The sequence below is a fragment of the Talpa occidentalis genome, unplaced genomic scaffold, assembly GCF_014898055.3.
Source record: "Talpa occidentalis isolate TD23 unplaced genomic scaffold, MPIMG_talOcc4v2.1 talOcc4.15, whole genome shotgun sequence".
In the NCBI taxonomy this organism is placed as follows: domain Eukaryota; kingdom Metazoa; phylum Chordata; class Mammalia; order Eulipotyphla; family Talpidae; genus Talpa; species Talpa occidentalis.
The window spans coordinates 64,069,302-64,140,443 of NW_023601543.1; the positions used below are offsets into that span (position 1 = coordinate 64,069,302).

At 50.9% G+C, this 71,142-nt stretch overlaps 1 long non-coding RNA gene across 1 annotated transcript; it reads left to right on the plus strand.

Annotated features, from left to right (window-relative positions):
• The first annotated feature begins 33,213 nt into the window (after positions 1-33,213).
• LOC119246743 (uncharacterized) lies at positions 33,214-51,757 on the plus strand. Its single transcript, XR_005125546.2, has 3 exons — positions 33,214-33,266; positions 39,985-40,128; positions 51,501-51,757. It is a non-coding gene; the product is annotated as an uncharacterized LOC119246743 (long non-coding RNA).
• Positions 51,758-71,142: the final 19,385 nt, after the last annotated feature.

Consider the following 71,142-nt stretch of genomic DNA (forward strand, 5'->3'; position numbering starts at 1 on the left):
GAGCATGAGAGAATGAGCAAGAGCACAAGACTAGCAGAGAGAGAGGGGAGTTAGAGAGAGGGAGCGAGAGGGAGATAGAACAACCCCAGGCTCTCAGGCTCTGGGCAGGGTCAGTAGTCATGGTCGGACCCCCAGACCCTTCTCTGGGGTCCACATGGGTGGGGAACTGGGAGGCAGGGCCTCCAGGGCCTCTCTGGAGGTTCTCCATGCAGCCCCCTGGGGAGCCCTCCTGAGGCCCTCCACTGCTGAGGAGCCTGGCGGGGGCACCGGCCGGTAACCTGCTCACAGTGTGCACATGTGCATTCTCTAATCCCACAGCTCCTCAAGGAGAGGGCGGCCCTGTTAGTATTTCCGTGTCACCACAGAGGAATCTGAGGCCCGGGGAGACCTGACAGGGCTCGGAGGTGAGTCACTGAGGGACAATTGGCGTCCCTGGATTCCCTCTCCTTTGAGAAGAGAGATGCAACCTGGAATTGAACCCACAATGCAGCCTCTGCCACATTTTGTTCAAGTGCCAACCTCTGGGCCAGGAAGGGGCAGCAGAATGGCTCCCTTCCCCTCCATGGCCTCTATTAGCCGCAACCATCTCCTATCTCCCACTGGGGCCAGGGTCTCCTTTTCACCTGCTCAAAATTGTTCAGGGGGAAGAGAGCAGGCACAGGGCTTGGTGGGTGATGGAGGGGGAGAAGCGACTCTGGTGACCTCTGTTCTAGTCTGGGCTTTGCCCCCAATCAGCATGTGACCTTGAGCCAGACGCTTAATTTCTGGAAGCCTCTAGTTGCTCATTAGTAAAATGGGTAATATCTGCCTTGCCTTTATAAGCTTTATAAGTTTGTTGGGAGGGCCCATTCAGGTAAGACAGCCAGGTCAGTAGTGAGCACCACCTCATCCTAGTAAGGAGCACCTCCCTATGGCCCTGGGTATACAACCTGTATGAGACTCTTGCAGCCGCTGTAAAGAATCGCCACAAATGTGATGACTTAGAATACCAGAAGCTTATTCTCTCATAGTTCTGGAGGCCAGACGTCTGAAATGGGTTTCATTGAGCTGAAATCAAGTTGTCAGCAGGGCTAGGCTCCTTCTGGAGAATCCAGGGGAAGAATCGATTCCTTGCTCCTTCCAGCTAATGGTGGCTGCCAGCCTTCCTAGTCTTATGGCCATCTTGCCCCAAACTTCAAGGCCAGCATTTTCAAATCTCTCTTGGCCCTGTCCTCTTGTGGCCTGCTCCTCTTTTATTGATGTGGATCCTGGGACCACCAGAGAGGTTACATCATAGCCTGAGGTGACAGCCAGTGAGACAGCTTGAATTTGCATTCAGGCCTCAGAGACTCAAACATATGTTCTCTATTCCATGTCAGACAGAGTTGCACAAACCAGGTCTGCTCTTCCCCTAGGCCTCTTTTGGGGAGCCCTTGGATCCAATTTGTAGCCACCTTTGTTTGTGCTGTGAGCAAATCTGGGACTTGAGAATCAGGCAGGACTGTGGTGTCTAAATAAAGGGCGTCCTCAAGGATTAGAGCAGAGGTCAGGGGAGGACGCTGACTGCAGCTGACCAGCCAGACAGGGTGGCCTTGGTGGCCCATCAAAAGGCTAGGGGCAGGCTCCTTGCTCCACCCTCCAGCACTCAGTCAGAGGGGCCATCCGGGATCTTCAGGGCTGGGGTCAGCCTAGGGACAATGCCAACATAAAAACCAGTCGACTTAAGCAAGAACACCTACGTGTTTAAATAGATCTTTCAGAGTGAAGGGGGCCATGTCATCACTTGAGGATGGGGAGACAGGATGGGCCTCAGTCTGAGGACTAGAAGCTTCTTTGCTTTAAGAATTTTTCCTGATGGCCTGGCAGGAACCTTTCTGCCTTCTTATCATCCTGTTGGGGGTAATGGCAGAGTCTGTCGTGTTTAATGTTTAGATTTGGGGGAAAGGTAGACTAAGCCTGTGAGTGTGTGTGTGTGTGTGTGTGTGTGCGTGTGTGTGTGCTCGCGCGCACATGTTTTCACATGCTCGGGGTGGCTGAAAATGTGTGTGCTTGTATAGGGACGGGGCTCTTCATTTTATCAGAAAGCCAGATGGACCTGCAGAACTCGACACTGCTTACTCTATTCCACATTTCATACGCAGAAAAAGGGAACCAGAACAAGAGAGACCAGAACGGGGGGACACGGCTGTGGCTGAAGTCATATCTGGGTTAAAAACCCCAGGAGTGCGCCTCTTTAATTTTTTGGTACAGCAGGATCAAGGAATCGATTCACTCTGGTTATGCTTCCTACCATTGTTTCTGTGGGCCGTGTTTGATCTGTGTTTCACGTGCAGATCTGCCATCCACGCTCTGAAAGAAATAATATATTCAGCATTGCACCGGGTCAGGCTCAACCATGAAAACCTTTTTTATTTTTTTGGATGATTTCAAAGCCACACATGCGCGCGCACGCACACACACACGTGCGCGTGCGCACGCACACACACACACACACACACACACACATGCACAGATAGTGTTTGTGTAAAGGATTACAAAAGAATGAAAGGCCCAGTTCCAGGACATGACAGGGTTCCAGAACATGGAAGGGGCTGTGGGCGCGGCCATGGCTGTGGCCCTTGCCTGATGATCCAGGCCAGCCATGTCCCCTCTGAGCTGCGGGCGCCCCATTCCTGCTCAGGGGGCAGACAGTGGGCCCTCGGACAGTGCTCCTGGTAAGGTCATTATTAGCCACCACGGTTTCTAGTGAAAGAGCAATTTTTACAATGGGGAAGTCTTCAGGTCAAAAGCTGAACGGAGAGGAAAATGACATTAACCAGCGGAGGCTCCTGAAAAGATGAAACGCTGAACACCTCCCAGCTCTAAATTGGACTGGGCGTTTACTAGCATTTTAAGGGCCGGAGGGAAGTTTAAGCAACTGCGGGGGTAACACACACGTGAAAAATGTGAGGCCAGACAGGCTGGGCAAATAAATAACGTGGTGCTGGCAATAAGAGACGTGCCTGGAGTTTTAGCGCAGGGTTGTAAAAGTTGACAGGAGCTGTTTGGACTGGAAAGGGCCGGGTGGGTATTGCTGCCAGGTTTTGCCAAGCGCCCGGCTGTTGAATACTACAAAACCAACTAGATAAAAAAGAAAACAGCCACAAAAGAAAAAAAAAATCGCAACATGAAACCACCCACGCAGCGTCCACCCACCCCTTCCCCTCGCCCAGCCTGTTGTGCGCCTGTGATAACACTGTGCTCTGCGCCCTCTCCCTTTGTTTAGATAAGGTGTCCTCCGATGCCGCGCTTGGCTGTGCGCCAGCTTTCTGTCTCCAAACTTGGGGCTTCAGCGCCACATAGGAGACGCGACTCTGAAGCGGCCGGCCTGAGTGTCAGCAGCACCCCGAGGGTCCCCGCGGCTTTGTGTTCCCAGAATGATGATTTGTTTGACAACGAGCTTTCCTTCCAGACTGTTCTTCCAGCCTGACACAGCGTGTGGGTTCCTCAGAGACACGACAGGGCGCTGCGGCGCTGGCGCAGGCACCGCGGGGCCAGCGGGTCGGGCACTACCTAATTACGATGGCCACGTGAAGGAACGCCAGACACAGGCGAAGGGCAAGGAGGGTCTTTGGTTTCATGGACTAAGTGAAGCATTTATGCTCATCAGGCTTGAAAAAGTTAAGTGCTAGGGGAGCAAGGTGGACAAGACTGGACTCATTCTGTGGCACACAAAAGCTTTTTAATAAGCTCGGAGAAAGGTCCCCCACCCCCACCACTCACGTCTTTCTCTCCCTGTCTCGTTCCAAAGCTCCTGTGTTAGCCAAAGAGACAGCTCGGAAAAGCTGCCCGGGAGGTCGTCGCGAGGGGGCTGTGGGAGAGCTGGTCTCCCAGGCGGCTGCCGCCCGGGAGGTCAAGGAGGGCTCCCCCCGGGGAGTGACGGGGCAGGGCAGGCGGGGCCGGAGCCGCCCTGAGCAGTGCCAGATGATCTGGGGCTCAGCAGAAGCGGGGTGGATGTTCGGGGGAGAACACTATGCCAATTCTGCCCCGGTCCTCCTTTCAGACTTTCTTGGAGAGTCCAGAATCTTCAGTTTGCCGATCGGGCTCCTGCAAGCTGGTGAGAAAGGCAGGAGGGACGCACTTTATGAGAAGCACTTCGAGTCAGTTTGTAGGGACTTTCCTCCACAAGAATCCCCTCTGTAGGCCAGCTCACCCCCTCACTCTCCCAAATGCTTTCCCCTTTGTATTCATCTAGGAGGAGCTGGGGACAGCTGGGCTAGACTAGCCCACACAGGAGGTCAGGGCTACCATCTCAGGATGTCCAGCGAAGCTTTCATCTAGACTGTCACAGCGTGACTAGTTTGGAAAATGGTATTTAAGGCAGGGAGCCTTAATCAGCACGGAGCTGAGAGGTGTAAAGCCACCAGCAGCGGGGTTTACTCAGGGCTGCCCCGGGAAAGACATTGACCATGACTTCTGTTCTCCTTTCCAAGGTAGATACACCTGCAACACTCTGACGCAGTTTCCCAGGAACTGCTGCCAGGAGGATGGTTCAGAGATGGACATGGGTGTCCCTCGCCAATGGCTGTTGGCATTGAAATATACGTTGATCTTTTGAGTTTGGTGACTGTGAGTCAGTTTTGGCCACCCCTGGTCTGCTCCAGGGGCACTGACCAAATCCTGTTTCTGATTCAGCTCCTGAATGTGGTGCCGGTCCCTGACTCCTGCCTGTGGCTTGATGGGTGCTTATGGGTGGTTCTTATAGGACCGGGTGAGCTCAAGCCTTCCTTGGTGTGCATCTTTCCCTCTTGGGGAGATGGAAGCCACTTTAGGATTAAAATTTCCAAGCCAGGAGCAGTCAACACCGACATTCTATTCTTCTCTGGAGTCTCTAAGCAGAGCGAGAAGATTGCTGGTCAGGGAACTGTGGGCTCCTGCTCTACACTGCACCCCATTTTCTGCCTCCACTCTGGTCACTCTTGTGAGCCCACTTGTCAGGGTGGGTCACTCCTCTCGCTCCAGGCGACTGTGGGACACACACACACTCACACGTGAGTGCCAGTGCTTCAGAGGGAAGTAAGCTCGTTTGTTGATCATCTAGTGGCCCGCCTGGCATTTAATATACACTCGATCATATTTGTTGGAAGGAAGAAAAGAAGGAGGGGAGGAAGGATGGAAGAAAAAGAAAGATAGGGCCTCCCTTGGGCACAAGGGGTTAAGCACAGCACTATGAAGCAAAACGCAGCCTCTGCAGCACGAGTTCAATCTCAGCCAGGGAGCTACCCACATGGTGCAGCAGACCTCTCCTGTCTCACCTGCTGCTCCCCTCAGCAGTGTATTTCAGTCTGCCTGTTGTGCTCCCCACTCTGTCTCTGGTGAATCCTCTCACCCCCGCACCTCTGGCCTGTACCCCAGTTCTTGTGTGCATAAATAAATAAATCTTAAAAAAAAGAAAAAGAAAGATGACTACAGTTTATAAAACTCTGGTTCTCAACACTGTGCACTGGAATCACTGGAGAGGGTGTGTGTGTGTTGGGGGTGGGGGAAGGGCTTTAAAAAGTACCAATGCCTGTATCCCAGTCCTGGAAACTCAGACTAATCTGGTCTGAGGCATGGCTGGGTCTTGGAGGATTTCAGAAAGCTCTACAAAGATTCTAATATGTGACCCAGGGTGCAGACCACTGATCCACGGCCTGGCTTCAGTATCAGAAAGAACAGAACTCCATTCAAAATCGAAGCCTTATCAGCTGTGTGCCTTTGAGCAGATTGCTGAAGCTGAGTCTCAGTTTTCTCATCTGTCAAGTGGGTGGTGATAACACCCACCTCATTGGTTGGAAAGAGACCGTGCATGTGAAACACACAGCACTGATGGGGGAGGTTTTGGTGGGGGGCACACGGAAACTCGGGTAACAATGGGTGGTCATGGGTGCTTCTGAACCAGAAAACATTGAATTGAAAGATCTAAACTTTCCTTCCCATCCTTCAGGTCTTGAGGCTGCCTATTTTCTCTCCTCTTTTGCCCTCTGAGCTGCAGCTCCATCCCTTGCATGTGGTCCAGGCTCAGCTCATTAAATATTTGCAGGTTGACAGTGGAGCAAGGAGAACCCAGCGGAGTTCAACAGACCCCGGGAGTTTGGTTTTTCCTTTAAACCTTTTGGAGTAAAGGTGGCGTAGAAACTCCAGATGCGTGTTTTATGATGCCCTTGTTGAGCGCTGTGAGAATAGCCGTGTGGTGACTCCCGCTGCCCTCTCTGGGCCATTCTGGGCACATACAGTGACAGGGCACCCCAGCCACCCCAGCTACCCCCCCCCCTCCACCTTTGATGAGACACAGAGCGAGTGAGTGGCTCGCAGGGAAGGAGAACGCTCTTTCCTCAGCCCTGGGGACTTGTTCAGCTGTTCGGCATTTAGCAAAATCTGGCATGCATTCTGCACAGCTCTCCACCCCTTCCCTTCCAGCTCATACTCAGCAACATTTCAGAGGAAACTTCAGCTGCCATGGACTGCAGCCTTGAGGATGGGGGAGAGGATACCCCGGCTCTGCCCACCCCGCCCAGCATTTGGTGACCTGCATGTGAGACCTGGTGTAGAGACCTGAGCTGGCAGGCGCACTGGGGGCTCTCTGGATCCCGGGTGCCGAGCCTGGGCTGAAATGTTCCGGTGATGATAATGACTACTGTGCATCGTCTGTAATTATGCAGTCTCTAAGCCCCCGGGGCTGGGATGGTGTATTTGCCTGTGCTGTTTGGGGGTTGATCCTGCTGTCAGCGCTTAGCAAGAATTAACAGTGACGCTCTGCGCACCACAGTCATAACACTAAATCTGATCTGCATGTTTATGATTCATTAAAAAAAAAAAAACCACCATCGCTGAAACCCCTCCAAGCCCATCATTGAAAGAAATTATGCTCAGTTGAAAGAGCGATTTGACGTCACGGAGGACCTACGTGCCTTTTCATGAGCGGCTGGAATTAGAAGGCTGCGCTTCGGCAAGTGTAAACGGGATCCAGACTTGGAAACCTCTGTGCAGTCAGCAACCTGTTTTCCAGGTGCGGGTTGCTCACTTTCCGGATTCTCTGAAGCAGGGTATTTGGAAGATCCCTGGCGGGCCCCCGTAGGCACGCTTATCACGTCCTTCTGGGGCCACACCAACTCCTTTCAGGCAGTGGGGGTTCTGGGAAGGCCAGCCTTTTGGTCTTTTGTTTGTTTTGCATTTGAGTAGAAGACCCAAAATGAAGGGGAAGGACAACCTGTTTGAACCAGACAACCCCTCAGCATTCCCAAGAAAAGAAGAAATTGACTGTGGGGGGATGGGCTGTTTGCAGTTCTCTGGAACACCCATTTACTTTATTGCTTGGATGATTTGGAGTTTTCTAGTAATTCTTTTACATGAGGTCGGAACCCATGAGGATGCAAGGGATATAGACCCCAGTTCTTGATGAGAGGGGTATCAGAGCATTTGGGAATTCAATTTTAAAACAGCTCCAGTCTCTAGTTTTATGAAACTCTTCATTTGCTGCCTTTAAAAAAATATATATATATATATATATATATATATTTTATTGTGGTGCTGTTGGTTTAGAATACCATATAAGTCTCTGCTCAGTAGAGGTCTAGGTACCATCTAGCACTATTCAGCTGACCCCTCGGTGGCTCCTCCCCCTCCCGCACCGCCCATCATTCTGTTTTAGAGCCCAAGGGTTTGCCTTTGGGGTTTTTTTGGTTTGGTTGTTGCTTTATTGCTTTGTAGTCTACATATGAGTGAAATCATTCAGTATGTATTCTTGCCTTCTGTTTTACAGTGTTGTCACCTCCAATATTTCTTTGGGGGGGGGCCTGTTATTGTACTCACTGGGCTGATAAGGAAACTGAGGCTCAGAGGGGTGACCTGATTTGCCAATTATATATGACAATGAGATGAGCCTCGGATCTCATTCCTGGATAACAGATTTGCAGATGTGTATGGTGAAGATGAGAAGCACAGAAATTTGTTTTTTAGAAGCATTTCTCTTCTGTATCTTTCAAAACAACGGTTTGCAATATCTGACTAGCTGTTGGGGAGACCTGTCATTTATACCAAGACACAAGACTAAACAGAACCCATCCTTTATGGAGCATCTCTTACGCTCCTACCTCTGGTCTTCCTTATCTTCAAATCCTAAACCAGGGCACCAACAATAAAATGCTAATTTGTCTAATACAAACGTGGAGAATCGTAGAAGTCAAGCTCAGCCAGACTGGCAGCTCACCGGGTAAATATTTGATCAGTGAGTAAAAATTCAAATTTGCACTATTTGCTGAAGGTGAAAAGTATATTAGGGAACAAATGTAATGGGGGTTAAGTAGGCCTGTAGAAAGCCTCTTTCAGGATGCCACCCCTACAAGCCCACAGCTTCTTGTTGACCCACCTTCTAGGCAAGAGTGGGCTGGGCACCTCCAACCAAGACCACCCTCCTGGCAGGAGCACGGGGCCTAGGGGAGAGCTGGGCCAAGGGAAGATGGGGTTAGCTGGTCTGTGTACACATAGTTATATGCATCTGTGTGCCAATCCCTGCCTCTGTCTCACCTGGATGATATTCATGCAGGACTCCAGGTCTTCCTGTACAACTACCACATAAACTGGAAGTTGCTCCCTGCTTCACTTCTTAGCCCCAGTACAGGTCATTTTGTGCCATGATTTGTGCCACTTGCCTGGGCTGCAGGGCCTGCGAAACCGGGAGGTCAGGAAAGAAGTCAGGGAAAATCAGGGCTGGGGTCTGCCCAAAATGTTCATTAGCTCTGTCCTGGACATGTTGTGTTCCTCTTCAGGACCCCTAAAATTAGTCAGACAGAGAAATCGTGTTTCAGGAAGCTGGCGGGTAGCTGGAGAGCGTGACAGTTGTATGAATAACTAGGCTGAAATGTGGGGCTAGAGCTCTCTCTCTGGATTCTTGGGAGGTGAAGATACAGGACTGCGTAACAGCTGGTAACTGGCTAGCCACGGAAGGAAGGGGGCTGAGCCGGAGGCTGGTGAGGACCATGTTTGCCATGGCTGACCGTCCAAGAGGCAGATACTTTGTGGTCCTGATTGGTTTGTCCTAGTTAACCAAGGTTGAGTTCATCTGAGGCTTCTGGGCTGGCCACTGCCCTGGTGGGCAGCACAATGGAGCCTAATGAGCAGCGCTGCAGAACCAATGCTAGACCCCAAACAAGCCATTAGCATTAGACCCCCTGCAGTCACCAGCTGTGATGGCTGCTGGTTACCAGGACACCGCGCCTGAGTGTTGGAGGAAATCAGGATGGAGAAATGAGACCAGAGTTCTCGTCCATGGGCTGGGAGAATTGGGCAAATAAAAAACATTAGGCTGGGCTAGGGTCAGGCCAGATTCCCAAAAGGCAGCGGCCTGTGGAGGTTTGAGGGGTCCCCATGGAAAAGAAAATTTTCATCTGTCCAGATGTGCTAGGACCTTAGAAATTAAGGGAGAGGCAAGGATGTGGTGGAAAAGCAGGAGGGCTGCCCAGAGCCCCCTTTGAGGAAGGACTTGAAGTCTCGCTTCTGACTATGCATCCACAGACAGCTTCTGGCTGTCAGCCCCCTCAGGGCCGGCCTCAGCTGCTGGGAGACATGTTCTCCTGGGGGAGGCCCAGCTAGCGGATGAGCTGAGGTGGATCGCCATTTTGTCTCGAGCTGGACATCGAGCTGGGCAACCCTAATCCCAGAGCATTCTCTTCTAGTTTCCTGGAGACTCTGGTAGGCCTGCGTTTCAGCATGACTCACCCTCTGCCCTGTCCTTCTCCCCCTTCCTTTCAGAGGGATTGATCCCTCACAAACATCTTGCCCCTCAAACTCCATTTCTGCTTACAGAGAAGCCAGTCTGTGTCGAAAGGTCTGCTATGCCTTTGGGTCATGGATTCCATCCGAGGGACCAGGAAAACTCCAAATGCCACTTTATTATAGTCTCGGGGGAGTTTGGCCAGTTTTCTTTAAATTGGTCCAGAAGTTTCTTCCACAGATTATACTTTATTTCCACTTGCTTTGAGGGATTATCCCAAATGTAATAGACTTCATCGCTAGGGTAACCCTTCCCAACCCTGGCCCTCAGCATGAATTTTTATTCTACCCCATTTTATCCTGCCCTCTGCCCTTCCTCCCCAGTCGCCCCACCACCGAGTCCAGCCCATGCTCCTGTGAAGGACTCCTCTGCCCCCTCACGTCTGCTCTCTTGAGCGCGTTCCTGATGATTGTGGCTCTCTGCCAGGGTCAGTCGTAAGGTGTCCCTCTGCACACAAAAACCCCATCTCCTGCCAGACACCAGGCCTTTATTGTTGGCGTGGGGACAAGCCAAATCGCTTGGCAAGCCACACGGCCCTTAGTCATTGCCTCGTCTCTGTGACCATCGCTGCTGCCTTAGTCTACCCTCGTGGGCTTTCAGTCCTCACAGCATTCACTACTTTCTTCCCCTGGCACTGAAGGGGCCAGGCTGGGGACCCCAGATGTCACCTTCTGAGGGCCCCACAGAGGCCCTGTGTGGGGCACAGATCCTTGGCTCATCAACCAGGAACTTCCCTGACCTGCTTGGCAGCCACCTCCCCTAACACCAGATGCCTAATTAGTAGCTCAGGATGGCCTCCTCCTCCTCCTCCTGCCCCTCCTCCTCCTCTACTCTTCTTCCCTCTGCTCAACCACCCCTCCTCAGACCTCTACCTTTAACCCAGAATGGGATGCTCATTGAAATTAGGGCCAGGGCCTGGCCAGGCTGTGAGAGATGTTTCCAGACTGTGCCTTGTTACCACCGCTTCAATTCGATTCGCCATCTATTTATTACACGCTGTGCAGCGGCAGTAGGACGCTGCCACCAGCTTGCACAGGGCCGCTGGTGCGGTTGGTGAACAGGAAGCGCTGGCCCTGCTGCCGTGGGGCAACCGTCAGCGGAGGAGTCAGCGAGGGGAGGGCATGGCTCAAGGCTAGAGTGACCTGTTTCGCGCTTCAGCCAGCCTCACAAGAACCTGCTCTGGCAGATCTGAGCCGGCTGACCTGAGGCCACGGCTGACCTCGGGACCCAGAAGAATCTCTTCTCACCCAGGCTTGAGACAAGCTCCCAAATTCTCCTCTCGGCTTCATTTACACAAACAATCAAAAAGCCAACCCAACCCAAATGAAATGCCCACATTTTATTGCTTGCAGTGTTTTAGTTCTAATTTGGCTTCATTTTGGAAAAGAGGTTTTACTAAGTGGCATAAATTGAGCCTAACAAATTTTAAAACTAAAACAGCAACACCCTAAATGCTTAAAACTGTAATTGGAGAGAGATAAAAAGTGAGTTGTCAGGGAGGGGCGGTGAGGAAGGCAGAAGGGGGAGGGGAAGAAATTCAATTTCCGTCCCACTTGGCAGGAGGTTAATTTCCTGCTCCCCCTCCCCCCAGGCACCAGCCCTATCCCTTCCCCCACTTAGAGAATGCACCCAGAAGACTCCAGAACCACTGCTAGTGCCCTGCAGGATGCAGGATGCCTTGCACATAGCGAATGCTTAGGAAAAATTGGGTGAGCTAATTCTTTTCTTTGATGTGGCTGTGGACAGAAGGGATGAAGGGGACTCCTTTGAGGGGATGTTTGCCCCCAGTAGAGAGCCTGAAATTTCTGCCGCTGGGGATGGAGTCCTGCTTGCTGGAGGCTGTCCCAGCCTCCCCGTGGCCTCTCCCCAACCAGACCCTAGCCTGGTGTGCCCCACTTGAACATTTGCATCCTACCTGTTAGGGAAAACAGACTTCTGGGCCCTTCTGCTGATTGCTTGGGAGAAAGCTGGTACGGGTGGGAGGAGGGGGCAGTGACTGGCCACTTGGCTTGGGGCCCTGCATTTCCCACTTCTGGTGTGACATGTGGCCAGGGGTGATAGGTAAGTGGGGACAGCTATTCCTGTGCAGAATTTGTGGCCATGTGCATCCCTGCAGAAGTGGCAGGTCGTCTCTGTAGGCCAACATACCTCTTTGGGGGCCCAGTATTCTGATTTTTCACTAGTGAACCAGCTTTCCTCTCAGAAAGGGCATCCATACACATAAATAAGCATGGGTGACCGTGGCAAGTGTCCCTGAGGGTGGGGTAGGAGCCAGAGAGGTCATTTGGGGCCTGGCCAGCCTCCCCGGCTATGCTACCCCATATTGATTGCCCTCTCCCAGGAACTGTTCAGCACTTAGCCTCAGTCCCATGATTTAGCACGAGCTTATATAATGCCTCAGCCTGGAGGCAGCAAGGTGGGGTAGGGGGAAGGCCTACTCAGTAGCAGATGCCTTCCATTCACTGATGATCTCTGCCCTTTGCAGTTGTTGTGACCTTGGTCAAGCCCCCAAGTTCTCCAGTTTTACTTTCTCCAGCTATAAACTGAGAGGTGATGGCAACCATGAAACACTTTCAGGCAGACCTGTGTCACACAAGATGAAAATGCTTTATTCTTTTTTACAGCTGATAGGAAATTTCCTTGATACCAAGAATCAGAACACTACTTAAATTAGTTCAAGGAAACAGGTTTCAGAACAAGATACAAGGGTTTCTTGCAGAATCCAACTACAGGACAACTGTTGGGGGGCTGTGGGAAGAGGAGCTGAGCCCTGAAAAGCTGGATAAGAGGTTGTAGACCAGCTGTCTTCTCTGGGTCACTGCTGTGTTCTAGAAGTCTCTCCATTCTGGCTTTTCCTTGGTTCATTGTCTGATTGCCATGGCCTGTATGGCTCCCCAAAATGGTAGTACTAACTCTGCCAAGCAGTCTGACTGCTGCTGGGCCTACCATTCTCTGATTTGATGTCTCTGAGTTGAAAATCTCAAAGGAGAATTTAATTGGGTTAGTCCAGATTATGGATTGGTCTTGACCTAGATCAGACATTGTCCTGGCCTGTCAGTGGTAGCCAGGGAAGTAGAACAATAGTAATATATATTGTCCCCTAACCTACCCCTTAGAGACTATTTCTAGATATATGTGGAGATTTAACCACAGTAATCTCCAGAACATTCCTTGTATGACATATGATAATTTTTCTTAATATGCTGGGATGCCTAACCCTGATCCCTGAACCAAGAAAGTGCTGATTATTTGAGGAAAAACTACTTTCTGGGATCTCCCTGGTGGCGCAAGGGGTTAAGCATCAGCATTATGAAGCAATTTGCAGCTACTGCAGCATGAGTTCGATCCCTGGGCAGGGAGGTGACCTACATGGTGCAGCAGACCTCACCCACTGCTCCCCTTAGCAGTGTATTTCAGTGGATCTGCCTGTTCTGCTCCATACTCTTTCTTTTGTGAATCCTCTCACTCCCCGAACCTCTGACCTGTACCCCAGTTCTTGTATGCATAAATAATCTTAAAAAAAAAAAAGCTACCTTCTGCTCAAGCTCTCTATCTGTGTCTTCCCCTTTACTTGCCATAAGGTTTCTCATCTGAAATTTATGGTTTCAAGGAAGAGTGGTCACAAGCAAGAGGCTAATCTCACCAATATATAAAGAGTGCTTGGGAATCAATAAGACTTAGTGATCCAATAGGAAAAAATTGCAAAAAATATGCATATGCACTGAAAGGATCTACAATTGGCCTTTAAACATATGAAGTGCTGTTCACTCTCACTCATAATGAGACAATGCAGATAAAACCATACTGAATTATTATTTTTCATCTAGCAGATTGACAAAAATCTAAAAAACTGATACTACACTATGATGGTGAGGCTGTCTACCAACAGGTGCTCTCTTTCATTGCTTGTGGAAGTGTGAATTAGTCCAACCCTTATGCAGAGAAATTGGCACTATTTCAAATGCACACACTTTGATCCAGCTATTCCACTTCTGGGAATTTATTTTACTTGCATATACATTGTCTGTTGTATCAGTTCGTTATCACTGTATAACAAACCACCTCCATTTTTACTGCCATGAGACCACAGCTATTATTTTACACTAGTTGGTTGGTTGCATGAGTCTGTTGATTGGGTTAGACTCAGCTAATCTTGGCCAAGTTCACTCATGTATCTGTGGTCATCAGGTGGATTGGCTAGGGGCTGACTGGTCTAGGAAAGCCTCAGCCGGGCCACTCGGCTCTGCTCCATGCACTCTCGAATCCTTCAGCAGGCTGGCCTGACTTTGTTCTCAGGCTGGCCTGGGCATGTTCCATGGCAATTTCAGGAAAACAAAAGAGGAAACTGAAACCTCAAGTGCTTTTTAAAGTTTCTGCATATATCAAGTCTGCTGAGCAAGTTACACGGTGAAGTCCACATTTAAGGGTGAAGAAAATGCACCATGCCTCTTTAGCAAGAGAAGCAGAGGGCCTCCCCGGTGGCGCAGCGGTTGAGTGCTGGGTTGCGAAGCCGCCTGCGGCCTCAGCGGCGCCGGTTCGATCCCCGGCTGCTCCCCGGCCACCAGAGGAGGGTCCCACATGGCGCGCAGACCTCTCCTGCCGCCCGCTGCTCCCCTCAGCAGTGTACTTCGGTCCTTCTGCCTGCTCTGCTCCCAGCTCTGGCTCTGGTGAATTCTCTCACCCTCCCGTGCTTCTGACTGTACCCAGTGCATGTATGAACAAAAAAACAAACAAACAAACAAATAAATAAATAAAAAACATGCCTCTATAAAAAAAAAAAAAAAAAAAAAAAAAAGAGAAGCAGAAAAGTCCAGGTCACAGGGGAGGGTTCCGGAAGAGGGAGAGGCTGGGACCATCATTACAATCAGCCCTTCACATGTGTGCAGTGACAATTGTGCATGATAACTTACTGCAGCATTGCCTGAGCTAGAAACAAACAGAATGGAGATTAGGAGCAAACGGGCTCAATAAACTATGGCAACCAGTGCTGGACTCATCTGCAGCTGGACAAAGGACAAAATTCATCCTTGTGTCCCGTGGGAAAAATTCTGAAGGTAAATTAAGTGAAAAAGCCAGGTGCAGGACAGTGTCTATAGTATGTTAACTTTTATGTAAAATGGAAGGAATAAGAATATGTGTATTTGTATTTGCTTGTATTTACATAAATTAACTGGAAAAAGAAACAAGAAACTAATAACAGCCGAGGTGTGGGGGTGGGGGAGCGCTAGTGATAGGACAGAGATAGGCAGTCTCCGGATTGTACAAATAAAAATAAGTCCCATGCCGATATGATAATACATATTCAAAAAATTAGCATAAAATATCCTCACACGTGTAATAATCAAATAAAAAATGAGAGGAAAATAAGTAAAGAAAGGGAAAGTCCTGGGCTGCTTTACTTCTAGAAGCCTAGACAGAAGCCTCTGTAGAGCTAAAAAAAAAAAAAAGGGCCTGCAACTGTGAGGCTGAGTAATTATGCTTAATTTAAACCTTGGTACCTAGCCTGCTCTGCCCTTTGTGGATCCGTTTTTGGTAAACACCCGCTCTCCCAAGGCAGACGGGCTGGTGTTTCCACTGCCGGCTTGTGCTGTCCCCGAGCAGTGACAGAACATTCCCCACCCTTGCTCAAGACCAGGGGCTGACATTTCTAAAGGCTGCCACGTGCATTTTGCAGGCGTGTGGGCTGATCTGGACTGGGAATATTCCTCGGCTCTTCAAATGGCGACACGCTGGGCCGAGCGAAGAGGACCCCATTCCTCTGGGGGCCGGGAGCCACTCGCTCATGGTTTCTGCATGGCACATCCTTGTCACCAGGCTCTGGAAATCAAGGAGCCCCTGAGTAGCAGAGGAACGGGTCCTGAGCTTAGGGTGGGGGTCAGTCAGACGTCTGAGGGGTGTAACTCACTGCGCATCTGAATCAGGCTAAAGATACTTAGGAGCGCTAAGATGCCCCTTTGGGCTTCTAAAGCACCAGCCAGGACTGAATCCCAGTGCCCGTATCTCATCTCCCCCCTCCCGCCCCTCCCCCCCTCCAAGCTGCAGGAGCCGCCTAATGGGGAAACCTCTGGAGAGATGAAATAACCAGTCTTCGCCCATCCCGTTCCACAGCAATGAGTCGCCACTGTGCTTGCTGCCACCTTTGTGCACAAGCATGCCAAGCACCTACCAGGTGCCCAGCACCACTCTCAATGCCCCACATTCCACAGGGAAGAAGACAGAGACAGAGATAACGGGCTGGCACAGAAACCAACTGAACAAGTGCTACTGATAAAGTCTGATGTTTGCCTAATAGTTTAGTTTCTCATGTTTCAAGGAATAAAACTCAATCCCAAGGAGCTTCAAGGAAAATGGGGTTAAGGTCCCCATCCTTTAAAGGGAAATGAGAATCTCACAGAACTCAAGTCAGCAGTGTGTCTGGATTGAGGACACTAGGAACCCAGAAATCTTTTCTCTCTGTCTCCTCTCTGCTTCTTAGTATCTCCTTTTTCTCTCATGCAGACAAGTTTGCTTCATGTGTGTGACAGAAAATATATGTCCAATGCTCTGGGCCATCATATGTCACAGATTCAGCCACCAAACCAATTTCACTCACCTTTCTCCATTCCAGTTCCAAAAATTCTGGGCAAGGGTTGCATTGGCTATCCTTGGACCAATCAGCTTTAGTGAAGGGGTGGGGTTATGAATGACTAATAAAGTGCTGCCCCTAGAAACCATGTGGATGGGGAGAGCAGCCACTGGTGGAAGCGGGCAGAAAACACTGGCACTGTTCATTCCAGAGGCACAGGAGGCAGGGACAGGGCAGCTGGCTTGGTCTGGGGATGGAGGAGGGGGTTAGGGAAGGTTTCCTGAGCTAGTAGGACATTTATTTATTTATTTTAAGATTTATTTACGCATACAAGAGCTGGGGTGTACGCCAGTGGTGCAAGAGGGTGAGAGGACTCACCTGAGACAGAGTGGGGAGCAGAATATGCGGATCCACTGAAATACACTGCTGAGGGGAGCAGCGGATGAGACAGGAGAGGTCTGCTGTGCCATGTGGGTAGCTCCCTGGACAGGGATTGAACTTGTGCTACAGTGGCTGCTGATAGCTTCATAGTGCTGAGACTTAAGCCCTTGCACCACCAGGGAGGCCCACTAGTGGGACATTTGGATGAAGATTCAGTGGATGGCAAGGTCAGAGTTGGTGGCAGGGGAGAAGACAACCGTTTCAGGCAGAGGGAAGAGCATGTGTGAAGACCTGGTGACAGTGAGTTCAATGGGGCTGGGGAGGCAGTGGTGAGAGATGAGACTGGGAGGCAGTGATGAGAGAAGAGACAGGCCGGGTGTGAGGGACTGGGAAGAAGAGGCCCTGGGAGCATGTGAGACTTGGATTTCAGCTTGAAGACAACAGGGAGCCCCTCCTAGGCCCACTACAGTGGGACCCCTTCAACTTTTCTAGAGAAAGAGTTGGAGGGGCCAAGACAGGAAAGAAAGAACCCAAATAGGAGCTGTTTCAGTAGTCAGAGAAAGACTATGTGAGAGAGAAGATTCCAGAGACACTGAGGTGCAAAATCCAAGGGAATATGGTGGATTGGGTGTGAAGGTGAAGGAGACAAAGGAATCCAGCTTGCTTCCATGTTTTTTGGGTTGGCAGCAGGGGAGAGACTGGTGGTGCTCACTGAGAAGAGGGGCCCTCCCTGTGTCTTAGATTGGACACCCCAGAAGCAAGACCCCAAGTCAAGTGTAACAGAGATTTGTTAGGACTTGCTCTTTGAGAAACTAAATAGAGGAGTGGGGAACTGGGGTGAGCAGGGGAGGGGGGCCAGCCAGGGTGTGCTACCATTGCATGAAGTTGTACTTGAGCTTAGTCCTGCAGGGGACCTCTGGGAAACAGGACAGGTCACAGTGCAGAGTTGACACTGATCTGGGCACAAGGGGGCTGGCATGCTTATGATCTCTCCATCCAGTTACAGGTTCAGGGCTGAGTTCAGATGACCAGGCACTTCTAACATGCCATGCACATGGACCAAGTGAGCCTGCGCTGAAGACAGTCCTCCAGCTAAGGGACACTGGTGCTGGCTACTGGGTGGGCACAAGAATGGTAAAGGGACCTAAGGGGTATGGGTGGGACATGGAACAGTCCTGATGGAGAAGGGGCAGCCACCTAGAGCCCCCGCCCCCTTGGAAGGGATTCCACGTGTGCTTGGGTGTGGAGACCCTTTTGAGGATCTAGAGAGGCCAACTGAGTAGCCACAGGCCCATCCCCCACCCCACGAGACTGTGTGAGGAAGGCACTTCTGCCTCCATCCTTCTGATTGCTCAGATTTCCTTTCTGTTTTCTCTCTTTGTCCTTGCCTGCTGTGCTCTGGGACCGTCCCTTTTCCAGTTCTCCCAGCGCACCGATTTGGGCTCTAATTGTACTCATCCTAGTATTTATCCCAACAAGCGTGTTCTTTATTTCATCTCTTCTTTTCTTTCCTCTGATTTCCACTTGGTATTTTTCTCTGATTCTGTGTTCTTGTTTGAGGTCGCTCCTAGCTTCTGTCCTCTCCTTATGAGGATTTCTCCTGCTTGTTTAAATGCCTGGGCCTGAGGTTCCAGGCACGCGCATCCTCTGCCGCTGGCTCTGAAGGCCACTGCGCGGTCTCCTTTGCGCTCGGCATTCTCCTCAGAGCCTCTCCTTCTGGCCCTGTGTGATCCTGCACCATGGGGCGGGACTGGAGTCTGGACCCACGCCGTGGCCATCCGAGGGGGTCTAAGAGAGAGTCCCTGACACCACAAAACTCATGTTGGCCACTTAGTTTGTGGCTATCACCAGGCGGGTCCCATGGATGGGGGCTTTCCTCTCAACCGCAGGCACCCACCGCAGAGCAGGGACAGCCTCTCTGGGTCTGCAGGCAAAGGAGAAGGGAGCTCCAACTGGGCCGAGCACCTCTTTTTATCAGCTCCTTATTCAGCGGGCTTGGGCCGCCTGAGTCGACCTCACCATGTAGGCATTGGCAGTGTGGGCTTTGGCCAGCGATTTCTGTCATGGACGGGCAGGAAATGACAGCCGCATGGCCTCGAGAGAATGGGAGGAGGCAAGAGCAAAATTTCAAAAGCTCTCCTTTTATCTGTCCTTTCCTTTCTGCTTTTGGCTACCCACCATCCCCAGACGCCGCTTCAAGGCCGCCTTCAGTCTCCCTGTTTTTTCCCATGGGTCGTAGTTGCCTTCTGGAGTCTATGCTCCCCTCTCACTTCTTCTGCACTTCCGGGTTTGGGAGAAGGTAGCCCAGACAAGCCTGCCTCCTCGCCTGGCCGGCCTTGACCTCACGCTTGCCCTGGAAACAGGTCTTTCCAAGGCACCCCACTCAGGTCTGACTCTCCAGCTGAACGCAGCCCAGTCCCAGGCTGGCTTCTGGTGCCTTCGCAGACCAGGATTTGACCTCCTGTCCTCTCTCTGGGCATCTGGTCCCCAACCATCCCTGGTGAGTGGCTTCTGCTGTCCTTTCGTCCTGGACAGCTCTCAGTGCCTATCCTCAACCTGTGCTGGGCATGGGACCTACACATGTGCCAGGGGCTGCCATCATTGGACATTGACGCCTGAGGAGAAGAGACAGGCCCGGCCTCGCTGTCGTGTAGCCTGAGGAAGAGAAGCGTGAGGGGGCCACGGCTGGATGAGATTCAGATGTGGGCACCGACCTTTGAGATCTGGAGTCCTCTGTGCTCTGCAATGGAGAGGAGTCTGGGGAAGCGGCTGAGGGGTGGGGACCCTCAGGGGGCGCCGGGCAGTGGCTATTTACTGTATGGTCCAGAAGCATTTCAATATTTTAATAAGCAGTACAGCTGTTGTGACGGTGATTTCGGCTGAATGTCAGCCTGGGTTGTAGGTGGCAGCGAGCAGCTGGGCTGTCATACTGACGTTAAGAGCAGATGGAGTGGTTATAAACCGCGACAGGAGATATTTAGGCCCGTCGCTGGAAAAACGATAGCACCACCCTTTACTAAGGAGGGCGGCTGGAGTTCGCTATGAAACTTTGGGGGCTCGAAATGGACCAGATGCAGCTTGGCTAGGCTGGCCTGGCACACGTGACTTCTTTGGATCCCCCCCACCCCTGTCCTCTCACTTGAAAGCAAAGATCTTCAAATCATATGCAGTAATGATTAATCAGCAACCTTTTATGAGTCTTTGCTGTGTGCCAGGTGTGGTGTTATGTAATGAGGTACAAAGATGAATAAGTCAGGGTCCCTGCTCCCCTGGAGTTCATCATGGGGTCATGGGAGGGTGGGGGAGATAAGACACCTACCTGAAAGATGACCAGAGACACAGACAGTGGGTGAGACATGCTGAATGAATCATAGAGGGATCAGGTAGAAGCTCTTCCAGGGCCAGAGGCCGGTCTGACTGAGGAGGGGCGTTCATTTCAGAACAGGATGGAACCAGCCTCTGAAGCTTTTCCTTTGCCCCTAGAAATAGCAAGGCGGTGCTACTTGCTTCTGATTTCCACCTCCAGATAGCAGGACACATTTTGTCCTTGAAAGCACTCAAATCGGCTCGCCTCGCCAATGTGAAGTCACCGCTTGTTAGCTATGCACACTGAGATCAGAATCTGTCCTCCTGCCAGCCAGCCAGCCAGCGCCGCGGCTAAGTGTCCCACAGGCTGCTCTGAGGGGCCGTGCGGGCACCTTCCTTCTACGATGGCTCCAGTCTAAGGAAGCTGAGAGCAACACAGTTCTCACTTCCCCCTCCCACGAAGTGGTGTCTCGGGGGAGTGGGGCGGCCTTCTCTGAGCTGTGCTTCGGCTCCTCCCAAGAGAAGGCCAATCACAGGGGGCAAATCTCAGAGACTACTTGGATGGGTATCCAGGCCAACTGTTGTCCCCCTCACCCTTCGCCTGCCCCCCAGGACTAAAGATGAGCTTTGGTTGTAGGTAAGTAAGTCATCTGGAATGACTACTCTGCTCCATGAATTCCTCAGGGATCCAGGACCCTCCCAGCTCACTGCTCTCAATTTGAAGAATGGGACCTTCAGCTTCATGGTCCAAGATGGCAGTCAATGCTCCCATGTTTAAGGCAACAGGATACAGGGAGTGACTAAAAAGAAAGGCATAAAAAGGCATAGACTGTCTTTTAAGAAACGTTCTTGGAAGCTGACACTCCATGCTACCATTTATACCCTTTGGTTAGACCTTAGTCACATGACTACAGCTAGCTGGGAAATGTAGTCTTTCTCCTGGATGACCAGAAGAGAAGAGATATTGGGGAACAGTGAGCAAGACTCTATGAGAAATGACTCAACTTATCCAACTATTGGGGTTCTTCAACGAAAATACTCTGTAAGATATGTTAGGGAAAGAAAGGAGTTAAAAGTTAAATAGAGCCTCATTTTAAATTTTAGCTAAGAATTTCTCCCTGTCTGGCTGATCCTTTCAGCTCTGGGAATGCAAAGCATTTCTACAAATATTTCTCCTCTCTTTCTCTCTGTGGACATTTTTTTCTTACATCTTTGATGAAAAAAATATACACAGAAAAGGTCTGTGCCTTTTCATCTCTTCCTTTTTAGTCACTTCCTGTTGCCTTAAATGTGGGTGCATTGACTGCCATCTTGGATCATGTTGCTGAAGGTCCCATTCTTTAAATTGAGAGCAGTGAGCTGGGAGGGTCCTGGATCCGCGAGGATTTCATGGAGCTGGGCTCCACTTCCCAACTGTTTAGTCCCTCTTGACCCTTTGACATCAACTTGCCCTTTCACCAGGTCAGAGTCACTTTATTCTTGTAAAACCTGATGGCTATTTCCTCATGTCTTCCATGTCCTCATTGAGCTTAAGACTTCTCAATGAAACTCTTTTTCCTTTTGGTTTCTAGGGAGCCTGGATTTCATAGTTCACTCCATTTTCTAACTGTAACTCCTTCATTTTGCATATCAGAATCTTTTCTTGGTCTTGCACCCTAATTCTAGATATTTTATTCTAGCAATAAAGCTTAAGTTCTGTCCTTTATGAGTCCACCAGTTCCACTGGCAACCCAACCATCTCTGCTACCACCACTACCACTAGCACCATCATTGCAACCGCCACTATCATCATCACCATTATCATCACCACCACGATCATCTGCATTACCGTCACTACCACCATCTCCATCATCATCACCGCTTCCACTTCAATTTACAGACACACACACTGATCTCCCAATCCTCACAAAAGCTGTATAAGGTAAGTAATGCTGTTTCCCCATTTTTCAGTTAATAACACCAAGGCTCTGAGAGGTTGAATATTTTGTCCAAGATCAAAAAGCTAGTAGGTGTCAGAGGTGGCATTTGAATTGAGGCCTGCCTGATGTCAAATCCTGGGCTTCCAATATACTGTGCTCCCTCTTTCCTTAAAATGTCACAGGAGTCCCTCCTCATCTCTCTTCCTTTGACATCAGTGGGTATCAGACCCTCATTTCCACAGGCCTAGATAAATACAACACCCATCCAACAAACCTCCATAAATATAGGCATCTGGTCTCCACCCCACTTCCATTAGTTCCAGCATGCCCATGTATCCAACATTAGATTGCTAGTCCAATGATACTTACGTCAACCTTTCTCATGTCTCTGCCCTGATCATACACTTACAGTGTTCTCTGATACCTCATGGGTCATGATCTGGCTCTCAAAAGCCTTTTTCTGGCTTTTTCATCCCTTTCTTTTTAGTCACTTCTTCTACCCTGTTGCCTCTGCTCATGTTCTCTATACCTCCAAATGTCCATGACTTGCCCATATTATGGGGCTAGGTGTGGTAGAAATTATTAGTGTTCACCAATAACCAGTTCTTCTATCCTTCCTGGCCATAGGGGAGATCGTACTTCCTAGTCCTTTGCAGTTAGAGTGGGTGACCAGCTCTGGCCAATGAAATACATGTAGAAGTGATGTGTGTGACACTTTTACACTGAGCAATGGAAAGCCCGGTAGGACCCTCTTGTAACTTTCAACACTTGCTGGACGAGCAGTGACAATATTCCAGATGATGGCGCCTCCACTAGCCTGACTACATGGGGCAGAACACCTTCCCCCCCCACCCCCATCCATTGCCTCACATGAACTTTGCAAGGACATGAAATTTATTTGTTGAGATACTGAGATCTAGGGGGTATTCGTTACACCAGCATAAGCCTAGCATGTTGGTCATGACAGGCTGGCTTATCCTGTGGTAACAACTCCAAAATCTCAGTGACTTCCAACACAACAGCAAAGGTTTATTTCTAGCTCATGCTACATAGTTTGTACAGGTCAGCAGGGGGAGAGGCTCTGCTTATCCTAGTCATTCAGGTATCCAGGTGGATGGAGAGTCCATTTTAATTTGTGCTCTGTGATCACCTTCAGGGGGTGCAGAATGTGGCGAATCATGCCCTAACTCTTAAAGCTTCCTTTTAGGAGGGAAACAAATAAGTTCTGTTAACCTCGCATTGGCCAAATCAAGTCAAATGAGCATATTTAACTTCAAAGGGGGGTCAAGGAAATATAATTCTACTGTATGCCAGGGAAACAGAACTGGAGACACTTGGTGGACATCTTGACTAATATGCCAGATGAACTGAACCCCACCTCATGCCCTACTTTGTCCTGTCCTACTTCATCCTGCCTCTCGGACTTACTTGTGTTGCTTCCTCACCTTTCAACTATAGCTCCAGGCCCATCTTTTCCATAAAACCTTCCTTAGTATTTCCATCGCATGTGCTTCCTGCTTCTAAACTCCTAGGGCCTTTAGAGTGGTCAAAATTCAATTGGGTATTCATTGGTTCATGTATAAATAATGAGACTCTTCTTGCTTTTAACAAACATACCCAAATGCATTTGCATATACATATATTTATATGTACACGAATCTACCTTGTCTCCTTAAAACTATCACCTGGATGACTGTTTGTTTATTCCAATGATGAGTTCACTGCTCAAAGATGTTTGTGGAATTGTCTTGGAGTTTGTGGCACATCCATTTCCTTATCTGTCAAAAGGATGTAATAATGGTGCCTATTTTATACAGATGTGTGAGAACTAAAATGGTTAGCGCATATAAAGTGCTTAGAACAGCAGCTGGCACACAATAAGCATTCAATAAGCTTCAGCTATTATTATTACTCTTCTAAAGATCCTTGCTGATAGCAATCTTTAGCTTCTGAAGGTGGATTTGATTTCTTGCTGACAATTCAAAAATCATCTGGATCTGCAGCAGGTGCTGTCAGTGCCCATGTCTCTGCCCACGCCAGAGGCCCCTGCTGACACTTCCAGTACCTGCAGGTGGCTTCCCAGGTCTCTGCTGGGAGGGGTTGTCTGGCTTTGGAAGGGAGGGGGGCTCCTTCCAGGTGGCTTATGGGGGGATAATGGCATTGAAAGTGCTGGAGCGCGAACACCCTCTGGAGACTGTCGACCACTGTGGCAGGGGTAATAGTGGATCGATATCTCTGTCTCATCACTGCTCAGTGGGACAGTTTTCAGGGGTGCCCTGCATAGTCTCTCAAATGGGTGTGTCACCCACAGCAGTGATCTGCTCATTAACACTTTCTTTTTGTCTTTTTCCTCTTGCTTGTCGCATTTTCTCCACTTTCTCTATTGCACTTCCTGGGGTCACCTCCCAAATGCAGGGACTGATACTTTAGGGGAGGGGGCAACCCTGAGACTAAACTTAATGCAACGAAACGAAGTTTTTCATGTGGTCTGTCAGCTACCTCTGGCAGTGGTTCTAATAGCAGAGTCTCTCGAGGTTTTGAGTTATGACTGCATCATTGAAAAAAATTTGTGGCCTGCTAAGGTGACAGCGGTGAGGAAGACACGTTTGGGCGTACGAGTTCCGGGGTATCTTTACAGGACTGCTCTGTCTCCTAGCTCTCCAACCTTGCCCCGCTAGCGATGACTTCCAGAAGGCTGTGCTCTGCTCTCAGTGTGGGCAGGACACCATTGCCTGGTTGGGTGTTTGGTGTTGTGAGCTCTGCAGAACCCTGCACAGAGGTGTTCAGTGAACGCTGTGCTTGATAGACATTCGGCCTCTGCGGTGGGCAGTGGGCATCACTTCCTCAGTTTCTGAAAACCTGCCAGATGATGAGCATCAGGAAATTCTCAGGGCAGTTAGGCCTGGTGATCATGTTTCTCAAACACAGAGATATGAACCAATGTGTGACTGTGGCGGGGGGAGGGGGGAGGGGAGGCAGGGGAGATGCACATGGCATGCACACTCACGTGAGCACACAGATAAAGGTGTCAGAAACTTCCAATCATGGTTAGAAAAGCCAAAAAAAAAAAAAACCAAAATAAAACACAAAAGAGTGCCTTCCCGAGCAGTGAGGAGGTGGCTGAGGGCAGTGGCAAGGAGATTTTCGAGGACTGGTGTTTGCTGGAGCTCACCTGTGGCAGGCCCTTCCCTCCCAGCTTCCCCTTCCCGTCGGTCCCGGCATCCAGAAGGACAGAACTCTTCCTGCCTTGGAGCCTCTTTCTGACACAGATCATGATCCTTTAAGGTTGATTTAGGATCGCAGGTGTTTTTTATTATTTTTTAATTATTTTTTTAAAGATTTATTTATTTATGCATACAAGAACTGGGGTACAGGCCAGAGATGTGGGGGTGAGAGGATCCACCAGAGACAGAGTGGGGAACAGAACAGGCAGATTGACTGAAACACACTGCTGAGGGGAGCAGCGGGCGAGACAGGAGAGGTCTGCTGCGCCATGTGGGTACCTCCCTGGCTGGGGATCGAACCCGTGTTGTAGAGGCTGTGGATAGCTTCAAAGTGCTGTGCTTAACCCCTTGCGCCACCAGGGAGGCCCCGCATGTGTTTTTAAAACACATAGGCACAGAGAAGGGAACATTTGCAATTGCAGAAAGCAATTTACTCACAGGAGGGTTTTCCAGATTTGTGAAATGGAAAATAGTGATTGCAATATCTGCATTACTTGTGAGGATTAAATGAAGTAATGCATGCAACAGCTCCTGGCTCTGCTCCCGTTCATAGCAGGCACTCGAAATTTGAGAGTTATTATTCTAATAAATACAGTTCTGTATAATAGTTTGGTTTACTTTCTCAGATGCCCTTCTGATTTTTTTTTTGTGTGTGTGTGCCTGAAAGGAGCCTTATTTCAACTTTGGGTACCCTGAGAGCCACTTTGAGTTAAACATGGCCCTTTGAAATAAATTGCGCCCGTTTCTCTGGGCTCTGTTGCACGATGTGGACCCCCAGCCTCCGCCTGCCCTCTCTCTCTGCTACTGCCGAGGTTTATAGCCTTGTTGGCAACCCTTCTGCTCATGCCGAGCATGAGGCAACAAGCAGTGGGGGGGGGGACGGGACAATCAGACACGGCGCACCCCACGGGTGCAAACAGGAATCATGGGAACCCAAGTCTAGCCAGTTCCTATTGTTCTGCAGGGAACCAGCGGAGAGGACGAGTGTCCTGAACTAGCCCCAGCAGCGGGGCCAGTCAATTCGAAGAGACTGCTGGACCCCGAGCCAATTCCCAAATGGTTGTATCTTGGGGTCAGGAAATCCATCCAATCCCTTTTTCCCTAGCTGCATGTGAACTTCGGTGAGCAAAAATTGTGCTTCTGCAGGAGCCAGCAGAAAAGCCAAACTCTCCCGACCGCCAAGGCAGCTGTCTCAAACGTACACGTTATTAGGCTGATTGAAATAATCAGAATGCTGGCTTGGAGAAAGGGAGGCAATTTCTGCTTGGCAGAGAGTGATGTCAGCCTCCTCAGCGGGGGACATCAGATGCTGTCTTTCTCGCTCTTTCTTCTCTTCCCTTCTAAAACTTTCCCGCATTATTTGATTTCCCATCATTTGGGAAAGCAGGGCCATTGGCCTGCTGCACCCCATGGATCTTCAGGGTCCTGGGCCACCAGGTGTCAGGAAAGATGTAAAATGCACCCCCCCACCACATTGACTTTGGCTAGAAGGAACGGAGCCTGTGCTTTGCTCTCTCTCCCCCTTGGCCTCTCCCTCCCTTACTCAAGTTGTCATTAGATGAGTAAAAGGTCAAAGAGCCTGAAAATCTGACCTCAAGAGGGACAACCGACCGTCCCCATCAGAGGAGATAGACGTAGTGGAAGCAAAGGACTGGAGAAAAATTATTCCTGTCTCCCTGTGACAAAATCGAGTTAGTGCTGGCTGAATTAATGGCCACTTAGAGGGCGGAAGGGGCCGGGGCCTGGTCAGGGCCGGCTGGCGTGGGGGTGGATGAGGCTACAGCCACCCCAGTCCCCCACTGCGGCCTCTTGGCATTCCTTTGCCTCCCCTTCAAACCAGGCTGCTGCATTGCGCCTCAGACCAGGGATGTGGGCCACCTGATGCCAGCTTCTCGTTCAGTCCTCCCTCAGGTAGGCCGCCTCCTCCCAGCACTCCCTGGGGGACGCCCTGCCCCCCAACTCCAGAGAGCTCTGGGAGGAGGACGAGTACAGGCTGGTGGGCGTGCAGTGGGGGTGTCCTTTGGACAGGCTGCGCAGCAGGACTGCTCTGGGCACTGGAAATTTCTTCAGCTGCTGCCCTCAGCTGTGCAGTCGGGGTGGGAGGGGGAGCGGGAGGAAAGGACATTTTGTGGGGGATTTGCCCAATGGTGGGGAACGCGCAACTTCCAGGTTTCCTGAAATAACAAGCCAGGCTTGCTGCTACTGCGGGTTCATGAACGAGGCCTGCGGGAGCGAGGGTTGGCCTGTTCTCTGCATTAACTGGACAGTCAGAAGAAAGACAAGTCAGGAAAGGGAGGCCGCGTTCGGGTTTGGCCTGGACTTTCACTCCTCTGAACTTGAAAGGACACCCTTGACAACTGTCTTGGCCGTGCCTGGGAGCAGGGGGCAGGGGCGATGAAGGGAAGGAGGGAGTTGAGGGGTGTGTTATTAATTCTGTGACTGCCCTGCCCCCTATTTTTTTCTTTTTGGTTAGATTTGGACACAGTTTCCGGTGCCCTTGGGTCACAATTTGACCTTTGGCAAGGGGCCTGAGGGAATGCCCTGCCTGCCCATTCTAGAGGAGAGAACACTGAAGAACCCTGACTGTGGGGGACCCATGGGAAACACGACCTTTTCTCTATTCCCTCTGTTGCTCCAGGCTCTGCTCTGCCTTAGCGCTGCCCCCATCCCCCACCATTCTGGGTGGTCATCCTGCCTCAGGGGTGGACAAAGAGGCCCCTGGGTCTGCAGGACACGTGGAGGCCGCAGCATCCCCTGGAGCACCCTGGGCCAGACGCCCTTGTCCTGGAGCCTGTCCTCCCTTCCTGTTCTCCAAGGTGGCTTGAATTCACAGCCAGCTCTCCTATTTGTTGGGCAAACACAGAGAAAACAGTCCAGTGCCAGGAGGCTTGGCATCTGGCAGCCGTCCAGGGGGTCTGGCAGCCGCCTCCCAGGAAAAGGAGGAAAGAGGACCAGTTGGGCATTATTTAGGGCCCACGGGCTTCTCCCCCTGCATCAATGGGAGGTGGCCAGGGCCAGGGCAGAGAACGACCAGGAATTGGGGCTCATTCTACTCCTCAACTTGTCTGATGATCAGGAGTCCCAGCAAGAGGTTACTTGGGGAAGTTGGATGATGTTATCGACCAAATTGGGGTTTGGGGATTATCTCTGGATTTCATTTATCTGTGTTTTCCCTGGTCTCTCTTGTTGTAGGTAATTAAGAGCTGATTGCTGGTAATTAAGAGTTGTTGAGAAAGGCAGCAGGATCCAAAAAGGAGAGTGGCACGTTTTTTTTTTTTGTCTTCTTTTGGACAGACTCCTGACATCCTGCCCCTCCTTCTCTGCCTGGCCCCCTCCTGTGGGTGTGCCTCCCGCGGGGACATGGACCCTGGGGAGCAAGTCACAGCTTGTCAACTGGATTATTTATGTGTGAGCTCTGCTCTGACTTAATTCTCCCCTGTTATTCCCCACCCTTGAGCAAAGCTTCGCGGAGCAGGTTGAAGTTCTCATCTCCTGGCGCGCAGGTGTGCCCTGAGGTAGCTTCTCTTTAGTGCCCCCAAATGCAGTCTTAACAGGGCTCTTGAGCCCCCATTTCTGCTGATGGAGGACACCTTAAACACGCCAGGTCAAAGCAATTCTCACCTTGGGCTGGAATTCTTGTCACTCTGAGGCCAGTGCCACCCCTGCAGGATTCTTTCTTGCCCTTTCTGTGCTGGCGTGGGCTGCAACCCTGGCAGGGAGAGGGGGAAGGGCAGGGGGAGGGTGTCCTATGTGGTCTGGCATTGAACTAGGACCCTGTGCCTATGTGCCGCCCTGTTTCCCGGCCCCACCCACTGGACTCGCTGGCCTTAGCCGAGTCGGGCTTGTTCTTTCTGCACTGGAACATGGGCCCCGCTGTCCTGGGCTGGCCTCGGCCTTGGGTCCAGAGGCCTCGCATGGTGTCTGTCACATGCCTCTGCTGGGCCCTTCTATCAGACCCGGAGCTGTGGGGCTCCAGCCTCTTGGCTGTTCTTCACTGCTCTCTCCATGGTGCTAGGTTTGCAGGCCCTGGGTCCATCTTGGGCCCGTTGCCAAGGTCCCTTTTAGCCACGACCACTTTTCCTGTGCAGTTCCACGCTCAATGTGGCTGTGGTGGAGCAGGGCCCCAGCCCCTCTCCTCCCCTCGCCCTCCCTGTTCCCCCCACCTCCGCCATCACCTTCTCCTGGGTTTCTGTGCCTCTCCTGTCCCCATACCATGAGCGCCCAGGCCTGTCCCTGGCCTCCAGTCAGCGTGGAGACCCTTCCGCTGACAGCCAATCTGTCAAACTGGTGGAACCTTTATCCCCCCTCCCCGCCATGGCAGGAAAACTGCTCTCATTCCCGTCCGTTCTCAATATTGTGGTGTTGAACCAACCTTCATCTAAAAAGCCAAGTTTTCAGAATTCCCCAACACCCCTCTCAGGCACCCGGTGCTCGCCTTTGGAAGTCAGGGCTGTCAGGAGCAGTCAGCCTGCTGGAGACTCCGGGAAGTCTTCGCGGGACTGTGGAAGCTTTTTTGTTCTTACTAGAGTAACGTTTATTGAGTGTTTCCCACGGGTCTTGTGCTTTGCATGGGTTATGGGGTTTAATCCTCACAACGGCCCGTTCTGATTTCCATTTTGCATACGCGGGAACTTGCTGGATCATTTGCCTCTGGTGCCCTGGCTCTCTTCCCCGCGGCCTGGTCTCCACTTCCAGCTGTGGCTGTGGCGGACAGTTCCTCGAGGGCTTCGAGCAGCTCACCCTGACAGCATCTCACCCAAAGCACCAGCCACGCATCTGTGCCTTTCGCTTTCTGCCCGGGGCTTCTCTGCTGCTGCAGACACTGGGGGAGCCTGTTTGTCAGGCAAGCAAGCTCATCCTGGAAGGAGACACGCTCGCTCATATGTCTGGCAGTTGAAGCTGGCTGTCAGCTGAGCCCTTAGCGGGGGCTGTTGGCCAAACACCTACACGGGACTTCTCCTGGTGGCTTGGGTTGCCTCACAGCATGGCAGCTGTGCTCCAATGTGTGCATCCTGAGAGAGAAAGAGGGAGAGAGTGCCCATACAGGGCGGGGAGGGGGAGGAGGCAGCAGATGGGGTTGTTTGTATTTCACGAAGGTCATGGCACATCACCTCCACCATATTCTGTTGGTTGGAACAATCACCAAACCACCCAGGTTCAAGGGCAGAGGAGGAAGACATTCCACCTCTTGATGGCAGTGGCAAGATTCCGGAAGAGCAGATGGGACTAGAAATAATGCTGTGGCTGTATCTGAAAAACACCACCTATCATTACAGAAGTGTCTAGGGAAAGAGTGGAAGAGACATCGCAAAACATGTCCAAAACTCAAATTCGAGGGACCCAGCCCAGGGAACACCCAGGGCTCCCTTTAGGGGGCTGCCTTGGTCTGAGAGATGTCAAGAAGGTGCCCCCCTGCTCCTGCCCAGGGTTACCACACCAGAGACACCCTTTCTGGGCTTAGTCTTTGCTGTCATTCAGGGAAGACTGAGCCAGTAGAGCTGCCTTCGCAGATGTTCTGGAAGGCTTTTTCAAAGAACTATCATGCCTGCAAGTCGTCTCTCGGTGGAGACCACAGCAGATGGTTCCAACCCAGTGGGGTGAATCTTCTGGCAGAGGATTGCACAGGCTTCTGGGAGCATGCGGGTAGGGCCCCTTCTCCACTGGGGCTTGCTATGTAGGTCTAGGCTGGGCATTGGCTAGGGGAGTGACATTGGAGTTGGGTGGTGACAAGTAGGACATGTCCTGCCTCTACGAGAGGACAGTGTGTGCAAAGGCAGGGCGGGGGGAGAATGTGACCAGGTGAGCAGAGCACGGGTAGAAGTGGTGAGGGCGGAGGAGGGCGGGTGGGGAGGCACCGCATCCCTCTGGCCTGCCAAGGCCTCGGGGCCCATGGATGGCCCGATGTTCTCTGTCCTCCACCTAGGGAGTCAGAACATTTCTGGTTTCCTTGGGGAAGGTGCTAAGACTGTGGGCTGAAGGGTGCATGGGAAGAGGCAGAGGAGGTGGGGGGCGAGAAGAGGAAGGGGCCAGAGAAAGAGGAGGAAAACAGGAAGCACACGAGGCAGGGAGGGGAGGGAAGAGAAAGAGGAAAAGGGGGAGAAAGAGAGGGAGGGAGGGTAGGAAAGCAGGTGGGGGAGGGGAGAGAGCAGCCTCCCAAGACAAAGGACTTTTTTATGACACGGCCTAGAGCCAGCACGTGCACCTTAGTCACGTCCAAGAGCCTTTGTTTCGGGCCTTCTTTTTTTTTTTCTTTCTTTTTTTCAAGATTTATTTATTTATACAAGCACTGGGTACAGTCAGAAGCACGGGAGGGTGAGAGAATTCACCAGAGCCAGAGCGGGGAGCAGAGCAGGCAGAAGGACCGAAGTACACTGCTGAGGGGAGCAGCGGGCGGCAGGAGAGGTCTGTGGCCATGTGGGACTCTCGCTAGCGGCCGGGGATCGAACCGGCGCTCAGAGGCTGTGGGCAGCTTCGCAGCCCAGCGCTCAACCGCTGCGCCACCAGGGGAGGTGTTTCGGGTATTCTTTAGCCTGCTTATGCCCTGGACTTACCCTTCACTGATTCCATTTGCGCTCGGCTTGCTTAGGTTCCCTTCGCGTGCTTTCTCATTTTTAGCAGGTAGACATCAGGACACGGCCTAACAAGTACAGGTGAACTCACACGACACTAGATCTGAAGTCCCGCTCGTCTCTGCCCCACAGCCCTCGACTGCCCTCAGCCCGCCTATTCGCCCTCAGCCAGTGTTGGTCTGAGAGCTGGTCTGTTGTGCCAGGAACAGGACATGGCAGTTCTTGCTCTCTGTGTTACTTAGGATCAGGTTGGGTGGAGAGTAACTGGGAAAACCCCACATGCCAGCAGCATGTCCATGACAGAACTGGCTTTCTCTCTCATTTTACAAAGTTCAGCTCTGGGATTGCATGAGTCAGAGACCCAGGCACTTGACCTTGATGCTCTGCCAGTGTGGCTTCTCTGGTGTTTTAAAACCCTGTCCGAACATTCTTCACCCATCCTTCTAAGCAGGTAGCGTCTAAGTCCCCTCTCCTTGGATATGGGCCGGGCTGTCTTCTAATGAAATGAATGAGGCAGAGCTGTCACGTGACTTCTGAGGCTGGGTCACACAGGGCAATATTGTTTCCACCTGGTTCTCTCTCTCTTCCCAGGTCTTCGGAGCCTTGGGCTGCAGGTAAGAAGCTTGGCTACCCTGAAACCACCATGTGTCAGAGTGAGGCCCAAGGTATCTCCGGTATTGTGCGATACCACATGTTGATGCCCTCCCAGCCCAGGTACCAGCCATGTGAGTAAGGAAACCTTCGGATGATTCCAGCCCCAGCCACCATCTGACCACACACACGAACAAGAGCAAGAACTGGAAAGCTGAGTCCAGTTAACCCCAAGGACCACGAGAAAAAATGACTTAGATCATGTTGTTTTGAACCACTAAGTTATGGGGTGATTTGTTATGCAGCAGTAGATAGCTGATTAAGTGCCGAATCCAAAGTCACTTCGTGATCCCAGATGGCTTCTGGAGCTTGACGTTCACTTCCCTCAGGACAGCAGCACCGAGGAATGAAATGCCCCTGGCCTCTATAGAAAAGCCCAGCCACACAGATGGTCACAAGCTTTTGCTTATGACAAATGTCTGACTCTTCTGTTCCAGGGGCCACATATTTCTGCCCCTACTGGATGTGCCAACTCCACCATTCCACCTGGCGACAGCCTTTCTGAGGGCAGAGGGCTCTTTGGAGCAGGTCCTCCGAGGCCTGGGTTACACTGACATCCTGCTGCCTGGCTGGCAGCTGCTCGCCATCTCTGCCCCAACTTCTTGCTCAGAGCCGAGGTTCCTCATCACGTGCGGTTGACACGGAGCCGCTCAGCTTCCTGCCTCCCTGCCTCTCTGGCCTCCTGGCTTGCAACCAAGTCTTCCTGTTTGGGGGGCTGAGGGCGCTGTGGCTTTGCACTGGCTTTCTCTGGCCCCTCCTTCTCCCCCAGGGCAGTGGGGGAGGGCAGGGCAGGAGGCACAGTGGCCTCTTTCCCTTCTGCGCAGTAGGAACTGCTCCAGACTGGAGACCGAGTCTGTCACCCCGGCACTGCCACTAAGATTGGTGAGTCTTCTTTCCCCTGGTCCCAGTTTTCTTATCTACAAAATCTTCACAGGTTGAGACTCTCTGATTCTTCTGTATTCAGTGAATATGACTGTTATCATGGGCTCAATTGTTTGGAGGATCTAAAAGAAATTGTATCACTTAGTGATTTTTTTCCAATGTAAATCTACCCCATACCAGTGTTAGCAAAAGGCGGATTTATTGGTTTATGTTATTCAATGGTTCAGGGGTAACCTACTTCAGGTAAGGATTGATCCAGGACCTAATACGGCAACAGCACCTCTTCCTTGCTCTGCTTCCTCTGGATGGGCCATGTGGCTGCACACAGTGAATGTTTCCTGCCCTTCCCCCACCCCACCCAAATCCCTGGAACTTTTGGCACCCTGTTCCCCTCCTACCTCAGTTCCAGCTGTTGTACTCTAAACCTTGCGTACTCTCACAACCAACCCAACCCAGAAGAGAGACTGTGTCCCAGCCCAAGCATTGATATTCACTCTGATTGGGCCAAGTTGGTCATGTATGTTCACAGATTAAGCCAATCTGACTGATCCCTGAAATGGGTGTCCTCATGAGAAGAGGAAATTAGGACACAGATGCTCACAGAGGGAAGATGATGTGAAGAGACCGGGAGAAGATGGCTGTCTACAAGCCAAGGAGAGAGGCCTCAGAAACAAACCCTGCTGAGTGTTGAATCTTGGACTTCCAGTCTCCAGAACTGTGGGACAATAAAACTCTATTGTTTAAGTCACCCAGTCGGTGGGGTTTTGTTCTAGAAGCCTCAGCAAATGAAGACAACTAGCTTAAAAAACTACCATGAGCTCAGTCTCTCTCTCTTCTAACCCCTTCCTGGAAGCCAGGAGACAGACTGAACTCAGTTGGGTGCCACGGTAGATCCTCTCTCCCACCCCGTTTACCTTATGCCTATGCCCTGGCTGCAGGGGCTTCACCAGCCAAGGCCTCCTACAATGCTGCCATGTCATTTTCACCCACAACTGCCTTTTGGTCACTTGCCCTGAGCTGTCTCTAAGAGTTAAACCCTCACCCTCTTTTCACACTGTATACTTTTGTGCAAGATGTAGCCGGATTCAGCTGTTTTTGAAATAGGAGATGGAATTTTCCCCGATGTAAACATAATGGTGCCCAATTCTTGTGGGAGTGGACGGGGCTGGCACCGGCACTGCCGGCCTTTCTTTCCCTCAGAAATAGCCCCACAATGGCCTCGTTTTCTAAAACTTGCAACTCAGCGAGTACTTAGCCTTTAGCAAGAAGAATCCACTTCGCTGAAGTCGAAAAGAGAGACATCCATTTGTCAATCTGGGCAGCCACTCAAGTAGTGGGGATTGAGGAGTTCCCTAAACGTGAGTCAGCCAGCCTCCAGGTTAAGGCATCGAGCCTCCAACAGACTCATGGCAGAAGCCGGAGATGTACACATAGGTTTTGGTTTCCCGCACACCTGATGAGCATGTAGAGGAGCAAAGTGAGATGCAGAGCTGGGGAGGATAGATGGTTTCCTCAAACACTGGACGGGGAGGCTGGACCCTCAGGGGAAGGGCAGGGGAGAAGCCCTGGGAAGTCCGGGCTAGACTGGGGGGAACATAAATATTTTTCTCCCTGGACACGGACAAGGTCACCCAAAGACACTGGTCTGAGCAGGTCTTTAATATATTTGGGCCTCACATCCAAGCCGTGGCCCCTCCTCTCGCAATCTCACATAAAAAACCAACATAGGGCCTCCCTGGTGGTGCAGCGGTTGAGCACTGGGTTGCAAAGCTGCCCGCAGCCTCTAGGGCACCGGTTCAATCCCCGGCTGATCCCTGGCTGCTCCCGGCCACCGGAGGAGGGTCCCGCATGGCGCGCAGACCTCTCTTGCCGCCCGCTGCTCCCCTCAGCAGTGTACTTCGGTCCTTCTGCCTGCTCTGCTCCCCGCTCTGGCTCTGGTGAATTCTCTCACCCTCCTGCGCTTCTGACTGTACCCAGTGCTTGTATAAATAAATAAATAAATAAATAAATCTTAAAAAAAAAAAAAAACAAACAAAAACCAACATAGACTGCTCAGGCTGTCTTTTGCCCCCCTCCTGGAAGAAGCTAGAAAGATCCCTGAACACTCATTTCTAAAGGAGAGAGAAAGCTATAAAGTCAGCCTTTGGGGGCCAGGCTGGGCAGGCTGGAGGGGGGTGGGGTGGAGGAAAAAGGCAGTGAGAGTTTATGGGTGGGGCCGCAGTTCGTTGTGCTCTGTGCAATGGGAACCGGAAAGATAACCTTTCTGGAGCTTTGCGGGTTCCAATTAGAATCTTCCTTCTGTGACAAGGGTTTTCCTTCCATTGTTGTGTGATCTTCCATCTTCCCTGCTCCCCCCACCCTTGCCTCCTGGAGAGGGGCAGTATGGGTGGGGATAGTGCCAAAGGTCCAAATGTGCAAGGCCACGTCCCACCCCCTGTGATTCCTCTGGCAGGGGAGGCTACAAAGCACCTGAGAGGCATTGTTGACTTTGGGGGTCTCCTACCTTTGCAAGTGGGGTGCAGAGTCCATGCCAAACCTAATAACCATACAAGTCTTTGCTATTCCTACTTCCCAGGGTTATTGCAGCTCCCTGTCCCTCCTCCCTCCCTCCTGCCCGGCCCCCCCCCCCCCACCTCGCTGAGCTGGCTGGCTCCGTCCTGCCACTTCCCGGTTTACTCAGCAGTCTGACAGGGGAGAGCAGCTGCCTGCCGCAGGAATAAGTCTCCTGGCAAATTAGCTGCAGGATTTGAAATCCATTTTTATTCTGCCCATTATTAATTATTGTTATTTCTGCTGTTCATTACCAGCTCGTTTCCTTGATCAACTCCCGGAACAAAGGCTCTTCACAGCAGTTCCCTCCCCATGGAGGAGTCCTCAGGCTATCCCCACTGTGCACCAGCCCTAAGTACCCCCCTCCCAGGCCTTGGGGCCAGGTCTTCTCCCTGCTGGCTTCTGAGGTGGGGAAGGCCTGGCTGGGGCTCCCACCCACCCCTCCTTGGGCCCCCTTTTCTGCCTGCCACCCAGTCCTGAGTTCCCAAACAAGGAAACCTCTTCTAAGGAAGCTTCTAATTTTGTACCTTAAAAACAATGACTATTTAACCTACGTACAGTAAAGTCCACCCATCCGAAGTGTATAGGTCCACGACTTTTTATGTATGCATTCATCTGTGATCGCCTGGAGATGTGGGACGTTGCCAGCGCCACCCCCAAAGCTCCCTTATGCGCCCTCCCAGTTGATAGTCCCCCAAAGGTAACTTATTTGGACTTGCAGCGGTATAGACCTATTTTGTCTGTTTTTGAGCCTCCAGTAAATAGACCACTGCGTGTATTGCAGCGTCTGGTTCCTTTCGCTCAGCATCGCCTGGGACATCCATCCACGCTGTTGTCCTTGTGCCCATGCAGGTGGTGTCCCTGTGCATGCCACATCGTGGTCACTTTCTCTGTTCTCTTGATGGGCATTTGGGTTGTTTCCGATTTGGGACTGTTATGAATAAAACTGGCATGTGCCTTTGTGTGCCCTGCTCTTGGTAAACATATGCAGTCACTTCTCTTTGCCCTATACCTGGAAGTGAAATTGCTAGGCCATAGGGTATGCAATAAAGCCAGGCTTGACCCGTTAGAAGAGCAAATCAAAAGAAGGCGGTGCTGAGGAGAAAGGTCTGAAAGGTAAATGAAGGCGTTTCTTGTAGGCGGGGAGACATTTCGCTCGCCTTTGTGTGGTGGATGGTTACAGATATGGCCTCTGGTGAATCAAACCTCCCCGTGGCCATATCTACGACAGCCTCCTCTCACTTGGGGGACCTTGTCCCATGGAATATTCGAAAGCACGGTAAGCATGACGTGCTGCTCTCACCGCAAGGGCCCCTGGTCTAGCTTCCGTGAGTTAAAAATAGCATGTGGAGAGAATGATCCAGGGTGAGATTTGGGAGATTGCTTGTTACTTCAGGATAACCCAGCCCATGTGGAAACTGGTACCAGAAGTGGGGATCAGCCATAAGAATATTGGCCCAAATATTGGGCATTATTTACAATAATAATGTAAATATTATGCCCCCCAAAATATTGGGCATTATTTACAATAGTTAAGATAGGGAAGCAACCTAAGTGCCCACTGGTAAGGAAGATGTGGTGTATACACAATGGAACACTATTTGGCCATCAGGAAAGATGAGATTTCGCCATTTGCAGTGAAAGGGAAGGAACTCGAAGGCGTTATGCGAAGAGAAGTCAGTCAGAAAGAGCAAGACAAATATTGGATGATTTCACATCCAATATCAGGTAATATCAGGAGGCAAAGCGGAAGAACTGGCAAAGGAAAATAAAAATAAACTAGTGGGAATTGATAGCCTAACTGATGTTGCCAGCGGTGAAGAGGGTGGGGGTGGGGGTGGGGGGAAGCTTACAAAGGTATAAGGGAGAGTGGAGGGTGTTTTGTTTTTGTGTTTCTTCCAAGATAATAAATAATGGTAGGTAGCATCTCATCAGCTTGTGCCTCACAAGCAGACCTGGATACCAGGATCCTAGTACAGGCTGATAATGGGGAGTGGGGGACCCTGAAGTGCCAGTGGAAGAGCAGGAGAAGGGGCCCGGACAGGTGGCTGATCAAGTGTGCTGTCCTGCAAGGTACAGACGCTTATTCCTGCTGGGGGGGGGGGCTCTGGGACACAGGAGGAACGGGGACTTCAGTTAGTCCAACGGAGGCAGGAGGGAACTGAGGTATTTATCCACTACCCTCTGGTGAGGGGCTACTTTATTTTTTTAAAGATTTATTTATTTATGCATACAAGAACTGGGGTGTAGGCCAGAGGTGTGGGGGTGTGAGATGATTCACCGGAGAAAGAGCAGGGAACAGAACAGGTAGATGGACGGAAGACACTGCTGAGGGGAGCAGCGGGTGAGCCAGGAGAGGTCTGCTGCACCATGTGGGTAGCTCCCTGGCCAGGGATTGAACCTGTGCTGCAGTGGCTTCCCATAGCTTCATAGTGCTGTGCTTAACCCCTTGTGCCACCAGGGAGGCCCCTGGTGAAGGGCTACTTTCTGGGGATTGGTAATTGCCTGACACTCCCGGGCTTTTTTGCATTCTGGTAGAAAATGGGTTCTGGGACCAGAAAAAAAACTGAGAGTCAAGGGGGTGGAAGCTGGGAGTCCGGCAGGCACACACACTCTGCATATACTAAGGGGGTGAAGTGGGGTATTATGTAGTTAGGGGCAGACGCTGCCCAGAGCGTCTCTGTCTGCCTTCATGGATTCCGCCCAGCAACCCGATGGGGTAACGTGGTATTCCCTCCAGTGACAGGCGAGGAAACTGATGAGTAACAAGGGAAAGCAACGTACCCGTGGCTTTGCAGCTGATTGTGGAAAAGGCAGGACTGAATCTCCTGTCGAGCTCAGGGGTCTTGGGGAATTGAAAAATAAAAAGCCCTCAAACTTAAAATAAATGGTACTGACTTAGGACTGCTGGGGAGGGGGGCAGATGTCAAGGAGAATGGAAAGAACCAGATGGTAAGCAGTGGCTAACCCTTTGCTAAAACTGGGACTGAGTGTTGCTGGCGGCAGTGCCGGCCTGAGGGGCAAACGCAGGGGCCCCGGGCTGCTCCCCATCCACCCAGCTTCTGCCCGCCTCTGCTCAGTTCTCTCCTTCCTCACCGGTACCAGCACGGCTTCCCTTTCATACCACTTGCCTTTGTCTTTTCTTCCTTTCTCTCTCCCCTCTCCCCACCCATCTCACACAAACCCCCTCCAACCCCTCTCTGAAGGAAGGCAGGGAAGGGTGGGAAAGGTTCGGAGGCAGCGGTCCCAATCTAAACCTCAGGCTCCACGCACCGATTTCAGAAAAGAACCTTTAGTACAATCCCCTTTCCTGCCCGGCTGGGCTGTGGGGGCGTGGGAGGCGGGGCTTGAAGGCTCTGGGGCAACGGGGGAGTCCGCACTTGCTGCGCGTTCATAGCCCCGTGATGGTGCAAGGCCTCCTCCTGGCTCTGAGGCGCGTTGGACTAGGGGGGCCAGTTCTCCTTCCAGCTCCACCCCTGCTGACGGATGTGTTCTCTCAGGCGTCACTTCTGCTCACTGCACCTTCCTTTTTTGTTGCCGCCTCTGCGTGGGGAAGATACTACAGCCCTGCCCTCCTCGCAGGGTGCGGCGGGACTGCTGGGGCTGCTGGAGCAAGGCCCGGGAAAGCCATGGGAGTGCGCGACGCCTCGCACCAGCTCTGGCAAGGTGGTGGCCTTCGCTCCAGGGATTGCCGTCAACGCGAGTTGTTTCACTTTTGGGGGCAATGGGTTTTGAGGTTTTCAAGGCCACTTTGCTTTATGGGCTCTCTCCTTAGTCGTCTCCATCAATGGGGGTTGCTCAGGAGCGACAGCGGCTCTGGGAGCTTTCTGTCATTATTTTTGCTGTATTTGCAAACTAATGGCGCTGTGTACAGCGGCCATCATCTTTACAAGGCTCTTGGCTTGTTGGCTCAGGAACACCCACTCCATAGTTGTTATCCTTAACCCCTGGAACCCCATCATATCTGCATGTGCCGCCCAACCCCAAGATTCCTTCTTGGGGTAAACCTGGGCAGGGTTCTTAATTGACGACCCCTGGATAGGCTTGGTGAATGTGTGTGGAAGTGTGTGTGAGTGGGTGTGTGTCTTCTTCTGGGAAAAGAGGCCATAAGTTTCATCGACTCCTCAAAAGGTGAACCTCCAAACACTAAAGACCCCCAATTTTTCAGGCCTAGGCCATCTCTGTGAGATGAGGATTCTAAAACATCAGCAAGAAACCACCAGTGATGAATGTGATTCCAAGGAGAACTTCCAAAGGTATCTGGGCCTCCTTCAGAGAAATCCACGGGCATTGGCTGCATCCTTGTCGGCAGGTGGGTCAAAGTCACATCCCTGTCGAAAGGGATGTTACTTTCCTTGGTTGATCCAAGCTTCGTGCTACCTTGGCAGTGGATTTTGGTAAAAAGGTAGCTCAGGGGTCAGGTGGAAGGTGCTAGCATTTCCACGTTATATTGAAAAGTAGATGCCTCCACAGGTACTGCACAGGTACTTTCTTATTACTTCTTTTTTTTTTTTTTTAAAGATTTTATTTATTTATTTATTTGTTTGTTTATTTATACAAGCACTGGGTACAGTTAGAAGCGCGGGAGGGTGAGAGAATTCACCAGAGCCAGAGCGGGGAGCAGAGCAGGCAGAATGACGAAGTACACTGCTGAGGGGAGCAGCGGGCGGCAGGAGAGGTCTGCGCGCCATGTGGGACCCTCGCAGGTGGCCGGGGATCGAACCAGTGCTGCAGAGGCTGCGGGCAGCTTCGCAGCCCAGCACTAACCGCTGCGCCACTGGGGAGGCCCTGCACAGGTACTTTCTTTAAAAGATTATTACCCACCCCCTGCCTCCCGCTTTTAAGTTACAAACACCAAACTCACAGTAGAGGCGGACAAGCTTAGCATGCAGAGTTAAACTGGGAATTTTAACTCAGTAGACCTTGAAGAACACACAGTTCCAATGCAACCCCAAACGGTTGCTTTTCTATTTTTAAAGTGATGCAATGATGGAAATGGAGGTGTGGAATTATACAAATGATTTCTCAGTAAACGCCTTGGTGTGAATGATGTGTCAGGGGCACCCACACCCAAACCTGAGTAAAGAGGAAGGGAGCTGGGGACTGAGCTCCTCCGCTGGGCTCGGTGCCCCTTCTCGCAGCGCAGCACCCTGGAGTGTGGGGCACAGTTGCTGAGCTGCATGCAGCCTGGTTCCAGCAGGGAGATGCTGCTCTGTGACTGTGGATTACAGAGAATTTTATCTGGAGATGAACAGTGCTTTCTCCTCCAGGGGCCTTTGCTCCCCTTGGGGGGATTTGGTAATTGGGGTATATTTTTAGTTGTCATGATTGTAATACAATTGTAACACAATTGTAAGACCCTAAAGAAGGATGGAGCTGGACAGGGAGGTGAAGCTAGAAATTGTAACAGTGTGAAGCTAAGAAGAGACTGGGAGAAAGAATTGAAGGAAGTGGCTGCAAAAGAAATGGAGAGAGATGGAGGAAGAAGACCTGGAGGAGGCACGTGGAACAGAAAGACACGTGAAGAAGAAGCCTTGGGCTTGGGCTTGCACCAGGGACTTGGGGGACATGGAAGGAGACACTTGAAACAGCCGTGAGTGAGAGACCTGTGGGGAGGCGGACAGTGGCAGCCTCTATCTTCACTTGTATTTTGATTTTGCTGCTTTCATCCGAGACTTGCGTGCTCCCTTCGGTCCCTTTACTATGGGTCCCCACCAGGATGTGCCTTAGACTTGTGGCAAGTTTTCAGGCCTCAGTGGCCCTCCTTTCGGCCAACCCTGTGTGGCTGTGCGTTTACCCGCAAGGGGGTAGGTAACTTTTGGTGCTCCTGTTGCACACTAATTGTATTATTAAAGTTCCTTTCTCTTGAAGGTCTTATGCACTAGAGTATATTTTGTCTTGATGCGGCAGATGGCAGAACCCATTTACAGCAGGCAGGTTTAGGGGTCCCGTGGTGCCCCTCACCGTGCCTATAACACAATACTAGGGGGTGCTACTGGCGTTTAGTGGGCAGGGGGCCAAGGACACTTACCATTGTACAAGGAGGGGCATGACTGTCCCCTACAACAGAGATTTGTGTAGGCCCAGATACCTATAACGCTTTTATTGACAAAGTGTTTCACTGCAAAGAACATTCCAGGTATTCTTTCTAAAAGAACCTGTTGGTTTATTAGAGACTAAGGGTCATTTTTCAAGGTGGCCCAAGGGATTGGGGCAGGGACTAGGCTGAGGAGAGAGCTAGTGACTTATCACAAGGCTGCAATGGCGGGGGGGGGCGGGGGGGGGGTGGGCGAGGGGGAGGAGATGCCTGTGGCTCCGGCTCTGGTGGTCATGCCAGGAAGGGAAACCCTTCAACCACTGCCGGTGGAGAGTGAGAAAGAAGAGGAGAGGGCAAAAATGAGCTTGTAAGTCACTGTGAGGTTGGGTCCTCCAAAGTGAGAAAGCTGGAAAGTCCAAGAAGCGTGGGTGCCCCAGACAGAGGGTTTAGGGTGGGGCAGAGCTAAGGGGTTGCCCCAGAGAAAAAGGCAGCGGGGCCCTTGTGGACAGAAAGAGTCACTGCTTCTGACTTTATCTTGCTCTGCCCTACACCCCTCTCCCCTCCCCCTCTAGCCCGAGTTCTCCAACTCCTAAGAAGAAGGACTTGACCTCTGCTGGTAGCCCGAGGGCCCTTAGAGCAGCTAGGAGGACTTGCCCCAGCTGGAACCAGTCTGGCATGGCCCCCTGGTCTTTTGCAGGTTGTGGACACCCTAGGAACCAGGTGCCCCAGAGTTGCCATGTCCACACACACGCAAAAGGAGGTGCACGAGGGACTTCAGGAAGTATCTTCTCTGCAACCAACCAGCACCGCTGTTGCTTGCCTGTCCTGTCCTGTGCCCCACCGCTCTGAGGCTGGGCGGGGCCAAGGGACTTTCAAAGCAGGTATTGAGGTGTGCTCTTAGCCAATGTTCTGCTCCTCTATGGTTTGCAAGGCAAAGGGGAGAGAAGACAGTGGTAGGGAACAGAAATCAAATACCACAGTGGGAGGGGAACTACTTCCCCCAGGGCTGGGGAAGGGCCTGGGGCCCAGCTGCTGATATTTTTACAAAACAAATAAGTGTGGGGCAGAGCAGTGACCTCAGTGTGATGGAAAAAGATGGTCAGTGGAGCATCTGCCAGAAATGACATGTTTCTCGGCCCACCTGTTAGGAAGCGGAAAGGGAGGTGTTGACTAATAACATCACAGCAAGCAGTTATTGAGCTTTTGATGCACGCCTGGCACAGATCTGGGCACTTGATGTGAGTTACGCGTTTCATCCCAGCTCCCATCCCATAGAGGGGCCGAGTATGGTTCCCTGTAGGGAGATGAGGAAACTGAGGCAGAAGGGTCGAATTTTGCATCCAAGGCCATATAGCTAAGAAGTGGCGGGAAAGGGATTTGAATCCTGTCATTCTGGCCCCAGGTCTGCTGCTAGGAGGCTGTAAACAGGCCCCATAAGGGGGCACTTTTGTGCACGTGTGTGTGTGTGTATGTGTGTTGGGCCCAGGCTGTGGTTATTTATTGGCACAATGAACCACTCCAAACTTAGTGACTTAAAAAAACAACCACAAAGGCAGCTATGATTTTCGTATTCTCTCTTGCTGTTCTGGGGGTTGACCACCCTGAGTTAGGCTGTTTCCTCTCTCTCTGTGTGTGTCTCTCTCTCTGTCTCATGCCGTTGTCATCAGACAATGCCTGAGCTGAGGCTTATCGAGGGCTTCCTTTCTCATTCCCATGGGTGGCCACGGAGCCTGGCTGTTAGCGGGGACCCCAGCTGGGCATGGATTGGAACACCTCCATGAGGCTTCCCAGTGGGGCCTGCGCGTCCACACAACACGGCGGCTTTCTAAAAGCAAGTGTCGTCCGAGAGAAAGCCTTGGGAGTCCTATAGTGACACTTCTACCATTGTCACCAACCCCCCAGAAGCAAGGGGGCTGTGCACTCAGCACTGGAGGGGAAGAGTGACATAGACTGTGAAGAAGGGCACGTGGGAAGAAAATCTTGTTATGGCCATCTTGGAAAATGCAATCTGACATAGCGCTTTCTCTTTTCTTTCTTTCTTTTTTTTTTTTTTTAATTTGAAAGCGTCTCTGAATTAAGCTCAGATTCATTCTAGTCACTTTCATTGGTGACAAGATACAAAATGAGTAGGGACCCAGAATCTTGCCTAATAGCCTCTCTTCTGCTCCCATTATGGTTTGCTGCTAAGAGCCGGTCCAACTGGAGTTGAAGATACAAAATCCCCCGTCTTAGGGAAGACAGAAACTATCAAACATGAGGACACACTCCCAAATGCCCTGTCCCAAAGAATTGTTGCCTTCGGTGTCAATACATGTAACGTGGCCCCAAGCATAGACAAGGAGTCGGAGGGGTCCGCTCTGAACTCTCTAAACACCCACCCCACCCTTCTGCAGGCGTGGCCTCATCTTTCTCTGTTCTTTGTTACTGTGGACTGACTTGTGTCCCTCCCAAACCCATATGTCGAAGTCCCAACTCCCAGTCCCACAAAATGTGACTGTACTTGGAGACAAGGCCTTTAAAAAGGTGAGTCAATTAAAATGTGGCCATTGAAGTGGGTCCTAATCCAATCTGACTAGCGTCCTTATAAGAGCAGGAACTTTGGACATGTAGAAGACCCCAGGGATAATCCTGCACAGGAGAAACGCCTGGTGAGGACACCGTCAGAGGCAGCCGTCCGCCAGCCCAGGAGAGAGGCCTCAGGAGAAACCAAGCCTGATCTTGGGCTTCTAGCTTCTGCAACTGTGAAATAATCCATCGCTGTTGTTAAGGCCGCCCAGTCTTAAATGTCCTATGGCGATTTGTTATGACAGCCTGAGCAAACACACATTTAAGAAAGGCCTCTTCCAGGGAGGTTACCAGGGCTGGCACAGGGTCCTAGAACTCTCCCTAAATGTAATTGCCTGAGAGTGGTGGGAGTTCTGCAGTAGGGGCTGCCCCTCTTCCCCAGCCTGCCTGGATAGCACATGAAGCTGCTTTGACTGGATTAACTGGTGGCACCTAGAGACCCTGGACTAGCCAGTGAGGGTCTGCTCAGGACATGCGGGAGGCTGGCGCAGTGTCAATCAGTAGGGGGTGGGAAGAGGCCCAGGCAGCAGGGCAGCCCCTTGCCTGGCCCCAGAGGAGATGTGGTCTTTTGGTGCTATCAGGCCTGGCCAGACTGGTGAACCCCATTCCTCTTGCACCAACATAGATCTCCCAGGCCTGACCCCTGGTGGTATGCAGTTCAACCCCAAATCTGTCAATGCTGGAGATACCCAGCCAGCAGAAAAGCACCCCCCACTGAAGCCACCTGAAGCCCAGCCTGCTCCTAGGGCTAAGGTAGGCAGCCCTTCCTCCTTCCAGGGCTGTTTCTGTCACACTGAAGCCAGTGTGTGCCTGGACCGATGCGTTTTTTTATTTTGCTACATTCTTTCCATCGTCCTGTGAATAATTGTAGCTGACTCGGAAAGAAAGGGCAGCCCTTGCCACAAGAGGGAGACTGACAACCTCCCCCACAGCCCCACCCCCTGCACGCACACCCGGCTTCTGCACACAGTTTGGTTTTGCCTCCTGCGCTCCTTATCTCTTCTCTGTTCTGTTTCTCTGACTGCCTCATTCTTGAGCCTTATTCTTGAATCTTTCTCTAGCACTTGCTCATGCTCAACATGAACATCCCCCCCCCCCCCCACGAGTACACACAAGCATAGGCCCAGGCCCAGGCCCTCTCCCAGGCCTGGCAGGCAGAGAATATGACATCTGTGTGTCTGTCTCTGCAACAGAGTTTCTCCCTCTTGCTGTGCACTTTCGTTTCTCCTCTGCATTTCTCTTTCAGTTTCTCATTTCCTTTCTTTCCTTTGCTTGACTCTGCTGTTTGCATATGTGAGGGAAAAGGGCTGATTCATTTGAGAAGTGGCCTCATTGTATGTAGTCAAGAGCATGGAACTCTCTTTGGGAGTTAGGTGGGGAAGGGAGAAGTCATGGTCAGGGGTGATCCTTCATCCTTTTCCAGGAGAGCTGTGGGCTTTCAGAAGCTCTGAGGGGAAAGTTTGAAGTTCGCAGACACTCAGCAGTTTCTGTGTGTCACCTGGGCCCCCCGGGACTGGAATGCAGAGCTACGCTGGCCACTGGCATTGTCTGGAGAGCAGCCTTGGCCTCCCTCAGCCTTGAACCAGGAAGCAGGCTTCATTTGTCAGGAGAGGGCATAGCCAGGATTTCCTGAAGGTTCTGGCCTCTAGCCTGTAATCCAGTGCTGTCCAATAGAAATAGAATGCAAGTCACAAATAGGAGCTGTCTATGTCACTTGAAATGTTCTGGCAGCTGCATTAAAAAGGTGAAAAGAAAACAGGTGAAATGATTTTGAGTACTATATCTAATTTAATTCAGGATACCCTGAATTTTATCATTACAATATGTAATCAGGAAAACATTATTAATAGGCTATTTTATTCTTTTCTTTTTGGGGGGGTGGGGATGACTGTTTGCTATCCAGTGTGTATTCTATGCTCACAGCTCATCAGTGCGGATGGGCCGCGTTGCAAGTGCACAGTAGCCGCATGTGACTCGTGGCGATCGTACAGGACAGCGTGGGCCCGGCCTAACCAAGCCTGGGGTCCGGAGCCTCCTCTTGGGCGGTGATATTAAGAAGTCCGCCGTCCGCATGTATGGGAAGAGCAGGCAGTGCTGTGCGGGAAGTTGCCTGAACCATTTTTCTCCCATTACCGTCATTAGCGGCGATCATCATCCGCGCTGGCAGCGTCGCGTCCGGCCCGACTGCTGCCTGCCTCCGGTTCCAGCAGCATTCTGTGTCGGGGAATCGCTGACCCAGATTCTGTTATTTGGGGGAGCTGAGGGTGCATTTTCCAGGTACTCGGGGCCCTCCCCCCAGCCAGGCGAGCCTTCGAGTTGCTCCTCCCTCCTCCCTGCGTTGGGTCCCAGGCACCCTCCGGCCTTCTCCTTCTATATATAGCGCTCTGTGGTGACAGCTGGTCATCTGATGACTCATCAGTCACCGTGGGCGTCTCCGGATGGAACCCTGAACATTTATTCATAGGGTGTTTTTGGCAGCTTCTGAACTCCTCCTAGTAAGTGCTGTCTTTGGGGGGTTGTCTTAAAAAAACACATGGAGATTGGGGAGTTTGGTTAACCAGTGAGTCTCTAGCAGGAGGTCTTGGGGTGCTTGTCTGTCCAGCAGTGCTTCGGGAAACTGGCTCCTGGGGCAAGCCCGCCAAGACAGAGGCAAGACGGAGCTTCCCTTACCTCCTTGGTCACCGTCCTGTGTACCGGGCTGGCCCCAGATGGCCCCTGGCTGCCAGGCTCCTGGAGATATTACGCTGGCTCCTTTCAGGCGCAGCAAGGCTCACCACAGGAGAGCCTACAGCCCCCATCTTGTTTCAGCGGGGTGTCAAGAACACTGGCGCTGGAGCTAGCGACATCTGGGCTCACCACCTCTGCCATCCTGGGCAAGTCCCTTCTGAGCCCTGTGATCGCTTCCTCCTCTGTGCCAGGCTCACTACCAGTGTGGCCGGCTCCTTCCTCCTGAGGACCAGCCGAGGGGCCCCGTGTAAGGTGTGCACCTGCAGAAGAAGCTGTTGTTGCCCAGCTCCGTGTGCGGGTGCGGGGTGGCGATGACTTCCATTTCCCCAGAAGCAAACTCTGAGAGGAAGATTTGTGTGGAAGTGATTTTTTTTTTTTTCTGGGACGTACCGAGAGGGTATAGAAGAAGTAGCGCCAGGAAGGGGAGGAGAGCAATGGCAGACACAGTCCTGCTGCAGAGGGGAGCCTCAGCCCGATCCCATGAGTGGGGGAGGGCAGCTCTGGAGAGTAAGTCACACCTCAGAGTCTGTCCTAGTGAGAGATCCAACCTGTTGTACTCTCATCACAGTTGGCTAAGGACGGCCCTGGGAGTGTGGCTAGAAACTTCTAGATGTTTCTGACTCTCTGAGGGTGGGCCTCCAAAGAGAGTCACAGTGGAGGCAGTCCAAAATTGGGGAGGGACGCTTACAGTTAGTAACAGGGGCTTCTGGGGCCTGTCCTCCTCCCGGTCTGCTCAAGTGCCCCTCCCATCAGCTGCCAGACAGACTGACAGGGACTCACAGGAACTGGTGTGAGAAGGCAGAAGGATGGTTGGTTGGGGAGGAGGTGGAAACCTGAGTGGCTTTCAGCCATGCCCAACCTCTGGGGGCACCCAGACACTGGGCATGGGGGAGTGGGGCCTCAGACCCAGGATTCCAGCTCTTCTAAGTCTTTTCTGTACCACACAGGCCCCATTTCCGATCGCTGTTGAAACCGCTTCAAAAGCCTCACCTGGGGTTTTATTTTCCTTCCCCTGAGCATAACAGCTGTCTTCCTTCCTTCTTCTTCCTCAACCAGGACTTGCAGGGTGTCTTCTTCAAATCACCCACCAACCAGGGCTTCTGGGCTTCTAGCTCCAGCTCCATGCCCCTCCCTGCCCTCCTGGCCCTCGGCCACTTGCTCTTCCCTTTCCTCTGACTTCCCACTGTTTCCCTGCCTCATTCCGGCCTCTTTGCTCCACCTCTCCCAACTGTTAGCAACTGGGCCTAAAGGTTTCTGTGGGTGCCTTTGTCACCCAGACCCTCAGCTTCCTTTCTCAAGCCACCAAGTCTCCTGTGCCCTATGGCAGGGACTGGGATGAGGGGCCTGGAATTCTGGACACCCCTTTCCCTAAATTTCCGTTCATCAGCGAGGGTGAGTTTATTTTCCGCCGACAGGAATTCCGAGTGTGAATGATTTCACCACTGCTCTTTCTTGGTGCAGCTGGAATTTTATTTGTCACTGGGTTAGGAATTTGACTTCCTGGCTTTTTCCAGCCCAGTCAAATCTTCTCTCCTCCCCTATTCTCTGCTCCCTGCCCTTCCCTGCTCGCCTCTCCTCTTCATCATCTCTCTCTCTCTCTCTCTCTCTCTCTCTCTCTCTCTGTCTCTGTCTCTCTCTCTCACACACACAAACCGGATTGCTGTCCTCAGGGTGGCAGTGAGCCAGGTGAGGATGGGAGCTGTGGGGAGAACACTGAGGAGCCGCAGGCCCCTCAGGTAAGTGCCAGGGAGCGAGCCGAGAAACACGCTGACAAGTGGCCCAGGGCTGCATTCGGTGACTTCAGTTACCCACACTGCCAAGCGCCTTCACCACCACAGCAGTCACTATTTTTCGTATTTTTCACTTCAAAAATTGCTTAACCCAGGGCATGGCATATACTTGACATTTGGTAACAGTTGAATTGGAAAAAGATGCTTTAAGAGGGTCATTAAGACAAACGCTGTTTGAAAATGTTACAGAAATTCCATTTCGCTATTTGAAAAGAAAAGAGTATTATATTGTCTTAGCAAGAATACTTTTTCTTTCAGCAGTTCACTCATTTTTCCTCCCGTGGCTCTAGATGATTAAATGGTGTTTTTGTACCGTCACCCACAGTTCTCGGCAGCCCTGGGATTCCGAGGAGCCTAGTGGGGCACAGCTTTGCGCAGGAACTGCGTGCGTTTTCTTGGACTCTCACCAACCCGTCCAGAGCTGGAGAGCCACCTGGCAGCTGGACCGTGAACTGTGCACTGGTGAAGAGCATGGTCTCCAGCTAACGTATCCGCCCCTGGACAAGGGTGGACAAAGGGTGTCACTTGTTTTCCCTGCAGTGCCTTCCTCTGAGGAAACTGAAAAACATGAAGGAACACTCCCCCACAAAACTCCCCCCGTGTGAATTGTGTCCTGTAACTTCGGGTGGGCCCGCCTCTGCGGCTAAGCTCAGCTGAGACCAGAGTTGCAGAGTCTGGCCTTGTGAGCTCCTGGCAGTTAACCTCACACGAAGGGCAAACGTTCTTGTGGCACAACAACCTCAGCTTGCCGGCCTGTCAGCAGTTTGGCCAGTGTGTCTTCCCATTAGTCACAACGGGGAGGAGTGGTGAGTGTGGACAGTCACTGAGAATCCATAGGCTTCAGGAGGAAAACCAAAAAAGCACCGCTATCTAAGACTGCTGAGTACTGGCACCAAGGTGGCATTGGGTGAAAAGCCACATCTCCCACAGACAAATATTTGCTCTTGACCTTGGAGGCCTCTTTGTGAAGATCACTTGTTTAAGGAGGACCATCTTATCCTCTTGGGGCAGGCACCTCGGGAGCACTTGGGAACCCTTGCCTGAAGCTCTCCCTGGCTGCCTGAGTGGGTAGCCCACAACTGTGCCCCTAACTCTGCCGGTTAGGATTTGGTGGGTAGATACACCAGCTTCCTCATCCTTCAGGGTGGACAATCCGACGTGGTCAACGGGAAGTATCCCCTGGCATGGAAGGCCGTCCTCCCTCAGTGGCAACCTATTTATGAATATATTCTCTCACTTCCTTCCTGGCTCTCATGTCCTCATTGTCCTAGGGTGCTTCCAAGAATTGCCTCCGAAGAAACTACTTGCACTCAAAACCTTGCGTCAGATTATGCTTCCCATCTAAATTAAGTCCCCCTGTTTTTTTTTTCAGGGTACCCGCCCCCTCCATGGTACTTATATCATGATCTGTAACTGTGGATTTGTTTTGTTTGTTTGTTTTTAAAGATTTATTTATTTATGCATACAAGAGCTGGGGTACAGGCCAGAGATGTGGGGGGTGAGAGGATCCACCAGAGACAGAGTGGGGAACAGAACAGGCAGACTGCCTGAAATACACTGCTGAGGGAAGCAGTGGATGAGACAGGAGAGGTCTGCTGCGCCATGTGGGTTTCTCCCTTGGCTGGCCGGGGATCGAACTTGCGCTGCAGAGCCTATGGATTGCCTCCTAGTGCAATGTTCAACCTACTGTGCCACCGGGGAGGCCCCTGTAACTGTGGATTTGATTAGGTGTTAATTTGCTTAATGTCTGCCTTCTCTAGTAGAATACAGACTAGACAAGGGCAGAGACAATATCTGTTTTGCTCATCCCCCAGAAATCCCCCAACCCGGGGCTTAATACATTGGTAGATGCATAATATAAATTCTGTTGAAGGAAGGAATGCGAAAGCCTAAGAAGACAGGGCTTTCTCATCGTTCAGGCTCTGTGGTGGTTTTAAAACACACTTTCATAGTTTGCTGACACTCCTTCAAATGAAGGGTGGAGTCTGTTTCACCTCCCCTTGAATCTGGATCTGCTGATGACACCTTCACCTAAGAGTATGAACTTGCTGGGTCATAGGAGGTGAGGCAGTTTGTCCTTAGAGCCCTGAGTCACCTTCATAAGAACGCTGATGACCTTTGGCTGGCCATGCTGTGAGGAAGCCCCATCTACATACAGAGGTGTGAAAGGTTCACATCACTACAGCCATTTTGAAATAGGGCTGGAGTAAGACACAGCCGGAAAAAATGCCATCCCCTGTGAATGAAACCAAATCCCTGAACTGGGCCAGACCACCAGTGTTCTAAGAAGCCAGCAGGGAGACTAGCCAGATTAAAAGGACTGATAAAAGTGATCTTGGGCTTATTTTTCACCTTGTGACCCAAGTGACCGTGACCTCAACCATGACCTCAGCTGTTAATGTATCCTTCTTTTTCTCTCCTTAAGAGCCCCCCCAACCTGGGTCCCTTCTTGGGACATATTTTGGGTTTCTAACCTGAACCTTTGCTCCCCTATTTGCAATTCTCTGCTATTTCCAAGAGAATGCATTTTGGCTTACCTCTAACCTTGCTGTTCTTTTATTAAAGGTTAACAAAGGCCACATGATCCACAGTGCTTAGCTGAGTCCACAGCTCCACAGTCCCAGCTGAGTCCAGACTTTGAGTCATTTCAGCCCAAGCACGAGACGTGAGTGAAAGAGCCTAGATGATTCCGAACCCCAAACCTTCATATCTTCTCAACTGAGACCCCAGACATCATGCAGTAGAGACACAAGGCATCATACTACCATGCTCTGTCCAAATCTCCAGCCCATGGAAACTTCCAGCATAATAAAATGGTTGTTCACCTGCTAAATTTGGAATAATTTGTTATGCAGAAATAACAGCACGCCCTTATTATAAATGCATTCATGCCTCTTTCATTCCATAGTCATTCATCCAGCTCCTCCTATGTGTCAGATAGGGCACAAAGTAAGCACCCCTACCTTCCAGGAACTTACAGTCTAGGGGCTGCTGTTGTAACTGTATCTTGCCAAAGCCTACGTGTTGCTTTTTAACAATAATGAGTCGATTTTTCAAAAACCACTTCCAGATGGTGTGGGGGGAAGGGTGCTTCCTGAGTGAGTTGCCAAGGGAAGCTCCAGAGGTAGGTGGATTAGATAACACAGACCCAGAGAGCTCTATTATTTGCTGGCTGTCAACCAAGCTGTCCTGCAAATCATCCACAGGCTAGCTGCGCCCTCACACCGTGGGGAAGAGACCAAGGGGGGGGGTGCCTGGGAGGTGTCATCCCCGTGGCAGAAGGACAAGGAAAGGTCCCCACAGGCCCTGGAGAGAGATGATGTCTGCCTCTCAGAGGCTGGGAGTAGGGAGAGTTAGGCCAAGCTGAGGCCACTGGCTGGCCCTCTGGCTGACTTAGCAGATCCAGGGTGTCCGGGCCTCCTGGCATCTGGATCTGGGAAACAAGTGTGATTTTATGCTGCTTACGTTTCTGTTCCTCCTTCAGTCTTTCGCAAAGCAAATTTTAAAAACTCTTCTTGTCTCCACTCGGCTGAGATGACACAGAGAAAAGGACCCTGTCCTTCCTGGGACCATCATAAAGGGCATTTTTCCTGGAGGTGGCCCACAGATTCTAGGTGCCAAGTGCAAGAGGAAGGGGCATTCTGGGAGGGCGGAATAGGAGTCCTGCCTCCTCTGTATGCCTGGAGATTTTCCTTCCTCCAAATGTTGTGTTTCTGCCTTGTTGGTCTGGGGCTTGTATAAAGCAGGAGGCCATGAAAGGGTACTGTTGAGTAAAGTAAAGCTGCTGCCCCCAGAGATCAGCACCAATGGCCTGGCCTTTGTGACTTCAGAGGAGCCACCTTCCCCTCGGGCTCCTTGCTCTGGTCTCTCCTGAGACAATCATGCTGGTCTCGCTGGCACATCGTGTTTCTCTGCTGTACCCGCAAGGCAACTGCTTTTCTCCTGTTACTCTGCCTTCTAAGATGACTGGGTAACTCAGCTAAATCAAGGCCTGAGCATCCCATTAGGGTTTTGCTATTCAGCCATCCAATAAACAGTAAGCATTGTGCCCAGAGCATTTTTAGCTGCTCACGTGGCTGTGAATAAAGGAGATTAGTGCCCCCTGTCCTCACTGAGCTTACACTGGAATAAGTTGGCCAAGAGTAAAATATACAGAGAAACAGGAACCTGGAGCATGTGGCTTACACCTTCAGTCTGAGGTGCCTCCTCTGATTTCCTGGCTAGCTAAGATCCTCTTCCCAAGCAGATGCCGACTTTGAGCCCTTAAGAAGGTTCCAGTACTAGAGAATGAGGTCCAAGTCCCCTCTCTGTGAGTAAGGTCCACCTTTTGAAGGCCAGAAGGACCACTTTCCAGTTCTGGGGGAGCCCTCTGCCCCCTACACCTGCCCCCCACCTCTGCAGGATAATGTCAGAGACCTTCCTGTTGGCCTACGTGAGACTGACGCCAACTATTGTAGCAGGGGAAGATGGTTTCTTTACCAGGAGTTTCCTTCTGGTTCTAAAAATAGATAAATGTTTTCTTTTGGAGGGGGGAATAACATTTCCCCAAGATAAGATTTAGGGGAACATTGCAGTTAATGAGGCTCTTAGAACCAGCACCAAACAAAGGAGCATGTTAAGACACATTTTCTTATTAGAGTGGTGGGGTCTCCCTCTGTCTTGTGGTTAATTCCGGGCACTCTTCTCCTTCGGTTCCCGACTTCCTCTGGTAAGCCCCCCCGGATTAACCTGTCACACCCTGTCAGTCTCGACGCAGGCAGCTCTCTGTGTCCAGGTCCTGGTGGCATTATGTTACCTCCAACTTCTGAGTAGCACTGTTTATTTTCCATCGAAAATTAGACCAAAAGCTGTATGGAGGTGGGGGTGGGGATTTACTTCTTTGATGTTTTTGCATCTTCTAGTGTCTCATTTATAAAATTCCTAGGGCATGCCCTGCAAAAGTTGGCAAGTAATAACTTAGCTAGCCACTAAGTAGTGACTGAACACTTTTTTTTTTTTTTACTTTTTTCTTGTTCTCCCATCCTCAGTATCACCACTCTCCTCACAAAGAATAAATTGCTGTGTCTCTAGTAGAGATGTGTGTGAGTGAGTGTGTGTGTGTGCGTGTGAGTGTGTGTTTTGGAAATGGGGTGGGGTGAGGGAGGGAAGAGGTTGAGAAGGTTCCTGCTAGGATATATTTTACCTGCAATTCTCCTTTGTGAGGCCAACTCTATTTTCCAGGAATCATCTTCCTAACTGTCTTCCCTCCCTGGTGGAATGACCCAGGGCCTCTCCCCTCTCCTCTCTTACAAGATGATGAGCACAAGGAGCATGGGGGGACCCACCTGCCATACCTCTGCTGTGGGGGCTCCAAGGCACACTTAGTGTCCTGGACTCAGAGCTCAGTAAGGCCTCTCCCAGTTCTGACACTCTTGTTATTGTGGCTGCACTCTTAACCTGACTCCTATATCATTTTATATTTTAAAATGACAGATTTATTAGGAAAAGTAGAAAGAAAAGAGACACCTGCATAGTCACAGGAAGGCAGTCTTGGGAGGAGAGCTGCTATGACTAAAATTAAAAGATGGTGATGCCAGTGGCAAGGCTGTGAAGGAACTAGAATGTGCAGATGCTGCTGATGGGAGCAGAGTCATGCTGGAAAAGAGATTCTGATAAAGTCATGTACATATCTATCTGTGATCTAGCAATTCCGCTCTTGGGAATTTACCCATGAGAAATGCAAACCTTTGTCCACACAGAGTTCTGTTCATAGCCACCTTATGGATAATTGCCCCACAGTAGAAACAACCCAGATGTTTATCACTACTCACACGGATAAAGTAACTCAGGCACATGGTGCAATGGAATACTAGTCTGCAATACGAAGGAATGTGCTGCCAATATTGCAACAACCCAAATGAATCTCACAGATTTTATTGGAGCAAAAGAAGCTGCCCATGGACTTCCACCAAGTGAAGATACAATGAGAAGTCAACCACAAACCTGAAAAAGGGCCCTCCCTCCACCACACTGGCACCAGGTTTCAGACTTCCAGCTTCTGGACTTGTGACTAATACATCTCTGACGTTTATAATAATGACAAAAAGCTGCATGTGGTATGTACTGTATGATTCCATTTATTTGAAGTTGAAGTACAGGAAAAGCTATTGTAGGGCAGTGGTCATCAATCTGGGGAGAATCTCTACCTTATCCTCCATTGGGGGCACATTTGACTATGTCTAGAGTATCTGGAGTCATTTGTAGTTGTCACCATCGGGAGTGTGTGCTACTGCCATCTATTGGGTGGAGGCCAGAGATGCAGCTGAACTCAACAGCACCCCCCCCATTACCACCCCCACCCCCAGTTACCTCTCTCCAAATGTCAACTATAGAAAGGTAGAGAAGCCCTGGTCTACTGTGCTGGGCGGTAACAGAAGTCAGAAAAATGGCTACCTCTTGGGGATTGCCTACTGGAAGGGGCACAAGGAACTTTCTGGGATGATGGAAGCATTCTATAGATGTGCTGTCTAATATAGTAGCTAGTGACCACATGTGTTAGTAAAATGAAAATGAAACACAATTAAAAGTTTGATTCCTTAGTGCACTAGTCACATTTCAAGTGCTGAACAGCCCCATGTGACAAACACAATTTTTTTTCCAGCTTTGCAGGAGGTTGTATTGGAGAGCGTCGCTCTATTTCTTGAGCTGGGCGGGGTAAAAAGTCATCAGGATGGAGGTACACTTAAAATGTGCACATTTTATTGCATGTAAATTAGACCTCAAATACATCTGGGGAGGTGAAGGGGGATGTCTGTGCAAAGAAGTCTTTTCTGAAGATGAGGAGCAGGGATGCTGATGAAGTCACAACCCAATGGAGCCTCGTTTCTGTCCTCCACCCTCTGGTTTTGCTTCTAGAAGCCAAGCTGGACAGTGAGGGGGGAGGGGCCGCTGAGATTCTTCAGAGGGGCCTCCCAAGGGGTAGAAGCAACAAGGCCATTTACCCTCTAGGGAATTCAAGGGCTGCCCTGGCTCCCAGTGCATTTATGAGCTGGTCAAGTGGACCTGAGCAAAGAAAAGACTCCATCCCCCACCCCCTTCTCTAGGTAGCCTCCCCCACAGGGGCTGCAGGCTCTCCCAGCAGAAATTGCTCCATTCTCCGGCACTCACTGCTGCCTCTCTCGCTCTTCTGGTGTGAGGGTTTTACAATAACAGCATTGTAACCACTTTGAGAAAACCAATAAAAAGGCGGTGACAAAAGAATAGCGAGCGGCTGGAAATTGCACGCAGCAGCGAGGGCCCGGGCCTTTTGCCGCTGTGTGTTTAATAGCGCTCCCGGGCTGCGGGCTGCAAAGACGCACGTGTTTATTTGGGGGATGTGCTGTCGCTTAAATAATGAATCTCGCCTAAGCATTCAGATGAAGGCAGGGAGCCCTGACTGCCGCAGCCAGAAAAGCGTTCTCACCCAAGCAGGTGGTTAAACAGAGGCACAAGCCTTCTTTAACGCCCTGGTCAGACTTGTAGCGCCTGCGCTGTGGTGTGATGTGGAGGGAGGGCATGGTCACCACTCCCCTCATCTGTTCAGCCACAAACATGACCGCCTACTAAGCGGTGACCCAATGCTAGACACTGAGCCATCAGGAATGCTTTCCAAGCCTGCTTCAGTGTCCACAGTGCAGAATCCCAGAGGCGAACTTTGGTGCCAGCCCTGGTCCCTGTCCAGTGTCCTCTTGGCTGGATCCTTACCACCCTGTCCACTGTCCCTTGGGGACCCTCATGCTCACGGAGCCTGGCTCTGCCCCACTCTCTCTACTCCCTTCCTCCTTGCTGCTCCCAGGAGAACTCCAAGGCCTTCTATGATTTACCATTATATATTATTACATAGTCTATTTTAATTTCCAGCTTTAAAGAAAAATTGACTGAAAAAAGGTGGCAGAAAAGTACAAGGTATTCTGACATACCTTTTGCCCAGATTCTCCAAAGATGAGCATTCTACCAATTTCCTTTATTCTTTCTCTCTATACAGACAGGTATTGATGAAAGCTAGGTAGCAGCTAGCTAGTTTTCTAGCTATAGATATTTCTGAAGTATTTGAGAGTCAGTTGTCAACAAGATGACCCTTTGTCTGATAGTTTAGTACAGATTTTTGAAGAAACAAGGATACTCTCTTACATCACTGCAGTACAATTACCAAAATCAGGAAATTAACATTGCTATAATACTGTTATCTAATCTGTGGGCATTCACATTTCTTCAATTGTCCCTCCATGGTCTTTTATAGCAAAAGAAAAAAAAAGGTTTTTTTTTCTGTTCTAAGATCCAATTCAGAATCATATATTGCATTTCATTGTCATAACTCTTTAATCTCCTTTAATCTGGAACAGTTCCCCAGTCTTTGGTTGAGTTTCTTGACCTTGACATTTTTTAAGCATACAGGCTAGGTATTTTGCAAAATGTCCTTCAACCTGGCTTTGTCTGGTGTTTCCTCATGGTTCAATTCAGGCATGACATGTCTGGCAGGAATACCATAGAAGTGATGCTAGCTCTTTCTCAGTGCTTTGTATCCGGAGGCACGAGATGCTGCTGTGTTAACATCATCATTTGGCTAATGGGGTGTCTGCCTTGTTCCCACAATGTGCAGGGATGATTCTTTCTTTGTAACTAGTAGGTACCTTGTGGGCAAGGTACCTTGACTGTTTTGAGGATTTGGGCCACCAGAACGAATGGCTGGCACAATGGAAGCGGAATGGCCCCTCGCCTGCATTTCCAACTCCCTCTGGTTGAGATTGACCAGAAGCAGTTCCAGGCCTTTATAGTTTTATTAGTAAGGACAGGGCTTCTGGAACCTCTCACCAGGACTCCTTCTCCACACTCCCACCCCCAACAGCCTCTTTTCTTAACCCAGAGGTCAGAACTGCAAGCTGCAAAACAGCAGGGGTTCCAGGTCCTTCTGGCGACACCCTTCCTTTGGGAACTGAACTGTTAGTTACCCTACCCTGAAATAATCCCTTTTAGGCATTTCCTTTTAATTGTATTCTCTCTTCTAGTTCTTCTGGCTCCTTGGTGGGCAGAGGGCTCGTAGATCAGGTGTTAATACCACCATGTTACAGACCAGGAGCCTGAGTCCAGGGAAATGGTTAAACCATAATACACAGGTTTTCCGAATTTGTCTGTAATCCCCAATCCACTCTGGAATCAGTATTTGCCTTTCTTTGAAGCCATAGAATGATGGGCTGCAGTGCTATTCAACGTCATTACGTTTCCCAAATGACCGGCAGGCATTGTGACCTGAGTGTGTTTCATTGTTGATGACGTGGGAAGGAGCACCTTGACATTTCTGGCTGTGATTTCAAGAATCCTCATGTAATAGTTACAGCTTTCATCCCCCAGAACACCTAGACACTGAGAAAGAGGACAGCGAATACACACACACACACACACACACAAAGCCTACTTAGAAGATAGCAGGGCCTACTTTGGATGAGAGTAAGGCCAATAGTTATGGGATTTCTTTTTGTCAAATAATGTCTGGGCTTGCTAAATAAAAGAATCCAGTATCATACTATCTGTAGTAAAGAAAGCCCCCAAAGCAGTTAAGGCGAGTATTTTGGTAGTCATCCTGACTACATAGTCACAAGTAAGTATGTACGATACGTGTGTGCGGGGCCCGAGCGAGCATATGCGCCTGTGCTGTTCAGAGCAGGGTAGTCACGTATTCCACGCTATGCAAAAATACGTGAATCATAGGGGAGTCTATTTGAAATACTGATATTGTCAATTAAATGGACATGGCACAATAATGTTGCACACAGGAACTCTGTTTTGAAGCTAGAGAGAAGACACAGACTTTGTCCTCCTCAAGGGTCTCCTGGAATATCAGAATCTATCAGAATCGGCAACTCTCTACAATAAGGCGGGACGCCCAGAAACTACGCTTGAACTAATGCCTAAAACCTGGCGGAGACATACTTCATAGTTAATCTGGTTATTCGGGGTTTATTTCACAGTCAGAAGTTCTTATGATGGAAGGGGCTCCTGCTGGCTTCTCCGAGACACATGACTGAATTAATGAATGAATGAATTCAACTTACTAGAGCAGATTTAAACTGCTTACTGAAACAAAATCTCGTCATTTTTCTTCCTTCCGTTTTCTTTTAAAAGATAAATATGAGCCTCATATGGATGCTGTAAGAGTCATTAATCCTTGATAACCGACTGTTTTATCTTTTGATTAAAAAAAGGCAAGCTGACTGACAGTGAGCTTACAAAGGCAGCCTCATTAACAAGCCGGGTTCAGATGTGGCCTGGCAAATAAACACCCGGCATTCCATTAACCAGGCAGCACCCAGGAGCTGAGGCCCTGTGCTCCGGGCTTAAGATGCAAGGGACAGGTAAACCAGCTCTGCCTTGCTGAACCAGCAGAAAGCGCTCAAGTTTTTTTCAAAACGAGCGTTTTCTGGGCTACTACCTGGTTGTCAGATTTTAATGGGTGCTTGTTAACAAGGACTCTGAAACATCGTGATGGATTTGACCATCAGCAGCTTTTCCTGCCTGCTGTTGGGGCTGCCGGTATTCTAACAGGCGCCCTCCCGGGCTGGGCTTGCTTAAGGCGGTCCTGGGTGCAAGGGGGCAGCTGCGGGGAGATGCTGGGTCCTCTGATCGGGACTGAAGAGTCTGTGCTTCCTGGGCCAGAGGTGCCCTGGAGGGCCTGGCACTGAGCACCCGGCAGGCGGCTGGCGGTTCCTTCATATGCTGGCTGAGCCCAGGAGCGGCTGGGGTTTACCCCTGCCCATCCAGAGCAGCTTGCTTTTAAAACGCACCTCCTTTAAAGGTGGGGGGGGGGTGTCAGGGGTGGGGTGAGGGGGATGTCACCACCCTCCCTTCCCTTTTCTTCCTCTCCTTCCTCTTCCTCCCCCCCTTCTTCCTCAGCCTTTCCTTCGCACTCTCCTTCCTTTTCACACTCCCCCACCTCTCTCCTCCCTTTCCCTCACCCCCTCTTTCTGTGAACCCCGTCTTTTGTAGCTCTTCTCCCGCTTTCATCCCCCTTCTTCTAGCGCTCCTTCCCCTTCCCTCCCCCCACTCTCCCCCTCGTCCTCCTTCTCCTCCCTCCTCCTCCTCCCCCTCTTTCCCCTCCCCCTCCTCTTCTCCCCCCCTTTCTCCCCTCCCCCTCTCCTCCTTTATCCTCCCTTTCCTCGCCTGCTCCTCCCTTCTCCTCCTTTCCCTTCCTCCTTTTTCTCTCCCAAGGCTCAGTTCAGAGTCTGAGAGTTTCCAAATCTCTGCTGGGTGTCGCTGGAAAATGCCCTTTCTCAGACTCCAGCTTGCCCGCCAGCGCCTCCCTCACCCCCTCTGCACCCCGGCCCCGCCCCCAGCCCCCGGCCCCGCCCCCGCCCCACCCCAAGCTAACCTGACTTGCCTGGTGTCCGAGGCCAGACACGAGAGACAGGGTTTCTTGGCACTTTAATGTCTGGCTGGGTCACAAAGCGGGGGCTTTCGGGACTTCAGGGAAGGAGGGTCTAACACCAGGGAGGGGGCTGCCCAGCCACTGAGGGCGGGAGGGAGGGCCTGTGGCCCCAGCTCAGCTCTCCATGCCGGATGCTGAGCCCTTCTGAGCAGGGGGCAGGGTGGGGGGTCTTTACCTGCTTAGTGAGTCACTTTTCCAAAACCTCAAAAGGAAGTTCTCCGAGGGAGGCCAGGCTTGCCTGGATCTGGAAGGACGCGTGCGTGGTACGTGGCGTGTGTGCATGTGGTGTGCTGTGTGCGCTTGTGGTGTTGCGTCTGTGTGTGCACGTGTGCGTACGCCACACTCTTCCATCCCTGAAGAGAAGGAATGAATGCTTTGGCAGGGGAGGAAGGCGACGCTGGGCCTAGAGCCGCTGGGCACCATCAAGCGTTCAGAAGAGGCAAGAGTGCTTTGCCAGTGGAAAGCTTATTTTGCCCAGCAGGACCAAAAATCCAATTAAAGAAAGAATGAGGGAAATGTGAAGTCTGGACGGAGTGCTGGCACCTCCCCGGCCGACTTCCTTGGCAGGGATCTCTGCGGAGCGAAAGGCCCAATGACAGCTATGGGGATGGCCGAGCGGAGCGGCTCCCACGCGCCATAGCCAAACATGGGGGCAGCTGCCAGCGGCCAGCCCCGCCTGTCCCCAGTGCCCTGCGCCGGGGCCTCCTGCGAGCAGGCATCCGCTGGTGGTCCTCGGTGGTGTGGAGAGCTGGGCTGCCTGGCAGCAGTGGGAGCACCACCCCAGCCCAGCTCTCGGGCCATTTGAGCCACCCACCAGCCCGCGCCTATTGACATCGGTGAGAATCGCACAGGCAGATTAAAGGCAGCATATGGCCCCCCAACTGGAAGCCAGCGGAGCTGAACCAACACTGGCAAATTGTGTTCAAACCGCATTGAGAATCCTGGCAGCTGCACCTGGCATGGGAAGCAGCCGGCGACCTGCATACAAAGGGAGTTTTATACACACCGGGGCAGCGGCAGCGGTGGTAGCAGCACTGGCACCCCTCCCTCCGCAGTCGACTCTCTCCTCCTCCATCCTGATCCAAGCATTGGCCCTGGGGCAGGGTGAGGTGGGCTGGGGGGAGTCCAGCTTTCTGAATCAGGAGAAAGGAGGCCAAGAGGGTGACTCCTATTTAGAGCTTCAAAGCCAGGATGGATTTATCAGTCCTGCCTTTGGCGCCTCAGTGCACTCCCCAATTTAACAATGGCCATATTGCCTGGCCGGGAGGAGGCAAGGAGCCCACAGGGGACAACAGGAGGCCTGCAGCCTTTCCAGCTTGACCGCGGAAAAAAAGGTGGCAGCTCATCTTTTCCAGCCTCCATGGGAACCTTCAAGTCCTCCGGCCTCAAGTGAGGGAACCTCCAAGTCCTCTAGCATCAGGGCGACATGCACACTCCTGCCCACCACTTCTCTTCCTCCTTCCAGTCTGGTCTATGTAAACATTGGGAGGCAATGGTGTTTTTGTTGCCTCATGAAATAAAGAACAGGAAAACATCATGTAACTGACATGAAAATAAGTAAGTGAGAGTAATGGAATGGGGGTGGGGTGAAGGTACCAATAAACTTGCAATACACCAGCCGAACCAGGTGGGGGCAGTGTTTGCCGAGTCGGCATGCAAAAGAGCCTGGGTTCCTGTACTTGAGAAATCTGAGGTGTGCTGCACCAGGGCCCAGGCCAAGTGAACATGCTAAGTGGTGAAATCTGGTGAATCCAAGGGGTTGTCAATCGCGGGGGGGGGGGGGGTGCCATGGTTTGGGGAGGTCTGCCTCCAATAGGAATGGAGATGACAGGACCTCATCTCCCAGCCTCATATTTTTTCTCCAATCTATGAGCATCACAAGGATTTCTTCCCGAAGGATGCCCCATCCTGGGGGACTGCTTTCAACGTGAAATCATTAAGAATGTTCCCTTTTCCCTATTTTCCGCTGGTTGGCATATGGAAAGTCGAGGGGCAGGGAGGCCCAGGGAAGAGAAAAATGCTTTCAAGGGTGCAGCTCCGGTGCTCTGGAGAGGTGGTGTATGGCATCATGGTCTCCTGGAGCCTGTAAGATGAACCCTGAAGATGGCCGTGTTCCCCAACCCCAAGGTGATAACCTCTGTCCTGTCAGGCTGCCTCCCTGACCTGGCACAGGCTGCAGGAAGTACAGTTTCCAGGGATGGCTGGGACATTCTTAGACAAATCTAACAGCCCTCCCTTCATCCAGTGTTTGAACCATACAATGTTTGAACTTAGATAATGTTTGAACCAGAAGTCTTGGTTGGTATTCCTCTTCTAGATGCTCTGGGCCGCTGTATGTTAGGGTGAGGGCACGGGATCCTCAGGAAGGCCCTGCAGGAGGGTTTATCCTAGTTATTGTTTTACTTGTAGGAGGAAACCAACTCCACGAGGCTAAGTGACTTGCCCACTGGGTGCAGACTTGTGCTGTGGGTGTGGCCGCTGTCTTCATCTTCCAGTTAGCTATGGTGGCTGGCCCTCCACAGGGAACCAGGCAGGACAAGTGCCCCACCTGGCTCCCAGAAAAAAGGGAGGTTCATCTGTGAAAGGGAACAGCTGTTCTCCTCCAGTTGCTCTTTCCTAGGTCAGGGCAGAAAGGAACACTATGGAAGGAGTCTTTTCCATTCCCCCCCCAGGCCCCTCCACCCCCACCCCGCTTCTCACCACCCATTCCTCTGCCTTGAAACCCTGCTTTCAGCGATGGGCTGGGAGAGGCTGACACTTACACAAACCAGGTTGAGGACTCTCTGCTTGCTCGCCCAGACTTTGTAGAAATTCCCAAAAGTTGAGGATGTGGGCTCCAGTCTGGCTCTCTGTGGGAAGGCGTCATGATAGAATGCTCGCTCTCTCTCTCTGGTCTTCATTTTTGGAAACAGCACTCTTGCCTGGGGGCATCTTGTATTTTCAGTGGTTAAAGAAGCTGCTGGTTTGGGCAACCAGATTTCTTTACTGCTTTGAAAATTAATGCGCTTGGGCACAAGGGGTTAAGACGCAGCACTATGAAGCTATTTGCAGCCACTGCATCACGGGTTCAATCCCCAGGCAGGGAGCTACCCACAGGGCGCAGCAGACCTCTCCTGTCTTGCCAGCAGCTCCCCTCAGCAGTGTATTTCAGTCAGTTGCCTGTTCTGTTCCCCACTCTGTCTCTGGTGAATCTTCTCCCCACCCCAACCCCACACATACCTTTGGCCTGTACCCCAGCTCTTGTATATATGAATAAATAAATCCTTTTAGAAAAAGAAAATTAATGTGCTTGTGCGTTAACACACCGAAGTTGCAGTTACAACGGGAATTCATGGACATGCTATGTGACAGCAGTGGCCCTCAATGTGTTCACATCTCCTGTATTCACCCCCCCAGCAGAATCCCCTCCCACAATGACTCTGGGCTTGGCTGTGTGATTTCCTTTGGCCACCAGGACACTACTATCAGAGGATTGAAAAGTGTTGGTGCATTGGGATTTGTCCTCTCTTGTTCTTGAAACCCCTAAGATTGCCAACATGTGAATATAGAATGTGCCTGGCTTAGGTATGTAGCTGACGACCAGACCCAACCAACAGACATGAGTGAGACCTTCCTAGACTAATCAGTGCCAAGTGACCCACCAGCTGACCACGGTGACACGAGCGAGCCCTGGTGAATCCAACCCAGACCATGCTGCAAACCTACAGTCTCAGGAGCTGACACCAGTTGCTGTTTTCCGCAAATAGCCGCTATGTGGTGTTTTTTTGGTTATCATTTTAACCATTTTTCAGTGAACAGTTGGGTTGTGGTAAGTACATTCACATTATTGTACCACCATTACCACCAGCTCTCTCTAGAACTTTTCTGTTGTTTTGTAACCAAAAATTTTCATTATTAGTGATGGTTCTTTACATAGCAAAGCTCGCTGATGTACACACCGTTCCATCGCCCTGACTGTCTTGCAGTGATGAGACTGCCTCTGAGGGGAGCCAGCTGGGGGACTCAGGCTGGGGCATGGAGCTCTGGACCTCGATCCAGCCCAAGTTGAAAGAGAGCACCTCTGGAAGGGGACAGGAGTCAACACAGATGCTCTTGGTAGAAGCAGTGGATGATTAAACCCAACACTGGCCTCCTGCCCTTGGGGACACTCGCCAGTGGTCCTATGGGGAAGGGAAAGTGCTGGCAGGGAGGACAGACACCCAGTGTCTGCATAGCAGACTGCAGACTGCAGGCTGTGCCTCTGATGAGCTCAGGGGAGGGATGTGCTTGGACTTAGTGTTTACAGCATCACTGTAAACACCTGCCTGGCACCTGACTTCATGCTCAGGCATGAGCTTTGACAGCTGCCACAGCAGCCCTGTTATCCTTGCCACCCTTAGCTGTGCGACTTCAGGTGAGTCGCGTAAGCTTTCTGAGCCTCAGTTTTTTCATTTGTTAAATGAAGATATTGGTAGTGCCATGTCTCAGGGTGAAGATTAGACGAGCCAGAGCTGGACACACTAACAGAAGCTTAATTCATATACCCGGCAGGCAGGGCTCCCCTCCCCCACCCCAACCTGCTATCCTTCATCATCCTTTGTGGGAAAGTGTCTTTAGAAAGAAAAGAGACAGGAACTTTGTTAACATCGGAAATTAGCCTCGAGAGGCAGCATCACTACTAACTGGGAAGCACTCATTTCTTTTTTGGATGTTTATTCTGAAGATTTAGAGCTTTCTTTAGCCTGATGTTCAGGTTAGAACCCTGGGGTTAGCTGAGAGTATAGAAAATATATGAGGGTGGCTAGGGCTGGAGGGAGGGAGCAAAGGAACTTTGGGATGCTGTGGCAGCCTGCTATAAGGTTCATTTTCTTTATCTTTTTAGGTAATGGAACTGCTGTTCCTAGTTTGGCACATAGTTATCTAGAATAAAGATGTTTGCTGCCCTCTCTTCTCTTATTGCTAGGTATGGCTATATATCTGCTAGCCAATAGTAAGTCATGTCCTCAGGAATCTTCTAGGAACCTTCTGCTCTTTGTGCTACTTTCTTACTCCCAATATCCTACTGTCAGTATCACATGTGATGGCTGGAGCTCTAGACACCATTTTGAAAATGAGGACAATGCCACCCTAGGTATGGAAGTGCATTGAGCTGGATGGAACCTGAACCCCTGTTCTAGTTACTTTTGGTGTGTAACAAACCACTCATGGCTTAAAATCCACTCTACTGTACTTGTAGATTTTGTGGATGAGGAATTTGCTCAGGGCATGGCTGGCAATTCTTCCGGTCCTGGTGGTGTTGATTGAAGCATCTCCGTTGTACTTAGCCAGCTAAGGGAGTGGTTTGGGTGATCCAAGACAGCTTCGCTTGCATGTCTAGAGCCCAGAATGGATGATGAGTGATTGGGCAGGACCACCAGGGCGCCTGCGTATGGCTTTTCCATGTGAATTGGTGTCCTCACAGCATGTTGACCTCAAGGTGGTTGGACGTCTTCCACAGTGGTTCAGACCCCCAAGCATGAATATTCTAGTGAGCAAGATGGAAATTACATGTACTTTTATGATCCACTCTAAAATGTCTCACAGTAACACTTCTACCAACTCTATTGGTCAAAACAGTCACAAGCCTGCTCAGAATCAAGGGGAGGAAATTAGACACCCCCTCTGGATAGGAGGAGAGCCAAGGTCACATTGCATAATAACATAAAGGATGAGAGATAGTGCTATGGCCACCTCTGGAAAATAGCACTTGCCACAGTCCCTGAGGGCACATGGAGGAGAGTGTCCACGCCAGCCCCAGAGCCCCTGACTTGGAATTTGAGTGAGAAATATACTTTATTTTTTATTTAAAATTTTTTTTATTTATATAAGAACTGGGGTGTAGGCCAGAGGTGTGGGAGGGTGAGAGAATTCATCAGAGACAGAGCAGGGAGCAGAACAGGCAGATTGACTGAAATACACTGCTGAGGGGAGCAGCGGGAGAGACAGGAGAGGTCTGCCCCACCATGTGGGTATCTCCCTGGCGGGCTGGGAATCAAACCCATGCTGCAGGGGCTACGGACAGCTTCATAGCGCTGCGCTCATCCCGCTGCGCCACCGGGGAGGCCTGAGAAATGTATTTTTGACTCATTTAAGACATTCTTACTTTTGATCTTTGTTACTCAGAGGCAAACCCTGTCCTAACTCATAGAGATCGACTCTGTATGGACTGTCAGGGACTCTGTGAGAAAAGCAAAGGCCAGTGTAGCCATCCTCTGGACTTAGTGTGAGGCTAAAATAAATCTCCTTTTCTAATAGTGATGTCCACCCCTTGCTGCCCTTCAAGACTTAGGGCCAGAATGAAGAGGGCATCGGTGTATGTATTAGCTGTGCGCCCATTTCAGAGGCTTTAGACTAGCATGAAACCACCTCTTCTAGGTTAAACGCAGGGCACCACGCTTGTAGTTCTTAGGCTGTGGGAGATTGGTTCTGAGAGTCCTGATGGACTGAGCGAGCTCATGGCCCTGGCATGAAGTTGGAAAAGTGGTAATTTATTTGCCCAAGGTTTCCAGTTCCAGTGTGAGAAAATTAGGAGCCTGGCAGGAGCCAACCCTCAGCACCTCCAGGATTTCATGGGGCCAGAGGCGCTCTCAGTGCCCTATACTGGTTCTGGTAGTCCAGAGTTGAAGGTCAGGTGTTTCAGGCCTTTGAGGCATGTGAGTATGGCGGCGGCGGCGGTGGTAACGGGCAGGTATGTTCCAGAGTCTTTTTCAGGTAGGAGTGGAGATGTACCACAGTTACCAGGTCACCACAGGTGACAAATGTTCCCTTTGGCCTGGACTTGAACCAGAATCCCAGAACCTACTGGTTAATGAGGTTCCCAGGGAGTCAGGAGACAGTGAGAGAGGCAGTTTACAGTGCTGACTCACCTGGAAGTTTCTAGAGTCAGACTGCTGAGTACAAATCCTCCCTTGCTGCTCCCTAGCCATGTGACCTTGATCAAGTGTCTTCACAGGGCTCCAGTTTCCTCATCTGTAAAATGTGCCCTTCCTCATACGGCTGTTGAGAGGACCGAGTGAGACAGTGGGTGTTCAAGCTTAGCTTGGTACCTTAGCCACGGAAGCCCTAGATGCAGGTAAACGTAGAGGGAAGTCCAGGTTGGCTCCTTAGACCTGCCGAGTAGCCACCCTGTTCTTCTCACGACATTGGCGGAAGCAGCAGAGGGCTATCCCTCTCTGCAAGCACGTTCCAAACCTCTGCTTGTATTACATCCACCAACACTCAGTGGCCAACGCAAGTCACTAGTCTAAGCTCAAAGTCGTGGGGTGGAAAAAACAGAGTCTACTTCTAGTGAGAAAACTGCGAACGCACATGTGAGGAGGTGGGGGTGGATGCCAGCACTGGGGAAGAGGTTTGGGGAACATGATGCTTCTACTGCTCTATCCAGTGGCCTATAAACCACCCATTAAAACCACACAGAATCTACCAGAACCACTATCCTGAGTTCCTATAGCAGTGGTTCCACAATGTGTGTGTGTGTGTGTGTGTGTGTGTGTACGTGTGTGGTGCGGTGAGTGGGGAAGATGAGGGACCAGCTGTCCCTCCCCAGCTCCCACAGACCTTTGCCCTAAACCAAGTACCTGATAAATTGCTGCCTTGAGCTCAATAAATATTTGTTGACTGACTGATAAATACAGGCTGACTTTCACAGGGACAAAGCGAGTCCCACTGGGGTTTGGGCTGAATGTCAATGAGCTGAGGATGACCTCCTCGCTGGCTGGGGGTATGGCACGGCCCCACCTGCAGGTTCTATCACAGGGAGCGAGTTTCTGGTGCTCCCTTTTGCTTCCTTTCCTGCAGCCTCAAACTGGCCCACCCCATGGCTTTGTCAGAGGCGCACAGTTTTCTCTCAGTTGCCCCCAGCTGGGCAGGATGTCTGGATCTGGCATGCTGTTCCCTCCCACTGTCCGCTCCTCAGCTGTCTGCACTGCCCCAGTGTTTCTGGGCCTCCCCCGTGGCGGGCAGTCAGTGGGTAGGTGTGTTTTCAGCGGCGGTTATCTCTGTCAAGACGTCTGCTGCTGTGGATGGCTGGATGTGTGCAAGGCACGGTCTGTGCAAGAGGAGCGGGATAAGACACACATGTCTCCCAGATGCTGGCGCTATGAAACCAGGGGGGTGCGTGGGTGGGGGAGGGGGTGACGCTGCATGGGGGAAGCAGCTGCCTCTTCAATTTTTTAGGACCCTTGAGCTCCACTCAAATGCCCACGCAGAGCTGCCAAAAAGGGAGTGGGCGGTGTCCCTCTGCTTCCCACGGGGGGGAGGGGGGTGCAGGATGGCCTGAGGCATCAAAGGAAGCCTCAGGCAATAAGTCTCATGGGTAGAGTTTTGCTGGCCAGGCATCCCATTTGTTTTTATTCTTATGTAAAATAATTTTGATTTCTTCCCAGCGATTCAAGGTAAATCATGCCTTACCTTGGAAAATTCGAAACCTACAAAAAATTGTAACAAACTCAAAATCAATATGCAGGGGTCACTGCTGTTAACATTTGAACACATTTCCTCCAGCCTGTTATAAATGTGTGTCCAGTGGGAGAATCTTGCTCTCTGGGTTCAGATCTGTACCCTGTAACATTGCGTCATTTTAGACAAATTCTTTAACTTCTCTGTGCTTCAGCTTCCTTGTCTCTAATGGGGATATGAATAGTGATTATCTTATTGGGATGTTGTAGGGAAGTGGCATTTCATGAATGAAATGTTTCCTATATGTGCACACAGTAAGCACTCAATAAATACGACTTGCATCAGCATATTTCCATAGGTCACAATTTAGATCAAACCTTTTGTGAATTGTGAATGCTGCTTGTTTCCTCAACAAACATTTTTCTTTTTTTAAAAATTAATTTATTTATACAAGCACTGGGTACAGTCAGAAGCACGGGAGGGTGAGAGGATTCACCAGAGCCAGAGCGGGGAACAGAACAGGCAGACCGACGAAATACACTGCTGAAGGGAGCAGCGGGCGCAGCAGGAGAGGTCTGTGCCCCATGTGGGATTCTCGCTGGCGGCCCAGGATGGAACTGGCACTGCAGAGGCTGGGGGCAGCTTCGCAGCCCAGCGCTCAACCGCTGCGCCACCAGGGGAGGCCCCACCTAACATTTTTCATGAGCATTTTCCTGTATCATCAAAAAAATGCTAATAGAGCATCAATTTACATAGCTTCAGAATTGTACCTTGTGGATTTGTCATCAGTTCTCTTGTCACTGGATGCTAATGCTGTTCTCGTGTTTTGCTTAATATAAATAATACCACAATGAACATCTTTATCAGAGACCCTTCGAATGTGTTTATAATAGTGTTTTCTTGTTATGAGAGTATAATATGGATGTTATAGGAAAATATTGAATAATACAGAAGATCAAGAGGGAAATAAAAATCACCACCGAGAGCAAGAGAGAGATGGAGAAGAGAGACTCTCACCAGGAAAAAGGTATTTGTCTGCTTTGCAGTCCCCACCCAGCGCCTGGCAGCATAAACAAGGCCAGAGTTAAATAGTAACCCAGGACAATATGAGGGATCTCACCGAGCTCCAAGTGATTAATTGCCAACTAAATACTATGAGTCCCTTAACCAGCAGTGTTTGCTACGAGTGACCAGCTGGGATATGGAGAGTCTTTAGGGTTTTTAAAGAATGCTTTGTTCTGTTGTGTGACAGGTTTTCCGGAGTCTTTACCAGCCAGGAAACTTTCTTTCCTAAGGGCCTTTTGGACAAGGGGGTTTCTAAATATTCTCCATCAAGAGGCTTCTCTCTCTCACCCCCTTCTCTGTCTCAGGTCAATTTGGGGGCTTTGGAGACTAGAGTCTGCTCTGGCTTCAGTCTGTCTCTCCAGATCTCCTCTGAAAGCCCCCAAAATATCACCCTGCTAAGATGACCCCTTTACCTCACTGAAGAAGACAGGTCTAAGAGGGATATACTCCATCCAGAGTGGGTTCAGAGGGAAGGCATCGCTTTGAAGGAAGGAACTTTGGGTCTGTCAGTAGCTTCTGAAAAGATGGGTAAACAGTTGGGGTATACGAGCTGTGAAGCTTCTAGAAGACTGCAGAATTGGCCGCCAGCAATTTCTCTCATCCCTTTGTGTGCATACTGCTCCTCCCATGAGAAAGAAGAAAGAATGAATTTATCTCCCCTCCAGTTGAATCCAGTGGGCTGCTGATTTGCTTGGACCAATAGACTGCAACGGAAATATTATTATGTGACTTCTGAGCTGGTGCTTCAAGAGGCCTGGTTAGGTCTGCTCTTGGTATCTTGAACAGAACTGCCAGGTCAGAAGTCTGGGCTGGCGAGAGAGGCTAAGAGTTGGGGAGCAGGGCACCACAGCCAAAGGCCTGTACCAACTGCCAAAGTTGAACATGGGGCCTTCTGGGGCTCCAGCTTAGTGCCTCACAGGAGTGACTCCAGCAGATGCCACGTGGAACAGAGGAACCAGTGGCTGATCCCAGTCAACCCACACATCGTGAGACAGTCAATTGTGCTGCATCGGTAAGTTTGGGGGTGCTTCTTAGAGCGTAGCTATGACCAGAAGACAACTATTTCATATATGTGAAGGGCCGTTGCTAGAAGAGGAGAGATCGGCCCTCGCAGCCTCCAGGAGGTATAGCCAGGGAACAGCTCCTTTTGACTCAGGATGGGTAAGAAGTCTAAGACATTTCGAGTCATCTAAGAAAGGGCTCACATGTGACCCTGCGGGGCACAAAAGAAAAGATGAGGCTGTTTGTGGGCATTTGGAAGTGGACCCGGGGGCCAGATGGCTGGCACAC